A 71,087-nucleotide genomic window follows, 5' to 3' on the forward strand; every position below is an offset into this window, starting at 1 on the left:
TACAGCGGTATTCGTGCGCTTGCGGATTTATTTGTGAACGTAAGAAATACCAACACTTGGCAGGTGAACTTGATTTCCTTGGTCGTTTTAACCTTCTCTCTGTATCTATTGGGACCTTCTTTGGCTTGTCATCTTGTCCCCCAAGCATTGAAGTCTTCAATGCGCTCTTCTCCTTATCATCACGGTTCTTCTTCTCTTGCAATTCAATGGTGTGTTTAGGAAAAGGTTCTTCATCTCCTTGCATAGCCACAAACTCCAACCGTCCTTCATCAATGGCCAGTTGAACTTGTCTTCTGAATATGTAGCTATCATTAGTGGCATGAGAATATGAATTGTGCCACTTACAATATGCTCGTCACTTTAACTCCTCTAGCGGCGGTATGAACTGGCCTTGTGAAAATTCGTTTTGCTTATACTCTAACAAATAATCAAAGATCTTTGTTTCCTTATGTCGATTTTTAGGAACAACAGGCTTAAGGATAGAGCAAACAAATGGTTCAGACTTACAGGTCCAAGCTTATTTAGTTGTATGCACGTCAATCAGTTGATCGTCCAAAGATATAACATCATCAACTATGTTGTCGTGGGGATGATTAGACTTGACCTTTTTTTAGATCTCGGCTTTCTTGACTTGACTTTCTTTAGCTGGATCATTTTTGATTCTATATCTACGCCGAACATGTTTTTGATAACTTCAGCAATCTCGTCTCCAAGGCTTTGGGGTTTTGTACGTGTATTAATCATATGATTACTAGGAACGGTCAATGTAGGAGTCGATCCTAAAAGACTTTCCAGCTATAGCCTGGGCAGCATTGCCCTCCCAATTGGACCGACCACCACGTCCGATCTGACCGGCAATGTTGTAGCGGTTTGATCGGCCTCTACTACCAGTCTGACCGGCAGTGTCGTAGCGATCTGAGTTGTATTGTGGCGTAGGGATGAATTTAGAATTGTAGGTACTTCTCATAGGCCAATCTTGTTGTATAGGTACTGATGGTATACTATAAGCCGATGAAACACCATACATGCGCTCATTATTGTAGGAAGTAGATGCACCACCTAGGAACCGGGTGTTTAGCCGATTCTCTAACTCACCCATGCAAGCATCCATGGTTTTCTTCATGGTAGTACATAAGGTTTTCTCAAAGAAACTAAAAGAGGTAAACTGATTATTTAGACTAGCAATATTAACATCATCTATTATTTCAGCAACATTATATGCAAGAATGGAGGTATTGCTATGGTCGGTTGTTACCTTAGATGTGGTGTAGACGAACAATGAGAATTCATGTTGATTGATGACGCCTTGCCTCATCTTCCAATAGCATGAAGCCATCTTTCACTGCAAATCTTCAAGGTGAGCTTCAAACGCTCAACGATCGACTTCCGACAACTCTCTATAATCACTAGCCATGATGTTATTTTGATCTAAATTGGTGTGAGAGCACATGGTGGAAAATTAGAGTTTCAGCTATAGCAGCCAAAATAGTTCCCCAAGCGGAGTCGTCAAAAAAAGTATGTTGGCACTAGAATCGTGATGAGGACACAACTAGCTCGGATATGACCATGACTACTTTTAGAAATCTAGAAGGAATCTTGGAGCCCATGAGTACTTGTTAGAAATCTTATGGAGTCTACTTTCAGATGGTTTTGTTCTCACGTCAAAATTCCCACCGAGCTATCAGGAATCTACAAAATAAGCCACGTACCTCATCCGGTCCGAATCTGATTTAGGTTTTGGGCCTTGTAATTTTGTCGTGGGCTAAGCCCAATGGGGTGTGCGTCCTAGGGTAACCCTAGGATGTCCCAAATCATATTTATTCAGTAGCCTTCATAGTCTAGAGTCGGGTTTTGCTTAGATTATTTGTGCCATTGCAGTTTCACCGCTAGATCGGTTTGTGGAACCCCAAATTCGAGTGCTTGATCGTTCATATGCAATTGTGTTGCAATCTATCTTGTTCTTGCTTGTGTTCTTCGATTCGCATATAGCGATTAGCCTTCTCAGCAAGGTCAACCGAATTTTCGCACTGTTGATAACCAGAGGAGACGTGGTGCTGCGATTGCAAGGTTCACATCGTGTTGATCGGAAGCCGGATTGTGTGTGTCAAGTTTCCACCAATTCGAGAGTTATCAATACTTATCGGTAGATCGGGACCTAGTATCATCATCAAATCACGCCACACACCTTCAGCACATTATGTGCAACCCATAGCACCAGCCGGAGACATGCCGCTGCTGGAAAAGGTAGATGCCACTGAACGAACACCCAGGAGGGACCCCATCAGGGTGAACACACGTCGGTTTGTCCTAGGCTCGACAGGCCAGCTAGGACGTCCTCAACGCCGTAGAGACGAGTAACGATGAGCAATTGAGGGATTGAAGGATAATAGACTTGGGAACAGGTAGCATCAAGGAGAAAGATGTATAATACAGAGGATAGGGGTAATATATTGATTGGTGGTCGTCTCAATTGACCTTGGTCCCTATATTTATATTTATATTTATATTTATAGGAGAGGTGATCTTGCGTCGCTCTTTTCCCTGTTCTAGTAGGTTTAGAGAAGCTTTATGATAAGTAAACAAACACGAGGAAACTTTAATTGGATTTAGCCTCTATGCTGGACCACCCAAACACATGTGGTCTGATCGCAGTTCATTGTCTGGCCAGACTGGCCGCACAACAGCTGTCAGACCGGCCTTTGTGGAAAAGACTGGATAGTTTCAAAATTTTGCAAGAACTTTCCATAAATCCAAACTAGTACCAAATTTGAGTGTAAACGGAAGTTCTGTTTCATTTCATTGACAGAGAACACATTGACCCAAGAAAACGATCGCACCAAGTATTTCCATTTAAAATAAAAATTAAAAAATCTTCAAACTACGTTTCTTTTACTAAATCTTGAGCTTTAAAAATATCAAGATAAATTTAGAGAGTATTTTAAGTCATGTAGAATTTAAGAAAATTATCTCCATACATAATTATTAAGGAAATATATATTATAATCTCAAGCTATGCTGGCTCAGTCTTCCGGAGATGCTCATAGGGGTAGGGTGTGCGTGTGTGGTTCGTAGGGATGAGTGCGCACGCGTTATGGGCGCCTGCGTTTGTACTGTGTTTCTAGAAAAATATTTAGGAAATATTATTTCCCTGACACTTGTAATTGATTTACTAATTCTATAAATAACTTATTAATTAACTTTTAATCTCCTAAAAAATTAGGGTGTGAAATAAATGATATTGAAATCTAAGTATCTCACGGGGACATGTCTAGGATGAAATATGTACTACTTTTCAGGGCCATAGATGGGCACGTGCAACGTGCTCGATCGTGATGGGCCCTTAAAAAATGAGAAAATTCGATCCATAGCACAGAAAAAAAGCCGGTACCAAAAAATAGCACAACAAATTTTTCAGTTCGACCAGAAGCACAGGCCACGGGTTTTCTTTTGATACATAGCATTTCCGTCATATTTGTGATCTAAACACGTGAGTTGACTTGAAAAAGGACTCATTTGCCCTTCTTCCCCCAAGCAACAGGGCAATAGAGCAAATGATTTGGAGTTTGCTTCTTGACGTCCAGCTTGCCAGCGGCGTGCGAGCTCACCGTTGTCGCGGAGGGGCGCCTGGAGCGCTGGTGGCGCACCCGGCGGTGGCGTGCGTGGCGACGCGGCTGTCCCACGCGGGCACCGAGAGCGCCGTGCGCGCTGCACGCCATGGCGAGGCACTCGGCGACGCCGGCGGTGCAGCAGGAGATGTTGGCTGTCGGGGTGGTGGCGAGGCTGCTCTTCCTGGTGCAGGTCGGCATCTCCGGCGAGCAGACGAGGAGAGGGTGAGGGAGATGCTCAAGATGCACGCCACCTCCGTCCCATTGCTCTTCTTTCTGAGCTAGGGCTTCTCCGCCGCCGAGCGAGTCGAGGGAGCGGCGGATGGCGGAGTACAGCTACTATGTGCAGTGCTCCCCCGCGCCGTCGTTGTCGGCCATCGCAGCGTACACCGAGCTGGTGGCGGCCGCGAGCCGCCGCATGACGCATGGTACAGCGGCCACTTCGACGAGTTCGCGCCGTTCGAGCCGGCGACCGCGCGGAGCAGCCCGTATGTTCCACCATCCCCCCGTCGCCGCTGCCAGCAGGGAGACGAGACGATCGCCTGGCATGCCGATGGCCGCCGCGCCGCCGTCCACAAGGGAGCGGAAGAGGAGACCTGGTGGGGAACGTGGGGGAACGAAGGGTAAATGAGTCCGACGAAAATTTTCTTCACTCCGATCTAACGCCGTTACTTCAAAATGTGACGGAAGTGCTACGGGGCGAAGAAAAACCGGTGGCCTATGCTATGGATTGAAAGTGAAAACTTTTTGTGCTATTTTTTGGTACCAAGTTTTTTCCTGTGCTATAGATCGAATTTTCTCTTAAAAAATTGAGAGCCCCAAAAATTTTCATTTGTCAATCTAAGCCAATGCATCTTTAGACGTGTTTATACGTGTTTTCTTTCGCTCTGATTTGTGCTCGGTGATATGATGTGAGAATTATAGTTTATAACGATGATGTGGGTGTGCGTATTCCATTTTATAGTAAAGAACATTAAATCACTATATTAGGACAACTATTTTTCCTAACTAGGTATGAACACCCTGACACATCACTATACAATTTCTGGAATAATGCTAGCCCCCTTTGAAGTTCAGGGCCGGAACAACTTGTTCAGTTGTGCTCCGTTACTCAGCTTTGCTTAATAGAAGCAAACAGATCCTTGAGAGGACGATTGTGAGCTTCAGCTCGGGTGACAATCTCGACAACTTTGTAGGAAGATTCCTCTCGGCATAACAATGCCTCCACAGCTACTTCTGCGACTTGCTGTCTCGATATGGAGCCCTCGTAAAGTGTATCCTACAGATCGTTCAAAACAAATATCACATATCTTGTAGGAAGATAGAAATTTCAACATAATACAATTGTATCAAATGAAAACCTTCTGAGGAGCGCATAAATTACATCAGATGTCCCTATATTAGTAGCAGTTTATTAGCCAAGTTGCTAAAAGGACTTTTCGGGCATGTTTCTCAAAAATAAAATAATTGGGCCATTTGATGCCCAAACTAAAAAAAAATGATAATGCCAAAATTTTGGTAAAGATATACCAAATCACAAGCACCATGTTTTACCAAATTCTTGGCATTGACCAAATTTTAGCTAAACATAAGGTTCAAATTGGCAATGAACCAAAGAACTCGTTTTGTCATTTTACCATTGGTTGAATATGATTAACAAACAGTGATGCACTGATGTGGAATGACACATAGGGACATAGTATGGCAATACATGTGGCAATACATCGCGAAGACAGAATAACATGCCATAAAACATACTAGCACACACTATAGATGTGGCAATACATGTTTCATGCCATATATACGTGTAACTAAACAATATTAATTCCATGAAAGAAACAAAATTCATCCGTCCCAAAATATAAGAACTTCTAGCATTGAAATTTGTCTCAAAATATAAGGACTTTTGGCTGCATTCGTTTCCACAATTGGGAACTAATCCCTCCAACACGCAAAACGGAGCAACTCATTAGCAAATAATTAATTAAATATTATCTAATTTTTTTAAATAGATTAATATGAATTTTTAAAGCAACTTTCGAATAGAATTTTTTTTTTACAAAAAAAGCACCATAATATTTTAAAAATCGTGCGCGCGGAAAACGAGAAAGATAAGTTGATAAAGGAGGGAGAAGAACACAGCCCTAGAGTACTACTTCCCCACCAATCACTTTCCGACTCTAACCACCCATCATTTAATGAAGGCATCATAGTCTTTTACCTTTATCCTTAATCTCTCCAAAAGAAACTAGAAGTTCTTACGTTTTCGGATGGAGGGAATAACAGAAATATGATGATAATAGCTTTGCAAATTCACAAACATCTTAAGAAAATTTAAACTAGATCCAGGTGACAACCAGAACTTGATGAAAGCGTTAAGACGCAAATTTTATTTTACCTCTGGCTCCATGACTATATTCCCTGTTGGTGGTTGTTCAGTCAGGCCTCCAGGCCTTATAATGGTGTAATTTATTCCTGATGACCTGATATGTTTCTCCGCCTGCAGCTTTGCGACCAGCACTAAACCAAACAAGTTGAGCACAGTATATGCTGGATTCAACAGTTGACCCATCGCAGCCCCATTGACCAAAATGGAACTTACGAGTATGAATCTTGTAACCCCAGCCTTGCGGCATGCTTCAACAAGGTTTACTGTGCCAAAGTTGTCCACCTGCAATAAGCAAAATCTTCAACTGGCTACCGCTTGTAAAACTAAAAGAGCACAACTGCATTCACAAGTAACATGACAAGTAACAAGGTAACAAATGTGCATAATTGTCATAAGTTGAAGGAATTTCTTTCTTATCAAAAGTGAGAGAATTTTCTTTAAAAATTTTTGGCATTGAAGATGCTTTTTGGATTTGCTTCACAAAACACCACAAACCATTTGTTGTTTGCCAATGATTTTCATCAAGGGGTGAGATTGTAGAATCAAGGAGTTGATTTAGATTTTGTGATGAAAATATTGGTGGTTTGCTAATGTTAATTTAGAGATTTTATAAGATGGTTGATTTTGTGAAGTGTGCTGTTTCAGTTGACCCTGGCGGTCAGACCGGCTGAGTGCCCCGGTCAGACCGTAGGTGTTGCGGCGGTCAGACCGGCCGGCCCAATGGTCTGACCGGCAGGATCCTGATCGATGTCGGTTTCGGGTTCTTTTGTTGAATTTGGATATATCCTTCGGGGATTTGGCTTCTAGATGGTTTCTATGCGTAAGGATACTGTTGTTATACTAATGTGAGTCAAGTTGGGACGAACTTGGGCTCGGAATATGGTTTCTTGGTTGTTGCATGTGCAGGTGTTGCTTGAGGCCTCAGGAGAGTGTTGCCGGTGATAGATCGGAGTCAGCTTGGGAGAAGTTGATGTCCAGGGATCATGAGATCATGCAGGATACTAAAGGCTAGAGGTCAATGCACGTGGTGATGAAGAAATCCATATGGTATACAAGAGGGATTGTGTACATATGGAAAGAGGAGTCGAATTTGGAAGGGAGTCCGAATTCGGAAAGTTTGATTGAGATAAGGAAAGAGATAAGATGTTTACTTGCAAGAGAGGGTTTCCTACGTAGTTAGGAGTCCTAAGTTGTGTTAGATTCGTGGTCTTTGCACAGCCTACCTCATGTATAAATAGAGAGGGAGGGTGAGGCCTCCCGGTATCGAGTTTAGAGAGACTAGAGTTGAGAGAAAGTTAGGGTTTCGAGTTTAGTTTGAGATTTTGGTGAGGAGTGCTGTTGGTACACTTTGTAAACACTAGTTGATGCAATAAAGTCGAAAATTTTCAATCTACATCTTCGAGTTTGTCATCTACCAGTATTTCTGTGTCCCGACGGTCTAACCGCAGGTGTGCCTGCGGTCTGACCGATGAGATAGCGGCGGTCTAACCGTAGGTGTCTGGGCGGTCTGACCGGTGAGGCTTCGGCGTTCTGACTGGCGGCAGGCAGGCGGTGTCACTGGTGGCGACAGGGCTTCGACGTCTACTTCGTTCGAGGGTAATCATTAATTCCACAAAAGATTTTGGGTTTTTGGTTTTCCCTACCATTCACCCCCCCCCTCTGGTAGGTTTGTTGGTCTTGTGTGATCCTACAAGTGGTATCAGAGCCACGTTTTTCTATTTGATCTTTACCGATCTTTAGATTTGTTGCCATGGCTGAAAAGTTTTCAAGCAAACCTCATATTTACAATGGAGTTGATTTTTTATTATTGGAAGAAAAGGATGGAGTCTTATATTACATCTCAAGGCTATGATATCTGGATGAAAGTTGCTAGAGTTTATGAGATTCCTGAACGTATTGAAACTATTGCCCAGAAAACTGATTTTGAAAACAATTGCAAAGCACGAAATATTCTTCTTAGTGGGATTTCTCGTTCTGATTTTGATCATGTTTCACATCTTGCAACTGATAATGAGATTTGGAAAGCTTTGAATAATTTTCATACTGGATCTACAAACATTAAGGAGTTGCGAAAAGATGTTTTCAAAAAGGACTATTTAAATTTGAGATGAGTTCTGGTGAATCTTTGGATGATTATTTGGGCCATTTCAATAAAATTTTGAGTGATCTTGGATCTGTTGATGATTCTTATGATGTTAACTATTATCAATCTGAGATTGCTCGTCTCTTTATGAATGATCTTGATATGAGAGTTTGGGATGTTAAAGTGACTTCTATTCAGGAATCTGTTGACATGAACACTTTGACTTTGGATGTTCTTTATACTAAATTGAAAACCTATGAGATGAATATTCTTTCAAAAAGAACAGATTCGAAATCTACTGCTTTGGTGTCTTCATCTGGATCTTCTTTGGATACTTCTCCTAAGGATGTACTTGCTGTTTTTAATGCCTTGTCCAATGATCAACTAGCTGAAATCAGTGAGGAGGACTTGGTTTTGGTTGCTAACAGATTTTCTCGAGCTATAAGTAATGTCAGGCACAGGAAAAGAGGAGGACCACCTCGTTGCTTTCATTGTGGAGGACTTGGTCATCTTCGATCTCATTGTCCCAAGCTTGGAAGGAGTCCAAAGGAAGAACCTCAAGATGATACCAAGAACACCAAGTTGAACAAGAAGCAATTCAAGAACATGAAGATGAAGAAGTTCTATTAGAAGGCGCTTGATGAAGCATTTGCAGCTGCCCAAGAATCAAGCGATGTTGAATTTGAGAGTGATGAGGATGATGGCAAGGGGAACAAAGGCAAGAATGATGTTTGTCTCATGGCTAGAAGCGTGGATGAAGATTCTGATTGTGATAATGAGGTAACTCAAATTCCTAGTGTTGAATATCTTCAAGAAGCTATTGCTAGACTTGGTTATAAGATTTCTAGATTTGAGAAAAAGATTAATCAATATGAAGCTACTATTGAATTTCTTAATGCTGAAAATTCTAGAATAAAATCTCTTGTTTATGATAATGATGAGTGTAAATCTTGTGAGGTTTTATTTGAGGAAATTGAAGCTGTTAGAGATGTTAATAGGTCTCATGTTAAAAAGATTAAGAAATCTGAATCTTGTCTTGATATGAGCTTTGCCATGAACACTAGATTGGTTGATGAATTGTTTTTGACAAAGAGAGCTTTGAATAAATGTCAAATTGCCTTGTTTGCTAGTTCGATGTTTAATGTGATTAGCTCTAAAAGGATTAAACAATCTAGTGAAAAACCTTGTTTGACATGTGTTGCTAATGAGATGAAACAAGCTCCAAGGACATGGTATGATAGATTGAAAAACTTTTTGCTTGCTAAAGGTTTTACAATGGGAAAAGTGGATAAAACTCTCTTTGTTCTTAAGCATGGTGATGATCAACTTTTTGTTCAGATTTATGTGGATGATATCATCTTTGGTTGTCCATCTTACCCTTTGGTTGTGGAGTTTGCTGAGACTATGCGTAGGGAATTCAAAATGAGTATGATGGGAGAGTTGACTTACTTTTTGGGACTTTAAATCAAGCAAATGAAGCAAGGTACGTTTGTGCATCAAATGAAGTACACCAAGGATCTCTTAAGGCGCTTCAAGATGGCGGATTGCAAGCCAATTTCTACACCGATGGGATCAACCGCTGTGTTGGATCCGGATGAAGATGGTGAAGTTGTGGATTAAAAGGAGTATAGGAGCATGATTGGATCTTTGCTCTATCTCACTGCTTCTAGACCGGACATTCAATTTGCTGTGTGTTTGTGTGCTCGTTTTCAAGCTTCTCCACATGCTTCACATCGTCAAGCTGTTAAACGCATCATGAGGTATTTGCAACATACTCTAGAATTTAGAATTTGGTATTCTACATCATCTTCTATATGTTTGAGTGGTTATTCGGATGTGGATTTTGGTGGGTGTAGAATTGATAGGAAAAGTAATAGTGGAACATGTTATTTTCTTGCTACTTCTTTGATTGCTTGGTCTTCTAGGAAACAGTCTAATGTTGCTCAATCAACTGCTGAGGCTGAATATGTTGTTGCTGCTAGTTGTTCTCAGATCCTTTGGCTTATTTTAACTTGTAGAGATTATGGTCTTACTTTTGAGAAAGTTCCTCTTCTTTGTGATAACACTAGTGCTATTAATATTGCTAAGAATCCTGTACAACACTCACGCACGAAGCACATTGATATGCCATTGATATTCGCTATCATTTTTTGAGAGATCATGTTGAGAAGGGAGATGTTGAATTGGCTTTTGTTGATAGTTAATTGCAATTTGCAGATATTTTCATGAAACCGTTGGATTCTTCTCGATTTGCTTTTCTTTGTTCATCCTTTTGGCATCAATTGAGGGGGAGTTTTGGCTCTTTGTTGCATTCATGTTTTCTTTTCTTCTTTTGATTTTTCTTTTTGCATACATGTTTTATTCATGCATGGTGTGATAAAAAAATGAAAAACATAAAAAAATAAAAAATTGAAAAAGAAGAAGAGCTTTGTTTGTGCCTTAGTATATTCCGGTATATGCTAGCAATACATGTTAGGTGATGTGATGACTAGACTAGCTTGTGTGCATGTTAGTTTTTATATGAGCTTTTGATATTGTCTTTAAGTGATTTGATACATGACATATAATTTTTCACTTGAATTAAGTAAACATGCAATATTGATGCTAGCATATGGTTTGATTTTTAAATGCTTTATATATATGATGTATTGAATTATTATTCCTCAAATAGCTTTGTAATTACTCATTGTGCAAGAGAATAAAAAATCTATAAAAAATTGAATACCGAAATCCTTGGCAATAGTCTTGGGACAAGGACGTATTCGATGTGAGCAAAAATAATGGGTGCCGAATCCTTGGAAACAGTCTTGACGACAAGGACGTACCCGGAATAAATAAATAAAAAGAGCAAAAAGGCTCAAATCAAAGTGAAAAAAAATTCTTTTGATTGTTTTTGTGCTAAAGCTAATTTGAGAAAGAGTGATAAATGCAATAGGTATATATGTATAGTGTTTATTTTTCAACCTAGGTGCTTGTGAATATATTGCATTATAAATCGTTTGAAGTCATGAATCTTTAGTGTTGATTTGATCTTTTTGACAATATCTTAGGTTCATGTTTACACTTCTATGCATGCTTGTTAACTAGATTGTCATGTCGTCTACCTTGTTGATGCAACACATGTTCTTGAATTACTTTTGGTATAGCAAAGCTCTCCGGAAAAAAAAATGTTGATGAACTCATTGTCAAAAGGGGGAGAACAAGGTAACAAATGTGCATAATTGTCATAAGTAGAAGGAATTTCTTTCTTATCAAAAGTGAGAGATTTTTCTTTAAAGGCATTGAAGATGCTTTTTGGATTTGCTTCATAAAACACCACAAACCATTTGTTGTTTGCCAATGATTTTCATCAAGGGGTGAGATTGTAGAATCAAGGAGTTGATTTAGATTTTGTGATGAAAATATTGGTGGTTTGCTAATGTTAATTTGGAGATCTTATAAGATGGTTGATTTTGTGAAGTGTGCTGTTTCGGTTGACCCTGGCGGTCAGACCGGCTGAGTGCCCCGGTCAGACCGTAGGTGTTGCGGCGGTCAGACCGGCCGGCCCGATGGTCTGACCGGCAGGATCCTGATCGATGTCGGTTTCGGGTTCTTTTGTTGAATTTGGATATTTCCTTCGGGGATTTGGCTTCTAGATGGTTTCTATGCGTAAGGATACTGTTGTTATACTAATGTGAGTCAAGTTGGGACGAACTTGGGCTCGGAATATGGTTTCTTGGTTGTTGCATGTGCAGGTGTTGCTTGAGGCCTCAGGAGAGTGTTGCCGGTGATAGATCGGAGTCAGCTTGGGAGAAGTTGATGTCCAGGGATCATGAGATCATGCGGGATACTAAAGGCTAGAGGTCAATGCACGTGGTGATGAAGAAATCCATATGGTATACAAGTGGGATTGTGTATGTATGGAAAGAGGAGTCGAGTTTGGAAGGGAGTCCGAATTCGGAAAGTTTGATTGAGATAAGGAAAGAGATAAGATGTTTACTTGCAAGAGAGGGTTTCCTACGTGGTTAGGAGTCCTAAGTTGTGTTAGATTCGTGGGCTTTGCACAGCCTACCTCATGTATAAATAGAGAGGGAGGGTGAGGCTTCCCGGTATCGAGTTTAGAGAGACTAGAGTTGAGAGAAAGTTAGGGTTTCGAGTTTAGTTCGAGATTTTGGTGAGGAGTGCTGTTGGTGCACTTTTTAAACACTAGTCGAGTGCTGTTGGTTTCGTTCGAGGGTAATCTTTAATTCCCCAAAAGATTTTAGGTTTTTGGTTTTCCCTACCATTCACCCCCCTCTGGTAGGTTTATTTGGTCTTGTGTGATCCTACAATCTGAAGTATTCATTGGGCAATTCATAAATACGCTGATCAGATGAACAGCGCAGAGATGAGAGATGTCAGGTTCAATGAAAATACAAATACTATGATCATTTATTGTTTAAAATAATAACGGTGAAAACATGCAAATAGATTATTTATATTCTTTAGAGGAACATCTTTTGTTATCTGTATTCTCTGCAGTAAATAGAATGAAATGTACAAGCTTATATATATCTCTGTGGCTTATGCATCTAGTGATGGATTTATTTGTGTAATCTTGTGAGCATTGCTAGTAGTTTCCTTTTTTGTTTTCTGCATGTAACTAGCTGGCTGGCTTGTCTAGCATTCGGTCAGCTCAACTAGTCGCTTTTCAGTGAGATAAGACCGAGCTAGAAACCACGATGTGGGATGGCGCATTAGTAAGATCTGGCATTTTATTCGGTCACGTTTTGCATGTAATGAACTCCGTTGGATGGAAGAGAATAAATAGAGAAAAACCGAAAAGCAGAAGAAGGTTGCACTGCACAAATTTCTTGCTTTGTTCCTCTGTTTTTTCTCTAAAACTTCAGACTACTGTTTCTGTTTGACAATCATCAAAATGAGAGAGTGTGAGCGAATCTGTGAGATTAATCTTGTCGTTTTGCCGACATCTAGGAACCTAACGATTCAAAACATACACTAGTACAGATCCTTCTATCTGTGATGGCCTCTAACATGCTTGGAATTAGCGGCCGTCACAAGGAAGTCATCTCAATCGGGCCGAAAAAGCGCCTGATTGAGATAACTCAGGCCCGTCACGAATGACACATATCAGTGACGGGCCGTAGTTTAGGCCCGATTGAGATAACATTCCATATCTCAATCGGGCCCCAAGTTGGCGCCCGTCACGGATAATGGAATGTTATCTCAATCGGGCCTAAACTACAGCCCGTCACTGATATGTGTTATCCGTGATGGGCATGAGTTTTATGCCCATCTAACATGTCTGTGCGGTCATATCTCAACAACTAGGCCCGTCACAGACGACTCATCAGTGACGGGATCTATACTAATGCCCGATTGAGATGACTTAGTATTTTTTTCATTTTTCATATGAAATGTTTATATTTGTGAGTTGACATGTAGCAAAATAATTGACTGTAGTATAATAATTCATTTTATTAGTCAAAATAATTTTTCGGGTAGTAAATTATTTCAAATGGAAAATTGTCAATAACAAAGTTGTATAACTTGTCAATATTTACAATATTTATTTTGGTTATTTTTCTTGATAAATCTCGATAATTTATACAACTTTGTTGTTGATGACTTTTCCATTTAAAATCATTTAGTATTTGAAAATATTGTTTGAAGTTGTCATATTTTCAAATTCAAATTCAAACTATTCAAAAAATGTTATATAGAAAAATGACCAAAATAAAAGCGATAGATCTTGATGAGTTTTTCAACTTTGTTGTTGACAATTTTTCCATTTGAAATCATTTACTACTCGAAAAATTATTTGAATTTCTTATATTTTAAAATTCAAATTTTATATAGTTCAATCAAACCCAAATAAAGAAATGACCAAAATAAAATTGGTAGATCTCACTGAGTTCTACAACTTTGTTTTTGACAGTTTTTTCATATGAGTTCATTTAGTATCATAAAATTCATTTCAAAATTTATTTTTGCCTAGAAGTTTGATTTGCCTCCTCATCATGTTAATACTTGCTAAATATATATTTGATCCAATTAACTCGGTTTTGCTGATGAAATATGTGAAATATGTGAATGGATGTGAAATATGTGATCAAAATTGATGTTATGTGAATGTGGTTGTGTTAAATATATTGATGGTTGTGTATGTGAAGGAATGTACAACTTCTTCTCCAGAAGTCGATTTCAAAGAACTCTGAGGTAAAGCGTGCTTAGGGTGGAGCAATTCCCGAATGGGTGATCGACCGGGAAGTTCTTCTCTGGTGGAGCAATTTCGTGATGGGTGACCGACCGGGTGTAGAAAAAACAAACCCGCGGGCGTGGCTAGCAAAGGCCTGAGGCTAGCCAAAAAACAAAAATTATTTTTTTTATTATACTTATCTGTGACGAGCTATAATTTAGGCCCGATTGAGATGAGAGTCATCCATGATGAGCTATAGTTTAGTCCCGATTGAGATGAGAGTTATCCGTGACGGCCTATGGTTTAGGCCCGTTAGAGATGAGAATCATCCGTGACGGGCTATAGTGTTAGCCCGATTGAGATGTGTGTCATCCGTGACGGCCGGATGCCCGATTGAGATATTTTCTCACATCAGTAACCTTTGCTTAGTGACAGGGAAGCTACCTGATAGGGATGAGGTTTTAGGCCCGTTACAGATGACCGAACCTGTTCTAGTGATAATGCTTTCAGTAATGAGCATAGTAAATAAATACTCCCTTCGTTTCATGTTATAAGACGTTTTGACTTTGGTTAAAGTCAAACTATTCTAAGTTTGATTAATTTTGTAGAAAAAAGTAGTAATATTTTTAACCTAAGACAAATATATTATGAAAATTTATTCAATTATAAATTTAATGAAACTATGCTTATGTTGTAAATATTACTATCTTTTTTTTTAGAGTTAGTCCAACTTAGAGTAGTTTGACTTTGACCAAAGTCAAAAACGTCTTATAACCTAAAACGGAGATATTAGAAAATAGGAAATTAAAAAAACTATTGACAAACTTAAATAGTCCATCGTAAGTAATATTGCTCTAAGAGCTAGGTTCTTCAATAGGATCAGACCCTCGTATTTTTGTTTTCTGTTGTATAGTTCCTGCACTCGTATAGATATTATATAAAGGCCAATTGTGTAAACATCTGTGTACAAATATATACATGCTTTAATGCTTAAGCGTTAGAATGATAACTATTGGATCACATTGACTATTTTTGTTCAGTTGTACTCTCCACTTATTTGTTTAGTATGCTACTCTCAATACTTGGTCGATCAGATTTGATAAACGTATTGAGAATTATTAGCCTTGAATGTTTGGCACATAAACTAGAAGCCGAGAGACAAGACTAGCCGAAGAACTACCTAGCCAGTGTTGACCGACAGTTATAACATCACAAACTCACAATAGTTTCAGACATTCACACTAGAACAGAACTGCTCATCTGTGACGGCCTATCCGTGTCGGGGGCTTGTGTGAACCGTCACACTGTCATCATCTATAACGGTATGAAATAAACACAAACAAAAGATCGCAGTTGCTATCTCGTGCAAACGCGCCGGATGCTTATCTTGCGCGCACACGGCAAGCCAACTGCACATGCATGCATGCCGAGGTATCAAAATTTCTATTATAAGATATTTTTAATAAAAAATATTGTATATAATTCAAATTTAAAAACTCAACTTGAAAGTTTTCAAATCGGAGTTGAATGTTTTTAAATCTCGAGTTGAAAGTTTTCAAATCTGAGTTGAAAGTTTTCAAATATCTAGTTGAATGTTCTCAAATCTCGAGTTGAAAGTTTTTAAATCTGAGTTGAAAGTTTTCAAAATTTATCTTGCAAATTTAAATTTCAAGTTGAAAATTTTCAAAGTTTGAGTTGAAAGATTTCAAAATTTGACTTGAAAGTTTAAATCTTAAGTTAAAAGTTTTCAAATCTAACTTGAAAGTTTTCAATCTATTAGAAAAAAGAAAAAGTTCTTGAAGGTACTAATTATGGTTAGCATTAATCACTAATCACGTCATCATTAGTGCTAATCACATGGTTAGCGACGGGCAGTGCACGCGTCGGCCATCGTGTACGCGGGCGTTAGGAATCCCCGACAAAGATATTATCGTACAGACAATTTCCATATGCCAACACTGCGGCCCGACAAAAATTATCTTTATCGGGCCCAAATCTAACCCTGTCATCGATGTGTGTTATCGGTGACGGGCTCAAAATTAGGCCCGACAAAGATGACGGTTTTAGCCCGTCACCAATGTGTGTCATCAGTCGACAAAGATAACTATAAAACCTGTCACAGCTACTAATATAAATAATGAGAACCAATCAGGCACAAAAGCATTGGATAACCCCAACAAAAGGAAAAGCATTGGATAAGATGAACTTCAATCAATTTGCGGGCAAACCTTCCATGGAGCAAAGGGATCGAACGACCGCCGGAACCCCGTCGCACAGACGACGGCGTCGGCGCCACGGATCGCATCGACCAACTTGTCTGTGCCCTCCATGACGTCAGCCCTCACCTTCAATTCAGACCACACACATGCATTTCGTGCTATCATCACCAACAAATCAAGAACAACAGCACAAGCTGCACGGAACGGAACACTAGTACTAGTGTGTCTCTGCGCAACTCACGAGCTGGAGGTTTGGGTCCTGGGGCAGGCTTCTGCGGGCGCGGCCCACGTCTGTCGTGCCGGCGACCACGCCGAAGCCCCTCTCCAGAAGCTTCTCCACGACCCGCTTGCCGGTGCGGCCCGTCGAGCCGGCCACGAAGACGGTGGTCGTCTTCTTGGCGTCCGACGAACTAGCGGGCGCGGAGTCTATGGTGGAGACCGCCGTGGAGGTGAGGCTAAGCTTTCTGGTGGCGGGGCGGGGGCCGGGGCAGAGGCAAGCGAACGCAGCGAGAGGAAGGCGGGGGCGGGCGGCGGCGATGGTGTGGAAAGCGGTGGCCATTAGATTCGTGTGGCTCCTGTTCTTTGCTGGTTAGAGATGTTTCTACTATTTTCTACTCCTAATTTCTAGTAGTGCTGTGGTGGTAGTAATAACTAAAAAATGGGCTCGCCTTCTAGGTAGCCTGTGCATATGACTTAAAAAAAAATTAATCAATATAGCCTCTTATATTAATGAGCTTGTCTATGGTGCTTTCTACAGGTATTCTACTACAAGTAGAAACGATCTAAACCATCCATTTTGAAGGGCATATTAATACTTACAAACTATGTGCTTAAGGGTAATTTGGGTATTTGTATTTTCCTTTTGTTTTAGTCTCGTATTGCTCCGACCATCTCGCCGCATCCATCCGCCGTCCGTTCCTGCACAGCCCGATTCCGGTGGTGGCGCCCATTTCGATCAGCCGGCGTTCATCCTGCCGCCGCCGTTTTATCTCACCGTCGGTGACCTCGATTATCCTGCCATCCTCCGCCCCTGGTATTCCCGCCATCGCTGATCCCTGTCTAGCCACCACGGCCGTGCCAACTGACTCCTTGCTGGCGACCACGCACATCTGCGCCGATCTCCTCCCTATCGACCACGGCCACGCCGATTTCTTCTGCCCTGACGACCGCGTCCACATCCGCGTTGACCTCCTCCTCCAACTGAACAGCTAGTATTTATTTTCGATTATCATGGTACTTGTGCGTTTGCTCCAAATCGAATTTGATTTCTTCGTTGTTGATAAGAAGAGGAACCTGCTACTGCTACTGCTGCTAGATTGCATATAGCGTTGTATACAAGTTCCAATTCGATTTATTGGATGTCAATTTGATATGGATGGATGCTGAATTTTGATTTGCGCTGGATGCAATATATTAATTCTGAAGATGTAATGTGCTAGCTATTATAATACTGTATTATTTGAACAAAATACAGTTCTAACTGAATCTCTGAACTTCAGAGTATGTATAAAATACTATTTTGACTGTTAATATCTGTTATGGTATATTTCTAAAGATCTAAAAGTATTGTTTGAAAAGAAAACACTCACAATTTTAGGATCGTTGACACAGTTCCTGAGTTTTCATTTGAGGGAACATTTCTGAATTAGAAACTCAGTTCCTGAGTTGTTTTTTTGGGAGCAGTTCCATATAGTTACTAACTCATAGTATTAATTACTAATTTGTCCATGAATGTCCAGAAGCATGCTCATAAATCATCATGATATATATTATTTAACTGCTAGAATATTTATTATATTATTAAAGGAATAGAAAAAGGAGCTTCCACGTTCGCTCTCACGGCCTAGAAACTCTCACATTAATCGGAGAAAAAGAAAAAGCAGAATCCATATAGAAATACAAATAGGAAATAACTGAAATTCGGAATTAAAAAATAAGGAATATTAGAAGAGGAGACTAGAGTCAATATAGAAATACAATTAGGAAATAGTTGAAATTCGGAATTAAAAAATAAGGAATATTAGAAGAGGAGACTAGAGTCCACATAGAAATACAATTAGGAAATAACTGAAATTCTGAATTAAAAAAAAGAATATTAAAAGATGAGACTAGAGTTCATATAGAAATACAATTAGTAAATACCTGAAATTCAGAATTAAAAATAAGAAATATTAGAAGTAGAGTATAGAGTCCATATAGAAATACAATTAGGAAATAATATAAATTTGTAATTGAAAATAAGGAATATTAGAAGTAGAGTATAGAGTCCATATAGAAATACAATTAGGAAATAATATAAATTTATAATTAAAAATAAGGAATATTAGAAGTAGAGTATAGAGTCCATATAGGAATTTAAAACTAACTAAAATTTGGAATAAACATAATAAAATTAAAAGTAGAGTTTAGAGTCCATATAAAAATACAATTTACAAATAACTAAAATTTGAAATTAAGAAAAACATGAGAAGAAGAGTTTAAGGTCAATATAGGAATACAATTTAGAAGTAACTAAAATTCAAAATTAAAAATTAAAGAATATTGAAAGATGAGTTTAGATTCCACATAGAAATACAATTAGAAATAATAAAAATCCAGAAATAAAAATAAATAATATTGAAAGAAGAGCATAGAGTTTATATAGAAATACAATTTACAGAAAATTCGGAATTAAAAAAAAGAAATATTAAAAGACAAGTCTACAGTCTATATAGGAATATATATAATTTACAAATATAATATGAATATTACACATTAGTAGTTTAAGTTATTGCAAAATTTAAAATTATGTTGTCATTTCAATATATTTGAATAATATAATGAGAAAACATATATGCTATTATATGAGAGAAAATATAATGATGCTAGCCGCGTAATCTGCGCGGGCCACCATGCTAGTTTTCATTATGAGATGAGATTTTAAAACAGCCGCGATTGCCAGATTCACTTGTATCACAGAATTTTTCACTTTCCTGAACATGTTTGCAACTTGCGAAGTAATCCCCAAGCCGGAGCTATGAGAGGGAGCGTGTGTAAGAAGCACCAACACAATTGAAGGTTGGGGATGGACCATTGACGTTTCTTCAGCTTTTTATTTTGTTGTATCAGACTTTGTTCACATGATTATATACTTCTTAAGTGATAAAAATTCAACATATAAATTCAGATCAACCTATTAACATAGGCTGTGTTTAGATTCCAACTTTTTTCTTCAAACTTTCAATTTTTCCGTCACATCAAATGTTTGGACACATGTATAAAGCATCAAATGTGAAAAAAAAATCAATTACACAGTCCGACTGTAAAATTGCAAGACGAATCTTTTAAACCTAATTACGCCATGATTAGCCATAAGTGCTACAGTAGTCCACGTACATGTGCTAATAACGGATTAAATTAGGCTTAAAAAATTCGTCTCGCAGTTTACAGTCAAAATCTGTAATTTGTTTTGTTATTAGTCTACGTGTAATACTTCAAATGTGTGTAACGAAACGTTAAAAAAAAATTTGGACGGCAACTAAACACGGCCTATGGACAACAAGAGTACGTCTAGCTTCCTTGCACACATAATGGTTCACAAAAGTTCAGAATTACCAGGCACAAAAGTGCCATCACACTTGTTTTAGAACAGCACCAAAACAGAGATAGCTTCTTGGCTCCGACCATGGTTCACAAATAGATTCACAACTGTACTACCACAGAAGTACATATGTAGATTCACAACTGTACTATCACTGTACTAGGTAGGCTTCATTTCAGGTTCAGGGTGAGCTTCCTTGCACATGCCTTCTTGGATGCAGGTGCCGCCTGTGAGCTTGCACCTTCCGGATGGAGTTGATTCCTTTCACATGCCTTCTTGGATGCAGGTTTTTGCTGTGAGCTTGTTCCTTCTCCTTGTTCCATGATTCCATCAACATAGCGAGCCACCTGGAAGAAAAAATGCATCAGTTTGTCAAAAGCAGCATACTTCAGATGCCACTTGATGTAATGTTCAGAATTGTAATCTCACAACTTACAAAGCTGAAACTACTTAAAAACAAATGATCCTGACCTACAACCGTACCCAATTTGCAGATACAAACATGCCATAATGATACATCAAACTAGCATATCAATTCGTTGTGATCAAAAGTTAGGTTGGTCTGCGGTTACACACGGAAACAAGAACAGCCATATTGTAGCTGGCCATTGATGAATAGAACCACACAAAACCTACCATCTCGATCAACAGATTGATGAATAGAACCGCACAAAGCCTACCATCTCAACAGCAAAGCAAAGGGGCGATATATGAAACCTTACATATCGGGATGACGAAGGGCAGGAAGCTTCCCCGTCTCTGACGTGCATCAGCTACCGCCCCGGCTCGTACTCCCACCGAGAACCTCGTCAACGCCATGCAGTTCGCCATGCACCATAGCCGCTCCGCCACCGCCGCAACAGGCTAATCATCTCCTCGTCGCAATCGGAGGAGGCGGAATCAGCAGAGGCGGCAGAACCAGCGGCTGAGTCAGAGAGGGTGGTGGAGGCGGCGAGGGCAGGGGACAGGCGGCGGCGGGGGGAAGCGATTTGAGGTGGCGGCGACGAACGACACACAGAATGGCTGCTAGGTTCGGGGAGTGATAAATAAGAGGGTGGTGGAGGCGGCGAGGGCAGGGGACAGGCGGCGGCGGGGGGAAGCGATTTGAGGTGGCGGCGACGAACGACACACAGAATGGCTGCTAGGTTCGGGGAGTGATAAACAAGTAAACACCCCGCGCGTTGCTGCGGGCAAAAAGGAGATCTAAATTTAATTTACATTCAAGTATTTCAATTTGCCATATGGTAAGGTCTATTTGAATTATGTAAATTGAGAAAGAAAAACTGACACCAAATATTAAGCATGGCACATAAAAATTCGTAAGCAACAGTAACGTTTCATGAAACCGGAAGGTACACCAGCTCTTCAATTCTACACTTATCCAACATTCTAACTAATGTTTCTCGAATGCTATACCACAAAGAAAGATTGAAGCAAGAGTAGGTCCACCAATGAGATATTCACCTACTTAAACCATAGCCCATATATATAGCTGCATGTGTGTTTTTCCTTCTAAGTTTGAAATAATGAAATTGCAACTGTTTTTCCTTCTAAGGTCGGCAGGTACCTCAGAAGGGAAATAACATGGCTAATGAAAAGTAGTGTTTTCTGAAAAGGATAGTTTCCAATGGAATTTGTACAATATTATTATGCAAAGGATTGCTTTCTGGAAGTAAAGAAACTGGTCAGGACACATGTAAATAGATGCATCAAGACACAATACGTCTTAGAAGGGTTTGCCTATTAGCTCTTGAATAAAAACTGAATAATGTGTTTGATAGAAATGATTTTGCAGGTGAATTGTTCATGTACCTGTGGAAAAGAGAACCGGTTAGACAACATGTCAAAAATGCCACAAAAATTAGCTTACAGCAGAACAGGGCAACAACCAGTTTTTTATGGACACTGGTATTTGACCATTACAATTTGTGGAGCAAATCAACACATGAAAAATCTCTATGATCAAATAAATTCGTATGAAATATACATGAAACCAAGAATGCAGGTTGTAAGGTGAACAAATGCACATGTGCCCAAGAAAACAGTATAACACTGCCACAGAATTTTTCCCTATATCAGAAAGCCTAAAGGTACACTGCAACAGTAAAGAAAGAATAACTCCAGGCATTGTGTTGATACACATTCTGGTCCAGATGAATCATCTAGGCAAATAAAAATATTACATAGCTCATTGTTATCAGTTATAAAACCTAGGCCTAACTCTTATATAAGCAAAAGCAAAAAAGAAAATTAAAGGCAAGTAAAATCGATGGATAGTTTTAATTACCTGTAGCCACAACCAAGTTCACTGAGCTAACCAACAACAAATACTTGTAGATACTATGTATGTACGTACATATGCTATCATATATAGGACATGACCGTCCAGCCAATTTAGCTTCTAGATATTTCAAAGAGTTCTTCTCATTTTTTTGATACCGATATTTCAAAGAGTTCTAGACAGCTGATGTTGAACCATGATTAGGGTCATGCATCTTGCTTGTAAGATTATTGCAACAAAAACGAAAGCTTCTGAATAATTCTGAAATCTGCAAGTACTTAACGAAATAATATAATAACAAAGTTGCGTACCTTTGTTTGGTTTTAGTATAATTCGCCGGGTTGTTCACAGAGTCAGTGGACAAAAAATATATAGCAGAACACAACTGCTTATCCAAATGAGATTTTGATGACTGGAAAATAGCTTCTGAGCAATACAATACTGCAGCAGGCAAAAGAACAGACCACTCTTCAATAAATTTACCTTGTAAATAATGAATGCAAATCATCGATTGTAGAGTAAAGGATGGTGAAAAAAAGTATACCAAATCAAGCATTGTCGTGGGTCTTGTGGAGATTATGGATACCCCATATCTGCATGACAGTTATACTTTAGTCAGATATATGGTACCAAATATAGATAGAATATCTTTATGAGGACTCGGGTTAGATTCTAAACTTGTATGCCAAGAAAATACCCGGGATCCTAGTCGGTTACGATTGTATTTTATCTGTAATCCCATATTCCGTTAGGATATGGACTGTACCTTGTATTACGGATCCCTTCCCCTATATAATGAGGGTCCGTGTGCCTCTTGGGGCACGATTCTTTTTTCTTCAATCATACAATCAATAACACACTCGGCGGAATCATCCCCAGACAGGAGTAGGGTATTACTTCTTTAATAAGAAGGCCTGAACCTGTATAAAATTCCTTGTCTCCAAACCCATCCACTTTCCTAGCTTGACAGCCACCCCCTTTATTATTGCCGAAATCTTGTTTCGATAGTTGGCGCGCCAGGTAGGGGTGGCGTCAAGTTCTCGCCGACTAAGTACGATGGGTTTCGTTTCTGGCATCGACGACTTCGTCTTGCCTCCCGGGCAGGCGTTCCGATTCGGCAGCCTCGACTTCATCACCAACGACTTCGGCAAGATCTCTCTCCTTGACTCGGATTCAAACCAGTCGGGGAGAAACCAGGTCCCCGTGCCGTTCGGTATTCCGAACTCGGCCGAGGCCTACTCCAAGATCATCTCTCCTGAGTCGATTTCAAGCCACTCGGACGAGATCCAATCTATTCCCCCACGATCAGATCAAGACGACGGGTCCTATCCCTCAATCTTGATGAAACTTCCTGATGACTTGGCCGCCGTCTTCACAGCCAAAACATCTCCCACTCGGAGATCTAGGCGAGCTCCGGCACCGGCCCCGATCCAGTCTAGATCCAGGGAGGTTGGCGTTATACTCCAACCTCTTGGGACAGTCTCGACGGAAGAGTTGGATGGCTACCTCAGCTCCCCCGGCGTCAGTTCCCGACCAACCGAGATCCTCGACTACGACGACTTCGGCTACCACTACGACCATGGCGACTTCGACAACTTTGACGACAGCTACGAGGATAACTACACGCCCCTCTTCTTCGGCGTATTCATGGCTGACAACGAAACAGAAGAACAGCGCCGAGCCCGAGAAGCAGAACAAGATCGCGCACGGCAAGAAGCTAAACGTCGCCGACTGGAGGAGGAGCGACAGCGACAGGAGCGAGAACGACTACAGCGTGAACAACAAGATCACGAACGGATTGCAAAGGAAGCTGAAGATCGACGGCACCGTGCCTTGGAATCTGGGCGCCGAGCGAGAGAGCTCATTGGGCAACAAGACGTCGACGGGACAGCGGTCTTTCGCACCCCCCAGCAGAACGCGGTTGCAGCAATCACTCTCCTCGACACCCTCCTCAAGGAAGACGCCCTCAACCAAGCCGATCATGTTGTCAACATCTTGAACCAGACGAAGACCATGATCGCTGCCTCGGTTCCAGCCAACTCCGCAAGCACCCGCACCCCGACTGGTAGCCGAGTCCCTCATCATCAGCCAAGCCTCAGCATCACCGGCACAGGATCTAGTCACAGGAGCAGGGGTCACGACGAACGATCTGTTCACTCGCTTCTCGAACGTCACAGGGAGCGCCGAGCTAAACAGCCTCGTTCTCCACCTCGCCAGCGTCCCGTCGACCTTCGTGACACGATCAACCAGCACCGTGCAGCACGAGGTCACCGTCATTCACCAAATCGCTATGACGACGACGTGGATGGAGTAGCTGCCTTCACTAATGACCTGCATCGATTGGATTGGCCAGTCGGCTTCAAACCGACTGGAATCGAGAAGTATGACGGCACCACCAATCCGGAGTCTTGGCTCACCGTCTACGGACTCGCAATCCGCGCAGCAGGTGGAGACAGCAAGGCCATGGCAAACTATCTACCTGTGGCCCTAGCAGACTCCGCCCGATCCTGGCTCCACGAACTACCCCGTGGCACGATCGGATCATGGGCAGAACTTCGTGATCACTTCATCGCCAACTTTCAGGGCACCTTTGAACGCCCCGGCACACAGTTTGATCTCTACAACGTCGTTCAGAAGTCTGGAGAATCCCTTCGAGATTACATCCGACGCTTCTCCGAGCAACGCAAAAAGATCTCCGACATCACCGACGACGTCATCATCGCCGCCTTCACTAAAGGCATTCGCCACGGGGACCTAGTCGGCAAGTTCGGACGTAAACCTCCCAGGACGGTTAAGCAGATGTTCGAAAAAACCAACGAGTATGCCAAAGCCGAACATGCTATCACCGCGTCCAAACAGTCGGGCACCACTTGGAAGCCAAAGAAGGACACGCCGACTGCAGGGGGGAGTGGAAGTAACAACCACAAGGATCGCAAGCGTAAGCCCGAAGAACTTGTGGCGACCACCTCTCCATCTTCCCGACAACGTCCCCGCTTCAACACCTTCGACAAGATAATGAACTCTCAATGTCCGCATCATCCCAATTCCAACCACGTGGCCAAAGATTGCTTCGTCTACAAAACAGTTCGTGGAGCAATACGTCAAGAACGCACATCAAAGAAGAAAGATGATGAAGACGATGCCCCGACTGGTTTTCAAGATCATCGCAAAGAACTTAATCACATCTTCGGCGGACCCCTGGCTTATGAGTCCAAGAGAAAACAGAAGCTAACAGAACGGGAGATCAATGCAGTTCAGCCTAACACGCCCCAGTATCTTCGGTGGTCAGAAACAGCAATTAAGTTCGACCGCTCGGATCATCCCGACCGAGTGGTCCACCCGGGGCGGTACCCCCTGGTACTAGACCCAGTGGTTCGCAATGTCAAGCTCTAACGGAATATCATCGATAGTGGCAGCGCACTCAACATCCTTTTCACTAAGACCCTGGACGATATGCAGATTCCTCGCACGGAATTAAAGCCGAGTAATGCACCCTTCCACGGTGTTATCCCAGGATTGTCAGCTACACCACTCGGCCAGATCACTCTTCCAGTTACCTTCGGCACTCGGGAAAATTTTCGCACAGAAAATGTTTGTTTCGAAGTTGCCGATTTCGAGACAGCATATCATGCTATACTTGGACGACCGGCTTTAGCCAAATTTATGGCCGTCCCACACTACACCTACATGATGATGAAGATGCCTGGTCCTCGAGGGGTTATATCACTACGGAGCGACATCAAGCAGGCCGTCACATGCGACAAAGAAAGCTGCGAGATGGCCCAAACCCACGAGACTACTTTTGCTCGCGAAGAGATCCGACTATCTGCAACCACGACAGGCGAGGGAGAAGTGCCTGCAACCAAGCTGACGAAGACCGAAGAAAGTGATGCCAAGACGAAAAAGATTCCCCTAGATCACTCCGATCCTGATAAGACTGCTGTAATAGGCGCTGAGTTAGATTGTAAATAGGAAAGCGCGCTCATCACCTTTCTTCAGAATAATAAAGATATTTTTGCGTGGAAACCATCCGATATGCCTGGTATCCCCAGAGAGGTGATTGAGCACTCTTTACATGTTAAGGAAGACGCCAAACCCATCAAGCAACGACTCCGCTGTTTTGCACAAGACAGGAAGGATGCGATCAAGGAGGAATTAACCAAGCTGTTAGCAGCAGGCTTCATAAAGGAAGTCCTTCATCCCGACTGGCTGGCTAACCCAGTCCTGGTTCGGAAAAAGACGGGGCAATAGCGAATGTGTGTCAATTATACCGACCTCAACAAATCTTGTCCCAAAGACCCTTTTGGGTTACCTCGCATTGACCAGGTGGTTGACTCAACGGCCGGCTGCGAGCTACTCAGCTTCTTGGATTGTTACTCGGGATATCATCAGATCCGACTAAAAGAATCCGACTGCTTGAAGACCTCGTTTATTACACCCTTTGGGGCCTACTGCTACATCACCATGCCCTTTGGATTGAAGAACGCAGGAGCAACCTATCAACGCATGATTCAAAGGTGTTTTTCAACTCAGATCGGTCGCAATATTGAAGCCTATGTTGATGATGTAGTCGTCAAGACCAAGCAGAAGGATGACCTGATTGCGGATTTAGAAGAAACTTTCACAAGCATTCGTGCTTTCAAGATGAAACTAAACCCGGAAAAGTGCATCTTCGGAGTACTGTCAGGGAAGTTGCTCGGATTTATGGTATCTCAGAGGCATACAGGCCAACCCAGAGGCATACAGGCCAACCCGGAGAAAATCAACGCCATCCTCAACATGAAACCGCCAAGCTCCCAAAAAGACGTCCAAAAGTTGACTGGTTGCATGACGGCGCTCAGCCGGTTCGTCTCATGACTCGGCGAGCGGGGGATGCCCTTCTTCAAACTGCTGAAGAAAACTGACGATTTCCAGTGAGGACCCGAAACACAAAAAGCCTTTGAAGACTTCAAGAAACTCCTCACCACTCCACCAGTATTGGCCTCACCGCATCCACAAGAACCGCTACTGTTATATGTGTCGGTGACCTCCCAAGTTGTGAGTACGGTCCTGGTTGTCGAGCGTGAAGAGAAAGGCCATATTCAAAAAGTCCAACGACCAATCTATTTTGTCAGCGAGGTTTTAGCCGACTCCAAGACAAGGTATCCTCAGGTTCAAAAGTTATTATATGGTGTCTTAATTACCGTCAGGAAATTATCTCACTATTTTCAAAGTCACTCGGTCACGGTGGTCACATCGTTTTCACTCGGGGATATACTTCATAATCGCGAAGCAAACGGGCAGATTGCGAAGTGGGCCTTAGAATTGATGTCTTTGGATATATCTTTCAAACCACGAACTTCGATCAAGTCACAAGCTCTAGCTGATTTCCTTGCCGAGTGGACCGAGTGCCAAGAAGACATGCCAGAGGAAAAGATGGAATATTGGACTATGCATTTTGATGGGTCGAAGAGGCTTACAGGCACTGGAGCTGGGGTCGTCTTGATTTCCCCGACTGGAGAAAGATTGAGCTACGTATTGTGGATACATTTTTCTGCGTCCCATAACGTAGCGAAATACGAAGCCCTATTCCATGGACTAAGGATTGCAATATCTCTAGGTATTCGCCGACTAATCGTCTGTGGAGACTCTCAGTTGGTTGTTAATCAAGTCATGAAAGAGTGGTCATGTCTAGATGTTAATATGACCGCTTACCGACAAGAGGTACGTAAGCTGGAAGATAAATTCGACGGACTCGAGCTCACCCATGTCCTCCGACATAATAATGAGGGGCCAATTGCATATTTGCCACTAGTTTGAATTGGTATTATGAATCTGCCATTAGAAAAAATACAATTGCATATTTGCCACCAAAAACGGTTCGAACCCATCCTATCCGCCATTGGATTGACAGCTTGGACAAACACCGTTAGAAGGTTGGTTTCCCTGAAAATTATGACAGGATGTCCTACCAGGAAATTGTAAGATTTACATATTATGGCATGAATTTATCCTCCTTCGACTGCTACATGCCAAAATGATATCGTAGTTGTTCCTGCAAATTCGTGGGCAGATGATGTGATTCAAGCTGCTGCTGTTGTTGCCGCAACAGCTTGCTGCTGCCGCCCAAGCTGCAGCCACATGTAGATTGTAGAACAGACCGCTACAGCGCTCGCCTCGCCCCCATCGCTGCCCAAGCCGCCTGCAGATCCGACTGTCGCAGCGCCAGCCTCCGTCGCCCGCAACCGCCCATCACTGCCCAAGCAGCAGCCGCCTGCTGCTGCCGCTGCAAACCTGACCGTCGCCTTGCTGCCCTAACCCTCCAAAATCTCTCCCCTATAACTTTTTCATTGCTATCTTCTTCCTCATTGTGACCAATTTTCAGATGATTTGGTCTGGATTTAGAAGAAGAGATGAGATTTGAGGATCTAGGGTTTCTCAAGACAGGGGAGGGAGAAGGGATCGCGGATGAGTATTGTATGTCTGGGCCAGGACTCCGGAGAAGAGGCAGGGAGCTGATCGATCGATCTTGGCAAGGGAAAACCGGTAAATTGTTGTCTTGATTTTTCTCTTTGGTTTTCTAAATTGTTTTTATTGTCTTAATTGTCCTTGACCAACGGAAATAGTAAACGGAAGTTATTCCAGTGGCAAATTTGCAGTTTGCGTTTTTTTAATGGCTATTTCGAGTTAGAGGATAAAAGTAGTGGTATATTTGCAATTCTCCCAATAATGAGGCAGCCGACAGACTGGCCAATTTTGGTTCAAAACGGGAAGCAGCTCCTTCAGATGTGTTCGTCGAACATCTTTACGAACCGACCGTACCCAGAAAGGAGATAACTGAAGCCATGGATACTCAAGGCGTAGGCATGCTTGAAGCCGACTGGAGAGAACCGTTTATAAAGTTTTTGAGCAAACAAGAACTCCCTCAAGACAAAAATGAAGCCGAGCGGATTTCCAGGCGCAGCAGACTTTACATTATTCATGAGACTGAGCTGTACAAGAAAAGTCCATCAGGAATACTGCAGCGCTGTGTATCTTTGGAGGAAGGGAAACAATTGTTGAAGGATATACACTCTGGTATTTGTGATAATCATGCTGCTGCACGGACCATTGTCGGCAAAGCTTACCGGCAAGGTTTTTTCTGGCCTACAGATGTGTCCGATGCAGATAAGATTGTGCGGACATGCGAAGGTTGTCAATTTTTTGCCAGACAAACTCATTTGCCAGCCCAAGAGTTGCAAACCATCCCGTTGTCCTGGCCGTTTGCGGTCTGGGGGCTTGACATGGTCGGCCCATTTAAAAGGGCAGTCGGCGGTTACACACATCTCTTCGTGGCTATCGACAAATTCTCCAAATGGATTGAGGCTAAACCGGTTATCACAATCACAGCAGATAAAGCTAGAGATTTTTTCATCAACATTGTGCATCGGTTTGGGGTACCTAATCAGATCATCACTGATAATGGCACTCAATTCACTGGCGGAACATTTAAAGACTTTTGTGAAGACTTCGGTATTAAAATTTGTTATGCCTCCGTGGCACACCCTATGAGTAACGGACAAGTTGAGCGCGCTAACGGCATGATACTGCAAGGGATCAAAGCACGAGTTTTCGACCGACTACGCCCCTATGCTGGCAAGTGGGTAGATCAGCTGTCGTCCGTACTTTGGTCTTTACGCACTACTCCTAGTCGGGCTACCGGCCAGTCGCCATTCTTTTTGGTTTATGGCGCAAAAGCAATGTTACCGAGTGAAGTGGAATTTGAATCACTCCGATTTCGGAACTTCAACGAGGAGGGCTATGAAGAGGGCCGAGTAGACGACATCAACCGACTAGAAGAAGCCCGAGAAGCAGCTTTAATTCAATCGACTCGATACCTGCAAGGGTTGCGTCGTTATCATAATCGGAATGTTCGATCGCGAGCCTTTTTAGTCGGTGACCTGGTTCTGAGGAAAATTCAAACAACACAGGATCGGCATAAATTATCTCCCTTATGGGAAGGACCGTTCATAATTGCTGAAGTCACTCGACCAGGTTCTTATCGACTCAAGCGCGAAGATGGTACTATCATCAACAATTCTTGGAATATTGAACACCTTCGTCGATTTTACGCTTAGGCATTTCGTTTGTATCTTTCCTCTTTGACTGCTAACTTCAAGTTTTTCCTCGAAGTTTTCAGTTAGGGGGCTACTATAATAATAATGGAGTGTGATTTTTATCAATTCAATTTGCTTACTTGATGTATCATTGCCCTGTTCGATTTCTCGGCTTAGTCAATGAGGACTGAAAGTTTTTTAACAACTTTTGCAGGTTTTAGGCTCAACAAGGTTTGACAAAAACTTTTAAGAAATCAGGAGCTAAGTTAAGATATCAAGCACAGCATAAATTCATCAGTATTTTACAAATTGTGCCTCCATCATCATTAATCATCAAGATTATCGGTACATTAATCAGTATCAGTCTTTTCATCATCAGAAATATCAAGACTAGTCGGTCGAAGATCGGTGTCCTGAAATCTCTCAACTACATCAGCAGCAATTTTGTCAGCCGCTTTCTGCGCATTACTGATGAGGTCAAGAGCAGCTTGTTCGCTCGTCCCGTCTGCAAAGCCATCAATGGCGTCAATATCAACTCTCGGATAAAGGGATTTAGTCATCGCCAATGCCATGCTTGCTCCCATACTTCCAGCTTCTTTGATGTTCTTGAAATATATATCCGGAGCAACTCTCAGCTTGTCGAAAATTTCAGAAGCATCAAGTGCACTAGGGCCGTTGTTATTGAGGAACATCGCTTGAACTATTGGGGCAGCAGCGTTAGCAACCTCATCCCGGGCTCCTTCAAGTTTTTTGATCTTGCCAACCAGGACGTCGAATTGAGCTTGAGATTTGATCTTGCAGTCTGCATCGACAGACTCAAATTAATAAGTCAGCATATGGAAGATAATGGCTTTTGAGGTATTGATTGTTGATACCTTCAACTTCCTTTAAAGCCAGGTCTTTTTGTCTTGCCAGTTCTGCCTTGTCGTTTCCCAGAGTTTGAATTTGCTTCTCCAACTGAGATATCTTGGCAGCTTGCACTACATTGATTACTGTAAATCAAGATCGCAAAGATAACAGTATGAATCAGGTGGGCAGAGTTTGCGCGAACCTTTTGATGAGCCACTCAGTTCAAAATTGGATTCCTGGAGCTCGGCAATTCGATTCCTCAGATCATGCTCATTTTTCCTGGCAAGCTCTTTTGTTTCGTGCAGCAGACTCCTGGTGGCTTCGAGGGTCCCGAGATGAGGGACTAGCCTCTCTAAGGTTGCCGTTTTAACTTCGTTCCTAAGATGAATCCTCTGCAAGACAGTTTAATTAGCGCATGGATTAAATGGCAAACAAGATGGTCAAGATCAGGTACCAGAGGGCTTACATTTACCATACGGGTTGCCTAACTAAGTGCCTTCTTCAGTAGGCATAACTCTTCGTCCTCTTTTTGCTTATTTATCACGATCCCTTGAGGCTGCATGTTGTCATCCCACCACTTGACCAGAATCGGAGGGCGTGAACCCTCAGCTGCTTGTATGCGGGGAATTTCTTCTTCATCACTGATCATTGGCCCTAATGTATCCACTGACAGAGGTTAGACAATTGGTCAGAGTTATTTGGGTCGACATGGTTTCAGACAAAGTGTTTTACCCGTAATGATTTCTGGACGAGGACGAGTGGATTCGGATGCCTTTAAAGGAGATCCAGATCTCTGGTTATTGCTGGCGTCTTGACCGCGAAGGCTGTTTGCTTGAGCTCCGACTTCTGGAATCTCTTGGCTTGGCCCTGCGTCCGACTGGTTTCTAGTCGGGGGCTCCTGATTAACTCTGGCTTCGGCTTCGGCCGACTGGTTTCCAGTCAGGGGTTGATCACCGGATCCTACGTTATCGGTTGCCGGCTGATTGTCACTCGGACGGTCCTCGGCAGTTGGCCCGGTTTCTTTGGAAGAACTTGCGTCCATGCTAGTCGGGTCAGAATCTTTCCCAGACGGATCTATATCAGATGGTTTCCTGCAAATTTGATTATCAGTGTTATTGCCGCAATGGATGCACATTAATGCAAGAGAGATCGTTATATGAGTTGTACCTAGAAGACTTCCTGATCTTTGGCGCAGGGCGACTGGTGGTTTTCTTCCTTGGAGTAGCCTGTTTTGGTAGTTTCTTGGTTGTCTCTCGGTCTCCAGGCCGCCTGGCAGTATCATCGGCTTCGTCGTCACTTAAAACCAGCTTCCTCTTTCGAGAGTCTGACTGGCCGACTGGATCAGAAGCACTTGGTTGAGGTTCAGACCGAATTCTTGGTCCTTCGCTCCCTTGCCCAGTTTAGTGGCGGGGAGATCGGCGTTGAGCGATTGGGGGATCCGACTTCATCAAAGCAAATTCCTGGGTGTAATATCTTTCATTGTTAATTGATTCAACAGGAAAGCAAGATCGCATTTTGGGGAAGGATGAAATGTTTGAGTGCATACTGGTGGAGGAGGGTTGAATGCGTTGAATGGCACAACGGGCAACAGATATGAATAGCTGACAACAATAGCGTTTGAGAAGATTTTGTACATTCTTTCTTTCATGACCTTAAAGTCAAGAGAATCTGGATCTTCCCGATTTGGATCATGCTTGCCATCAAACTCAAAAGCTGTGCGTGATCTTTCTTTGATTGGAGCTAACCGACACTTGATAAAGTGCCGGGTGATCTGCTCTCCTTGAAGACCCTGTTCTTTCAGCTTTATCATCCTCTCCATCAGTTCTACTGCCTGAGCAGCTTCATCTCCCATAGGCAATGAGTTCCATGTGTCCTGGTAAACCGGAGGAAGACAGCAGTACTCGGGAAGTGCGGGCTCAGGATTCTGAACATAGAACCAGTTCGCATGCCAGCCTTTGTTCGAGGTTTTGAAGGGCATGGAGAAATATTTTTGGCTCAAGGTTCCTCTGAGTTGGAAACCAGCTCCCCCAACAACGCACGGCTTGTTTTTGTTTGGTTGGGGCTTGAGGAAGAATATGCGGCGGAACAAGGCGAAATGAGGCCTAATGCCCAGAAAAGCTTCGCAAGCGTGGATGAAATTGGCAATATGTACTATGGAGTTTGGATTCAAGTGATGCAAGCTAATCCCGTAGAAGTTCAGAATGCCCCGGAAAAATCTCGAAGTTGAAAGAGAAAATCCGCCATAGAAGAAATGAGCAAATACCACGATTTCGTGTGTATCGGGGGTCGGGAATACCTCACCAAATGCCGGTCGCCACCCGATGATCTCTTTTGCTGGAAGAACGCCGTGTGCCACCATCTCCTTCAGATTGTCTTCCGTCACATCGGAGGGCGCCCACTGACTCTCGAAGCTTTCTCTTTCTTCCGCCATGAATGTGAACTGGATGGATTGATTTAGTTCGAGATATGGCTGGAAAGGGATGGGGGAATCGGAGCGGTGGATGCGGGGAGAAATCTTGTGAAGTTTTTGTGGGTGGATTGGAGCGGATTGATGAACCCTAGTTTGTCCGGCGCAGTTTTGCACTGTAGCAGGAAATGGGGAAAATGGCGAGAGTCTCGGTGGGGAAGACGAAGAGACGTTTTTCACTTCAGTATTATTAGGTTATCGGGAGTACTAATGGGCCTGGGCCTGTACAGTACTTCAGCCCAATTATGTTTTCAGCGTGGCCCGTTGTGATCCCTAGGGACTTAGGCGCTTTTTGCTTTGGCAATATGTGCTCACAATGATGTGGCCCGATGTTGTTAAAATCCTTTTTAACGCGATTCAATAATTCTTTGGAATTATTATGATGCACATGAAAAGGTGCCCGACAGAAAGGTGTTATACCATTTTTGTAAGCTTTTTTAGGCTACAAGAGCTGTTGGGTTAATTTAAGATGACTGGTTTATTAGTAGTCATTCTACTAGCATGTTATATGCTTATTTTGGTTATGGTAAGGGTTACAGCTCAGGCTGTTAGACTCATTAATTACCATGATTTTCTGTTATGTTTGGTGGATCATTTTAAGAGTTTCTTGCTCGGATTCCTACCAAATATATCTATTTTTGGGCCTTTTGAGTGTTTGTCACTCGGCCCTTCTTGTATTTTTTGTCCTTGATATATTCAAGTTGAGAAGCAGTCGGCTGGGTATCTTACTAAGTACCATGCGTGCTTCGCTATAAAACCACTCGGTTCTTGACTATATGTTTAGTTTTTCAACTAATCACATAGTCGGGGGCTACACCTAATTAGGTGCATCTACTCGATGCACCATGTTTTATTTTCGCCATTCACAGTTTTTGATTTTTAGTACTCGACAAGCTGGAGCAAGTTGAATTAAAGCACTCGGACTACTGGTTTTTGTTTCGAGAAGGTTGTTTCGTCAACTGCGAAGGTCTCGGAGGCTACTGTGGAGATTATGGATACCCCATATCTGCATGACAGTTATACTTTAGTCGGATATATGGTACCAAATATAGATAGAATATCTTTATAAGGACTCGGGTTAGATTCTAAACTTGTATATCAAGAAAATACCCGGGATCCTAGTCGGTTACGATTGTATTTTATCTGTAATCCCATATTCCGTTAGGATATGGACTGTACCTTGTATTACGGATCCCTTCCCCTATATAAGGAGGGTCCGTGTGCCTCTTGGGGCACGATTCTTTTTTCTTCAATCATACAATCAATAACACACTCGGCGGAATCATCCCCGGACAGGAGTAGGGTATTACTTCTTTAATAAGAAGGCATGAACCTGTATAAAATTCCTTGTCTCCAAACCCATCCACTTTCCTAGCTTGACAGCCACCCCCTTTATTATTGCCGAAATCTTGTTTCGACAGGTCTAAAAGCATATCTGAAAGGAAATGAAGCAAATGTTAGATGTGATAGGAGGGATTAATTTTTTTCAGCAGAGAATGACCAAACTGGAGATGGCTGCATATCCAGCAACATGCCATCGGAGGAGCGCAGATGGCTGGACAGCCACACACCTAAATCAAGCTTAGACCTAATCCATGACGGAGATGATGGGGGAGATCACAGAGTAGAACCATATCTAAAGACATTGGTTAGTGGAGCTGACTTTGTCATGCACATTGGCCAGCACGCTTGCTCCATCCCATACCCAAACCCTAACCGCAGATCGCAACCCTAACCGCAGATCGCAACCCTAACCACAGTGGCAACTCATATTGTGTATGTTTTACAATCTATACAAATTGGCCATTAGCAAAAACAAATAGAAATTAAGGTTTACTGTTCCATGACCCCATGACCCAGAACTGGCGATTTTATAGCCAATTCTGGAGATATGAGAGTTCAGTATTTTCGCCAGCTTGTCATTAATTAGCATCAATCTATTTTATAGCCACCAATAATAAAAGGAAAATAGATCCACGGTTTTACCTTCATGAAGAGCATACCATATACAGTAATGAAGAGCATGCATATCCCACACTGTTACAAATAACAACACGTAATTTCAACATAATGAAACAGTTCGTAATTTCCTAAAGCATGCTGAGTAATATAGCATCAGTATATAACAGCATGAGAAAGTTGAAATTACCCGCACTGGTGGTCATAGAAGCATCAGTGAAAGTGGCATCACATATTCAGTTATGTTAGCTATGGTCCAATGTTTGCCTCATATTGTGGTCTCTTCTATGCGCCCATGCCTGAAAACGAAAATGGATGAAAGTGGTCAGTGAGATGCTGCTAAATATAAATATTGCCTCATGCAAAAATATATGCTATAGTTTAACCCAATACCAATTCATATGATAAAAAATAGAGTATGGAAGGTCATTTATCAAAACAACTAAATAATGATCATGCATAGGGATATAACGATTGAACAACAAATAAGATTTCCCAAGGAACTACCAAAAAAACTGAAATAATACCAGGCAATAACAGTTAATAGGTAGAGAAATCCTGAAGAGCAATTGCCAAGCAGCTGGAAGCCTTGAACCTGAAATATGAAGGACATAGGAATTAACAAACGAAGCTAGTCAAAGAAGCAAGAACACTATTAGAAACCTATAAAGGTGAAGAAGATGTAACAATGTAAAATACCTTTCATGGCTTTGATAATAATAACTGCATGCAGCACCCACCAAAAGTATGGTCCAACGTTGTTAATGTTATGATAGGATAATCTGCATTCAGATCAATTGGAGAACACATATCAACAACATATGGATTTAGAATATAAGAAACATGTGACTATAAATAACTTTGATGTTGAACTCATAGAGTATCCTGTGAATATAAATATATTGCTTCCCTATTTTTAGCTACATAAGCAACTGATAGAGAGGATTTTGACATTGAACTCATAAATCCCTTCCCTAAGAAATGTGCCATTGCCATATACTTTTTGCTTGACTGATGCACCCTGCATACATTTTTATGGTCATATATAGACATAAAAGGCTAATGAATTACCTTCAGTCACTTACTCATTGTACTTTGAGGCACCGGCCGATCAATGCAGCAAACATTTGCTCAATCAAGTTAATTAACATGTAAAGCAAGGCAGAATGGGTATGTACATCCAAGTGGTGTATATGTATTTGCAGGAAAAGGTAGTAACGTACATATGTGATCCTTACGTTTGTGCTTCCAAAAATAGCTCCAGGCCTGCACATCAAAAAAAAAATTTCTGAATCAACGGAATATGGCCTTCTAGTAGTGAAATTTCAGAAGCATAATGCAGGTAAAGCATTTGTAACATCATATCTTCAGATCTGATTGACCATGCACTACAGAAAAATCAAGCAGAGGCTGCCACCAGTAATGCAAGCTTGATGTAGAGAGCATGAGACGGATGACTATAAAGAGAACTGAGAAATCAATTTGAGGAGTCGTATCAGTAGGAGGAGACTTGGCTGCTGCCACCCACGTCGAGCTTCACCTTTTGGTTACCGCGTGCTTGTGGGTGCTCGATGCGGCACAGATCTTGCAGAACCAAGTCCGCGTGGGATGGGGAAGGAGATGAAATGGCGGCAGCAGTGGACATCGAACTCGCAAGAAGGCGGCGGCAGTCGCCGCTTGCTTGATGGGAAGACGACGATGGTAACCACTGGCTCCGCACGGCGGTGGCGGCAGCGGCTGGTCCAGCGAGCTTGAGAGGAAAGCAGCGGCTACAGCTTGGCGAGCCCGAGGGGAAGGCGGCGGCTAGCTACAGGCTCCATGAGCAGGCGGCGTATGGGTGGCAAGAGGGAGATCGAGAGGAGAGGAGGATGGGAAGAAAGGCAGCGACCGTCGTCGGGCGCCGTGGGAAGGCATGATTCTCGATTTCTCTCCTCAACTGGAATAAGCGGCGGCAGGGATCGGAAGTCGGGGATTAGTTAGGGCAACAGGATGGGTGTGGAGCGAATACACGTGGACAGGCAGATGGAAGCGGCGTGGGAGCATCGGACGGCGTATGCACAGATCGACACTGTTACCCTGTAGCAACGCATGGTGCACTGAGACTGCTCGGAGGCTTGGTTACAAAAACTAAGGTTTTGATATGATTACGAATACACCCTCTACAAAATCTTTTCCGTGGACAAAAATACCCCTCCACCTTTCTACTACCATTAATAGTGGTGGCAGTAGAAACAGATCTCAGCCCTTTGATCAAATAAGATCAACGGTTTAGATTACTTTCTACTACAAGTAGAAGGCACCGGAATCAGACTCTATATTAATATATTGATTTCTATTTTTCATGTAACCTATAGCAGATAGTAGTATTTTTTTTCTTGTCATATGTATGCAGTGGCGAAGGGCGAGGTAGGCCGAGGTGTAGCGCTCGCCATACCTCGTGCCGCCTGCTAAACTCCCCACCCACGCGGTTTTCTACGGGCAGGGCACTGAGCCACAGAGAGCGCAAGGACGTGCAAGGGCGTGAGGAGTTGCATGCGCCATCGAAAACAGGAAGCAGGCCAAAGTCCATTAGGCTTGTTTTGTGCAAACGTGGCTTTTGAGTATCAAACCCTACACCCAAATTTCTTTCTCCATCTCCTCCACTTCCATCAAATCCCCAATCCGGCAATACCAGCGGCGGCGCTGCTGTTGCCTGGTGGCAGCTGGAGTGGACACGAAGAGGGGTGTGGCCGTCAGGCTCCCGAATGGCGGGCGCAGACAAGCGGCATCCGCGCTGGGAGGCGGCGCGGCACGACACGTCGACACCTCGGCTGGCGGCGGAGCGGTAGGGGCAACGACGAGCTATAAGGTAGTGGCCAGCCGGCCATGGGCGCAGCCGCGCATCGCTTGCAGAAGCACGCAACAGCCAGCTACAACCCCCTGCCAACTAGTCAATCAGCAGCAGTGCAGCACCAAGCATAGCAAGCAAGCCAACTAGCCTGTAGAAAATGGATAGAAAGAGGAAAGTGGAGGCGTTGGCAATATGGCATCATAAAGAGGTACAGATTGTTGACAATTTCAAAACAATGCAATTTGCAAATTCAAAGTGTATAAATTTATTTTTGAAATTGCATTTATGTAAATTTGTTTTGTAGATTTAGAGAGTTATTTCAACCGGGTTCCAATTACATAGACTGAATCATGAGGAGTTGCGATATTTTTGAGTACCTGCTATTCTATTTATACTTGTTTGCAAATGAATGATAAGTGTGAACATGTGATTAGTGATTGTTGCCATGATTATTGTAGACTTGTTGACCATATCGCTCATTGAGAATTTTTTTTATTTGTTCTTGTTCCATGCTAACTCTCACATGGGTCACACCTAATTTTTTTTCATCCTCCGTCGCTATAGCGCAGGGCATGGTGCGTTTGTTGCAACCAGGCATGGGGTTAGACCAGCTGGGCCTGTGCTGTGCTCGGGTGGAGCAGGCAAAGGCATAGCTTTATTAGCATTTTGCACATGCTGTTAAAGTTTGAAATCACTCTATCATTTATGTAAAAAACACTATGTTTGTACATTGACTTTGCATAATATCGTTGCAGGCATCATGGTATTGGTAAGATGATCACTTCAAATGAGTTCACGCGTGATTTGAAAAGGAAAAAGTACGAATTACCCCCCCCCCCCAAACTATCACGGTCGTCCGAATTACCCCCCTGAACCACAAAACCGGACATTCTTCACCCCCAACTATACAAACCGGACGAATTACCCCCCTCGACCCAATCCGCGGTGGTTTTGGACTACGTGGCGTACACGTGGCAGTCCAGTCAGCATTTTATTTATAAAAAAAAGTGGGACCCACATGTCACACACACACTCTCTCTCCTATCTCTCTCACACACACTCTCTCTCTCCTCTCGGCAATGGCGGAGGCAGTGAGCGCCGGGAGGCGAGGCGAGGTGAGCGGCGGCGGCGAGGCAGTGGAGGAGGCGAGCGCGGCGGCCGACGCCATGCGTGACAACCAGCCCCAGCCCGACGCCGTCGCCATCCCCCTCGGCCGCACCACACGCTGTCATCCGTCGCCCGTCGCCTCGAGCCCCGTCCACGCGCCGTCACCCCGCGCCGCCTCGCCTCCTCTGCCACCGCTCTCGCCTCCTCTGCCGCTACGCTTGCCTCCTTCGTCGGAGCCGAGCGCGTGCAGGCGTAGGTGCCACCGCCGCCGCACGCAGCCGCCTTCGGCCTTGGCTCCTCGCCCTCCGCCCGCAGCCGCGCCCGCGCCCGCCCGCCTCCGGCCTCGGCTCCTCTCCCGCCGCCCGCTGCCGCGCCCGCACCAGCCGCCCGCTCGCCTCCGACCTCGGGTAGCTCCTTGCCCACTGCCTGCAGCCGTGCCCGCGCTAGCCGCCCGCCGGCCTCCGCCCTCGTCTCCTCACCCTCCGCCCGCACGCCAGCCGCCCGCTCGCTTCCGGCCTCGGCTCGTCCTCGCCCGCTGCCGCAGCCGTCTCCGCCCCCACCGGCCACCGGCCTTGGCTCCTCGCCCGCCGGCGGCCTCGCCTCCACGCCGCCAGCCACTGCCTCTGTTCACCGAACCGGGAGAGAGAGAGAGGGGGGGAGAGAAGAAGAGAAAAAAAAATGCTCGCAGGTGGGTCCCACCGGTTTTTATTTAATTTTGCTGACTGTATTGCCACGTGGGTGCCACGTAGGCTGAAAACCGCTTCGAATCGAGTTAGGGGGGGTAATTTATCCGGTTTTAAGAGTTTAGGGTGTTAAATGTCCGGTATTGTAGTTTAGGGGGGTAAATCGTACTACCTCAATAGTTCGGGGGGGGGGGGTAATTCGTATTTTTTCCATTTGAAAATATTACCTTCCCATGTATTTAACTGCGTTAGCATTATTATTTAATTTCACTTTTTCACCATTTTCTTTTACTATAGCACTTTTATGCCGTCAATATTTTTGGGATCAGTTTAAAATTTTCTTTCGAGATACAAGTGCTGTTCTTTTTATTGGTATTTCAAAGTTTGGTAGGGTAATAAACTTTTGATACATAGTTGCATGATATATGTATTTGATATTTCTTTAGAATGATGAGGACATTACTTTATCGGATACGCACGTAACTTCACATGTTCCAATGATAATTCCAAGTCAAAGTACAAGTCCAAGTCCAGTACCTCCGAAAACAACACTTACTCCAAACAGATCTAGCGCCTTCATGCCAACTCCGATTTGAGTGATTTTGGACTTGATGGAAAGCTTATCTCGCTACCTTTCAAACGCATCCAGTCTCATATCCAAATTCATTCCGAGTCAACGGGAATCGTCAAAACAAAGCAGTGTTATTGCTGAAATTGAACTTTGGACTTGGGCCTTGTAAATTGTAATAGATTGGCCCATGTCGGAAGTGTCTCTCTCCACCTCCACGAATTAACACTTAACCCTAGATCTATTTTGCTCTATAAATATCTATGTACACCCTCTAGAACAATTGGGTTTTGTTTACTTGAATTTTTCCAAGTGCCATTCACCCTGTCTATAGTCCTCGCTCGATTAGTCGGCGACTATTGATTCAGAGCCCCTAATAGTTGGTGTGTTGATTTACCGGGTCGATTAGATCTACCACTTCAATCGCAACTATTCCTTTATGCTTAATTATATATTCGCAATATTTAGATTGCATCTTATCTTGTTCCTGTAGTGTTTTCTTGTTGGCTTTGCATGAATGATCAACCGCATGTCACGTTTGGTATGTCATCTTTTGTGGTGTAGCGATTGCACAGTGTCCTGAACTTGTTATGGTTGGTAGCCACGTCGCAAACGTCGCACTCGATCAAAGCGAGTGTTATCCCCCTCACCAAAAGATCGGGCCACTAGAGAGAGCGTCATCAGTTGGTACCAGAGCTTCGGTTGCCTCGTGAGGATTTTAGTTTTATAGATTTATTTTTCCTACCCATCACCCACAAAATTGCCACACCAGTTTTTCCATCTCCAAACCTTAATTTTAGGCCTTGCAATTTTCATTTAGTTCTAGATCATTGTCGTGTCGAAAGTGCTGATTTATTTGAGTTTTAGATCATTGTCGTGTCGAAAGTGCTGGTTTTAGTATGTCTCAGTCTTAAGTTTTGAGTCTTTTGTAAGTTGGGGGAGTTGCTTGTCTTCGCATCATCTTGTTTCTAGCCGGCCGGCCAGGGTCCTTGCAAGTGCAGCGTGCGGCTTGGTCTTGTGTCACGTTGAAAAAAAAAATAGCAGATCAATCCATTCCTGATTTGGTTTGTTGCTTGAAATATATGGATCTGTTTCCTCTAAATTTTCAGTCAGTTTCCTTTTCATTGGGGGATATATCTGTTTTATTTTCCTCCTGTTGTGCGCAACGCAAAAAAAAACTGAGTGGGTCCCTTGCTTATCTCGTGCATGCAAGACCGGTTTCCTTGTTTCTTCGTTTGATTAGGCCTTTCACAGTACAAGCACCCCAAACAGGAACCAAGCCTAAAAAGTTGGTTCGAAGACACTCATTCCCACAGTGCAAATACCCTCTTTTGTGTGGCTTAATTGGATGAAAGTAGTGTGGGAAGAAACCGAGCCCACAGTGGGCGTGGTCTCGGGCTTGCGGACACGGGGTAGTGGGGCGAAATAATTTTCCCACCTACCCACGACTCGTTTTCTCCTCAACCTCCCCTCCATCGCTTTCTCCTCCTCCCGGTCGCCCTTCCCGTCGCTCGCCGTCGCCTCCTCCCCATCCGGCGCCGGCTTTGCTTCTTCTCGCCGCGCTGCTCTACTTCTCCTCGCCTCCTCTCGCGTCGCGTCTCGTGTTGCGGCGGGCGGCAGTCGTCGGCTCGGGCTAAGACATGCCGATGCATCTCGGGCTTGCAGGTGGCGGGGCGCCCAAGCCAGGAGGTCGAGGTGGTGGTGGTGGTGGTGGCGCCTCCTCGCCCACAATGCACGCGGCGGCGGTGTGGAGGAGGAGGAGTATATCCGGCGGGCGGCGGGTTCTTGGCGGGCGGCGGCCGGCGGTTCTTGGCAGCGGCGGCGGCGGGTTCTTGGCGGCAAGCGGCCGGTGGTTCTTGGTGGCGGGAGGCAAGGAGGACGCCACCGCCGTCATCCATGGTAGATGCCGTGGCCAGCTCGTCCTCCCCGGGCGACTTGTCAGGTTCCACGGCGAGGGCGGCCTAGGCATGGCGTTGCTGCTCCGCTGATGCCGAGGCCAGGCCACGCTGGTGGCGGCGGCAGGAGTGAACGACGCCGTGTTCTGGATTTTGCACTTTCTTGTTCTATCATCTATGTTCTCTTTCTCAGATTTTAATGAAGAATAATTGTGATTCAATCTGTTTCTGTTCTTGATTGTTCTTTCGAGATGGATGTTTTTTCGATCTGAAATTGCTAAGGATTTGGGGATTTTGGAGAGCGATTTGGGGATTTACTCCTCCATTGGTGTGCGAGGTCACGATTCCGTTGGAGCAACGCACTCCACAGCGCAGCACATCCTCCTTTTCCTCGCCGCCCGTGGACTAGCGAGAGTGAGAGCGAGGTTTCGCGTCGCTCTACGTAGGGGCGAGCGGCTCTATTGGGGCGCGGTTCCTCGCTCCACACATGCCCACATCCGAGCTGCCGAGGTGGAGCACCGGTCCAGCTCACCGCACTGTGAGAGGCCATAGTCAATCCCTGTAACTATATCTTGGTGTGTTTCCTTTTCTTTAGCCCATGCGTGCAAACTCCTTACATCCTATGATCTTTTCTTCGAGTAATAACTAGCAGCGTGTATTTGTGCATGCGCACGCGCACTTGGTCACACCTTCGATCTGTTGGGATACGCGTAGGCTACGATAGCATAAATCAAAATTTTCTCTCGTGTAAACCAGGAACCATGTAAGTATCAGATCATAGATCGTTACCACTCGACGCGCTGCGCAGCGGAAGAAGACGCTGAGAAGTCGAAGGAACTCTCGCGAAGTAGCGTGCGTCGATGTAGAGGAAGTAGTCGATCGCACCGGCTCGACCTTCTCCTCCTCGTGCGTTCTCCTCGCCGTACTCCCACGCCGATCAACACCGCAAACCAGCGGCGCCTCTACCGATATCCACACATACAGGGACGGAACGCCACAAGCAGATGTGCTTGCACCCGCGCGCGGCTAGGGTTTTGCTCGGGGAGGGAAGTGACGGCTAGGGTTTCTCACGTGATGCAATACCTCCGCCGGTCACACCCCTCACGAATATATAGGATCCATCACTCGGGCCTCCAAGGCCCGTAGGACTCCTATTCAGATCCCTATCCGAATTAAGCTCATATTGGATCTCTATCTGTAAGTTCAAGTGCCTTAATTTGGTTTCGGTGATTAATGACAAATCTAATTATATGAGACTAACGTTTTTATGAGCCTTTCTTTGACTAGTCTCATTTGGATATGAAAGTAAAAATGATGAGATGTATGTATTAAACTTCACATATTCTAACTTGGTCTCTCTTGTGGATCTAAAATATAGTGTGAGCTTCCTATTTGATCTTTATTGATTATGTGCATATGCGTTCCTTCATATCCATATGTATGCACATCTTGAGGGGGAGCTTATTCTATATTTTGTTTATTATAAGATTTCTATCTTGATTTGAAATCATTTTTCATCTCATCTCTCTATATTGTTTATATCGGGTTATTATCCATCACCAAAGAGAGAAAAGATTGAAAGATCTTGGATTAAACAATTTGTGTAATTGTTACTTTGGTGATAGATGATAAACCGATGTTTATGGGATTAACCCCTCTTTTGCATAAGTTGTCTACTAGGTTATTTCCCGATAATGAGATGTGGAAGACATGCATTCTTTTGTGATGGACCTTAATCATGACAAGGATGAAATGCATGGAGATAAAACGATATGTACCACTTCTTATCTCCTACTTTTTGATAGGTTCATATATATGATTTCCATGTTATTGATATATAAGTGTGAGACTAATGTTTACTCGAATGTTATCTTATTTAGTCTCATTTACATTGAGAACATGGAGATCATGAAGGTATATGTTTTATGTTGGTCTATATCATTACTACATATGCCTTCTCTATATGTATAGGATAAACCCCCATTGGTCATTCTCTAATTATGCATACACTTGCATCTCTTGTATATTTATTTGTATGCATATATTTAGGGGGAGCAAATCCTATACATTTATTGTGCATGTTCTAGATCCATGTTGTTCACCTATTATTTATATCGGATCTTTGTACTTGAGCTTGCATACGAGTATATGACACTTGTGATGTTAATGAATACTCAATAAACATATCCATATCTTTCATATGCAACCGGTTGGTCATCAAGGGAAGGATGACAACCGATTTGTTGAGACTAATGTTCTCCTTTGAGGTGTGAAAAGGAATAGGTCCCACTACGATGAGGCTAATGAATGACACCATGGGTTAGTGGTCACCAAGCCAAGGACATCGTCATGTTGGCAAGAATGAAGTCAAGCTTGTGATGAGAATAAAGTCTAGACAAAGGATGGACAAGACCTCGGCATAAACATGGTTCAACCGGATGGTCACAAGTGTTGATCTCGACTCAAGCTTGACCCCAAGATGGATGGCGCAAGGCAAAGGTATAATGTAGCTAAGAATGTTTTCTTAGTCTTTTCCCGGTCTTGGTGTTTGGTGTAGACCGGATTTGCTAGATAGGCGCCGTACTATCAAGAGGGGTCTATGAAGCGAGCTTGTGGATGATCTTGTGCCATATTAGTTCATATGCATGTAGGTGCATTTTGTGGACCTGTCTAACCAAGTGTGATGATTTTTCTCAAGTCCTAAACCAAGAGAGAAGTGGGCATGTCCAATAGGAGTGAGTGACATCTTGTGGGTATGTCCGGTGGATATCCTTTGGAGTGTAAGCCCTTTATCCTTGACTTAAGTTGTGTTTCTTGGATGGTTTTTTCATGGGTTGGATGGCCCTTTGAATAAGCTTTCCATAGAGTCCAAGAACGCCAAATTCCGAGACCCGAGTCAAGAGATATCGCCGTTTTACTAATGGTCGGTTGAGCTGAAAAGTGACCTGCGGTCTGACCGTGGGCCTTAGGTCGGTCTGACCGGGTCTGTTAGCCGGTCTGACCGGCGTGGTAAGGCCGGTCTGACCAGCCCCACTGGTCTGTTGCACTGGTCTGGTTTTTGGTGGCGATACAGAGCCGCCAGAGCCGCAACCGGTCAGACCGAGCCGACGGCGGTCTGACCGAGCCGTGGACGGTCTGACCGGCCACTACACCCCGGTCAGACCGGCCAGGTTGAGTGGGCTCAATGATTGTGTAACGGCTAGTTTTCTAGCCGTTACAAAGTAGTCCGGTCTGACCGGCCTCACAACGGCGGTCTGACCGACAGAGCACAAAGTTGGGGATTTCGGTTCCAACGGCTAGTTTTGGTGGTTGGGGGTATATATACCCACTCCCCAGCAGCAAGGGTAAGGTTTTGGCACTCCATTGCATTATCTTGAACCTTTGCAAGAGCTCTCACACCCTTGTGCACTTAGTTTATCTAGTGAGGTGTTAGAGAGTGAGTTAAGCCAATACAAGTGCATTGCTTCATTGTTATAGCTAGTGTGGCACTTCATCATCCTCGGCAAGCATCCTAGACTTGTTACTCTTGGAGGTTGCCGCCTCCTAGATGGCTTGTGGAGGTGTTGCCCGGTGACCTCTCCGAGGAGATTGTGGAGGAGGCCCGGCACCGTTTGTGAGTGGTTTGGAGTTCACCACCTTCGCAGTGAAGGAAGAACTACCCCGAGTGATCGAGGCTTGGGTAGTCCTCTCCGTGGGCCGGCTCCCGCCTTGCCTACCCCTTGACGAAGGGGGCGTGCGGTGGCTTCGTGGTTGAGCGGTGGAGTTGGGCTCGCCTCAACGGGGATTAGGAAACCAGCGAGTTTCCGAACCTCGGTGAAAAATTTCTTGTCTCTTGTCTCATTTATTTGTTGCATTTATATTTGTGCTATTTACATTCATAGAGACATATTTGAGCCCATATCACTTAGGGTTGCAAAACTTAACTTAGTTGCTTAGTTAACCTTGCACCTCACCTTGCCTAGCAACTTAGGTTAGTTTTGTTTAAGTGCCATTAAGTTTTAAAACCGCCTATTCACGCCCCCTCTAGTCGGCCTCCTTAATCCTACAAGTGGTATTAGAGCTTGGTCTCTCATTTTGTGGACTTAACCGTTCCGAGAGAAAAGGATGGCTTCTAGAGATATAGTACACACGGTTGGTGACCCTCCTATGTTTGATGGCACAAATTATGCACAATGGAAAATCCACATGTTTTCTTATTTTAAGGCCATGAGCCCAAAAATATGGTGGATTGTAGATGTGGGCTTTTCTCATGCTTTGGATGACCGTGCTCCAACAAGTGGGCAAGAGAAATGCCTACATCTCGATGCTCAAGCTACTAATGCTTTATTTTGTGCTTTGAGTGATGACATGTTTAATGAAGTATGCAATCTCAAGAGTGCACATGCTATGTGGGTAAAGCTTAAAGAAAAATATGAAGTGCCCACACTTGTTGAGAATGGTTGCACACAAGAATGGATGTCGGGTGAAGACTCCATCTCCTCAAGTGATGATGAGGAGCTCCCAACACCATCCACATCACCTCATTGCTTAATGACAAATGGTAAGAATGAGGTAAAGAATGATTCTCTCGATAGTATTATTGAAAATACTTGTGTTGTTGATGATGATGGTGATGATGATGAACCTTCATATGATGATCTTTTTGACATGCTTAGGGAGGCTAGTAAATACATTGCCAAAGAGAAGAAGAAAAATCAAATTTTAGAGAAAACTCTTCTCTCTTTGAAAGACTCAAATATGGAGCTAATAAATTCTTATAAGGAACTTTGTGATTCTTATAAGACGATAAAGGAAGCTTATGAGTCTCTTCTCATTGGCAATGCATTTAGTAAGCCAAAGGTGGACATAGGCATCACATGTAATTTAATTGATGATGATATGCCATGTGTAGCTAGCTCATGTAGTACATCTAAGGTTAGGGTTTCTCACGTGATGCAATACCTCCGCCGGTCATACCCCTCACGAATATATAGGATCCATCACTCGGGCCTCCAAGGCCCGTAGGACTCCTATTCGGATCCCTATCCGAATTAAGATCATATTGGATCTCTATCCAATCCCCTTATTCCGGCCCATTAAGCGTGCGACCCTGTAGGTTCATATATACTCGGCTGTAACCCGAAAACTCCTTTTCGGTCCATGCATCAATAGCGGCTCCTAGCAAAACGTATTGACACACCGGGCATACATAAAGATCATATCGGCTGAACCTCTATTGTATACTTGTATGAACCCTTTTGCCTCACGTTATCTATTAAGCTCAAGGCTAGATATGTGCCATCCTCTAATAGCTCAATCATTCACTCGAACCTGTTGATAGATTATATAACTTGTGATTGACTCCTCAATCACCTTTGGCTTGGCCATGCACTTCCATAATCTACAACATCGAGGGGCCCAGAGATATCTGTCCATAGGAGGGGCAAATCCCATCTTGATTATTCATATCTCACTACATGTTTCATAGCATACCCGAAAACTACTTTTATAGCTACCCATTTACGGAGTAGCGTTTAGCAGTCCCTAAGTAAGCTGCTACACATATTGAGAACCATGATAATCTCAGGTCTAAGGATTCAACACCAACACTAAATGAGATCACTGATGACACAACACATATGGCTCTTGCAGTGTCTCATGTTGGGTCTATCCAATAACATGTTCACCAACATGTGTCCACATTTTTAATTTAGTATCTCTATACCATGATCCATGAGACATGATCATCAATTAATACATGTGCTGATCATATAAACATATTTGTTCCACATATGATATTTTATCAGGGATCTTTTAGAAATAGTAACAAACAAAATAAAGAGTCTCATGAAAGAATCACATATTCATTAACTAATAAGGAGTTATCTATTTCAAGGAACAATGTCGGATAAATATGTAAACATAGTATGTGATACAATCATCTCTATGATTGCCTCTAGGGCATATCACTAACACGATCTACCCAATTATATAAAGTGCAAGCATGCTGCATGGCAGGTTCTACTAATCACTAGAAAAATTCGAGTGCCTATTGACACGCTTAGTAATTTAACCCATATATAATTTTCCTAATGGCACATGCGAATACTATTTAGAGGTTTTTTGTTTTCATAAATATATACTTTAATCTATACTAATATAAAAATAAAAAGGAGTAGTTTTACCTCCCAATCCTAGTGATGAAATCATCCTAACTCATCGCCTCGTCCATCCGCGTCGCACTAATCTCATCGGTCCATCCGCCCATAGCATCACACCCGTCCCTACCGCCGATCCACCCCATCCTCTCCACCGCATTTCAGCCCGCCCTACCGCCATCGCGCGATGAATCCTCCCCCGACTCTGCCACCGCGCGATGGAACACTCCCCCCCCCCCCCCCCCCCCCCCCCCCCGCGGCTGTCGCAATCTCTCCTCCTCGCTCCGTGCGATTCCCCGCCGCCGCCGCAGTCCACTACCGGACCAGCGCCCTCGTTGCCGCTCCTCCTCTCTCCGCACCTCCTCACGTGTCCCCGCCCGCCGCCGCACTCCACCGCAGCCTGCCCTCGCCGGCGCCGTGGTGGTTCCCCCTTCCGCCGGACTAGCTCCTAGGACTGCTCCCGAAGAAGCCAAGGTTGTTCCCCGCCGCCGCCGCCGCACTCCACTACGGCCTACCCCCATCGCCACCGAGGTGGTTTCCCCCTTCCTCCGAAGCCTCGCCCGGGACTGCCCCCGACGACGCCGGGGTGGTATGCCCTTTCTCTAGACCCGTTGCGCCACACGCCGTGCTTGTCTGCGAGTTTCCTCCCCGCTGGGGAGATGGAGGCCACGGCAGAGGCGCCTAATTGAGAGGAGTTTATAACATCTTGATTGGTGTAGTAAGTGCTTGATGGAATCCCCCTGTGAGCAAATTTGTTTGTTTTGTACCAGAGTGCTATCATGTAATTAAAATAGGGATTTCTATATATGCATTGCTCTTTGGATTTACTAGGGATGGCAGCACCTCTTGCCACAAGGTTTGGAGGAGAACAGCAAGCAGATGCACCAAAGGGGGCTCAAATCTGAGGAATGATGCGACAAAAATGAGCTTGCTGGACAAGAATCCTGGTAGGATATGACATGAGTTCATAAAGCTAATCGCTACTGCAACCATCTCTGGTGAGTTTTTTTTTCTTGTTTTCAGAAATATCACATAGGAAATGGACGAGATGAGCACTTGTATCTGCAGATGCTTAGGCGAAGTTTGGATTCCATTCAAAGGAAATGGTATTTAACTTCACAATCTTATATATTAACTTCTGTTGTATGAATTGTACATGCACTAAATAGCATATTAATATGTTCTCTTATGTGTGCTTCCAAAGTTTGAGAAATTGCACAATTTTTTAAATACCTGCAGGATGCCATGATCCAAGTATACATTTATTTTTCTACACATGTTGATATTTCGTAGGTAAATCTGGATCAGTTTATTGTGTTTGTTTTTCTAAAAACATCAGGAAATCATGATGATCACAGTGACAATAGCATCACACAACTCTATAGCAAATGTTGATATTGATTTTTTTTCCCTGTTGACACTCAGGAGATCCATGATGATCACAGAAATAGACACCGACAGTGCAACACTTTAGCCCCAATTTTATGTTTTGTTATATTTTCCAGTTTGCTTTTGTATTGGTTACCTTTGTGGTTCATATGGAATCTGACAGTTATTTGCACTACGGAGATATGATTCATCTAAATTCAGCCTCTATAATTCTTAGCCACTTATACTCCTATCTACATTCAGTGCTTATTTTAAGCATTGAAGCTTGAGCGATTGATTAATTCCATAGAAGTATGTTTGTTCCCAATCTTCTTAGCTATACATCTGAGTTTGCTGGGAAGTCTTAGCTTACTGCTTTTTTAGAACTAAAGTGGAACAAGACATTTTACTCAAAGTAACCATTTTTTTTCTGTTCATGAATGGCTTGACAAAATGTTCATAAGGTTCCATCGTAAATTCTGAGTATATATGTTATAACTTGATTGGAAGGCCCTACGCGTCGGGTGTCCGATGCTTGGGGGAAAAATTGGGCGCTGACGTCAGCGCCCGATTTACGTGCAAAAACTACTTTAAACTGATTTTTCTCTTAAATTACTTATCCAAATTATGATCCGATTGCACCATTAAATTCGTTGCAATTAAATCGTCAAAACAAGACCACACATGGATATATTCTGACGATTTTTTTAGCTTATTATTGAATTATTTTTAAATGTTGCACGATGTTCCATCGGGTATATCGGAATTGTTTCACTAAGTAGATCGAAAATGTTTCACTCGTTTAAATCGGGTGTTGTTTCACCTTATATAAAAAATGTTTCAGCAAATAGCGAAACAATGTTTCAGTTCACTGCAACATTTGATCCATACATAGTGAAACATTATAAGTACACTAGGTGAAACATTTTTCAGTGGAACAAAAAATAAAACGAATACCCTTAATAGGGGTTTCCAAAATATGTTGGTTTTTTTTTTGCAATGGAGTATTTCAGTTCACTGCAACATTAGATTTATACATAGTGAAACATTGTGAGTACACTAGGTGAAACATTTTTGGTGGAACAAAAAATAAACCGGATTCCCTTAATAGGGGGTTTCCAAAATATGTGATTTTTTTGTTGCAATAGAGCATATGGTGAAGATATGTGGCAAGTAGTAGGGACACATGGTGGTGTCCCAGTAAAAGCACATGGACACGTTGTGGGGGGGGGGGGGGGGGAGCGCCCGATTTTCTCCCCCTCCCCCGGGCGACTGAGCGGCAGCATTTTCCAACTTGATTTGGTATCTTCTAATAATAATTCCTCCTTACCTCAAGTCCGCCAATCCGTCTCCACACTGTAACCCAGATATGTTCATTTACATGTGTGCACTGACTTTATTTTTTTCCCTGGTCTTGCTTGCAGCAAAAAAAAATTATTATGCTCATTGGATCATTTTTAGGCGTACTGATCATACTAATCCAGATTAGTACAGGTGTATAACATCTTGCTGTTAAGGTATTCTTGATGCTCATTGATTACATGGAAAGTTGATGCTTTCAAATTGATATGAGTTTGATTATGTCAGTTTACATTCTTAGTGAAGTAATTTATAATTGACTCATAGCACTAATAAGTAGTCTGCATCTTATGTTTCCTGTGAACTTCTCTCTGCACTCACTTAATTCAAAGTTCTCTGCACTCACTTAATTGAATGTTGGGACTTGGGATTATAAGCTCTGTTCTAATATGCCTTCTCACCTATACAAAATTTCAACAAACTCCCAACCTGTTATTCATCCGGTCCTTAACCTCGACCAGGAATTATTATTCACATTGGTTTTCATCTTTTAAGATCATGGTTGATAAAAGTTTCCTATGGTCATATATCTTATATTAAAATTTCAAGTCTCTGATAATTTATTCGAGGGTTCATAAAAGCCAAGCTGATTAAAGAAAATGTTTGGTAAGAACTACACATTTTGATTTTATTTGCTGAGTTACATAAAACTGATGAAGTGATACTGAATTTGACAAGGTGCAAACCTACAATTATTTTCTTGTTTAGTAAATCATAAGTACATATATTTGTGACATTCTCAAGAACTGGAGTGCGCTTCAGGATTTGTTAGCGGCAACAATAAGATACTTTTACAGGACACTGAATTTGACAAGGTGAAAGACCATAATGATCTAATCTGATTTTCTTTTCCTTGTGTTTATGTAAAAAATCCTACATAACCCAGTACGATCAAATGGTTAACAGATTTAATCTCTGTATGTTCTATATCTTAGTGCTAGAGATACATTCCTGTTATTACAGTAATGAGGTGCTTTTAGTTCACAGATCTAGCTAGGGGTCTCACATGTTCAGAATAGAGTTATGGAGATATTTTCTGGTTGCAGATTGCTAAGGCGAGGGGATCGTTCTATAATAGCATTTTTTTAAGAAGGAAAGTTATTTTGTAACTATCATCAAATGAGAATGGAAATAAACTGACAATTTGATATGTTTCTATTTGCAATAATATAAGTTGATATGTTTCTATTTGCAATAATATATGTTACGAAACGTGCCATGCACTTGCATGTTCACTAATATTCATAAATGTATATAAACATTGTACTCACTCCGTTTACAACCTTCAGGTTGTAAGACGTTTTGACTTTGGTCAAAGTCAAACTACTTCAATTTTAACTAAGTTTATGCACAAATATTGTAATATTTATAATACCGAGTTAGTTTTATTAAATCAATAATTGAATATATTATCATAATAAATTCGTGTTGAGTTGAAAATAATATTTTTTCTATAAACTTAGTCAAACTTGAAGCAGTTTGAATTTGACCATGAAACGGAGGGAGTACATTTAAAAGTATACTTTGATTTTTTTTCAGTTTTATATTTGTATACTACTGAGAAAAAAAAATCAAAATATGATAGTAATATGTGCTATAAAAATACCGGTGAAGATGGTATTATAAGGATATAAAAGTGTATTTCGTAAATATTTTATCTTACTTTCATAAATATAGAGGTATTGAATATAAGCTATTCGAATTTGTAAAATTAGGAGAAATATTTGTTTTTTCATTTTTTATACTCCATCTTTTTTTAATAGATGACTGTCGACGGTGGATACCCGTAGACCGGATATGGAGGGTATTGGGGTACACTGGTACGAGGATCTACGTAGTACGACATCAAGCAAACAGAAAACATAGATTATACTGGTTTAGGCCCCTCGATAGGTAATAGCCATAGTCCAGTTGGTATGGGATTATATGATGAGAACCACAGATTACAAAGGGAATAGCAAAACTCGATGATACTGACGAGACCGTAGTGGAGTTGGTTCGACTAGATCACTCGACGACTTGGCTCCTGTAGGTTCCCGACGACTTGGCTCCTGTAGGTTCCGACTTCGTAGGCTGTGGTGGTTGTGTTGGCGATAAGATTCGATGCCTTAGGTCCCCCTGGGGGGTCCCTTTTATACCGCAGGTCAGTTGATCTCCAAGTAGAACTCGGGGACATCAGACCCTACACGATGCAGTGACGACCCAGTTCTATCCGAGTAGGACTCCTTCCGTCTGTGGACTCCGTGATGGATTTCCTTTTCATGTACAGAAAGCGTCCGTATACAGCAGGTATACCATATCAGTACACGACGTATATCCAAGGGTAGAGGGTATACCTTATCCGTGACCCTGACAGTAGCTTCCGACTTCGACTTAAATGAACTCATGTAACCGATCGCGACTTCGATATCGGGGTTGTTGTCATTCTCGACTGGTCGATCTCGGTATGAAAACCGTAGAGGCAAAGAGTAATCGACTACACCATGTGGAGTTCAACGGTCATGAGTGAATTTAAATTGAAGTCCGAAAACTGCTGCGCGTAACGGACCCAGAAATTTCCGGCGGTCATATATCTCCCTTCCTTTGAATTCGCACCGTCGGTAGTGCGTCTATTTAAGGAAGTTTTGGGGATCCATTTTGAAGTCCGCTTAGTGCAAAGAAAACTTTCCAGCCTCCAAGCGCTCCTCGTCTTCTCCGCTCCCGCAAAAACCCTAGCTTGCTCATCTCAGTCCCTTCTCCAGCGATCTCCGGCGGCAATGGATCTCGACAAGTCCACTTCCACCAGCGCGTCCCTGATGAAGTTGCAGGAGGACGGTGCTCTCCCTGGCCGTGGGACCATGGAGAGAGAACTAGGAGGTATTGAACCCGAACCCGTCCTGGGCCGCATGGTTGCGGTTGAGGATTATATTCTTTGTGGTTTTCTTCTTCCGCCTTCCGAGTTTCTTCTCATTGTCTTAAACTTGTACAGTCTTTCTTTGCTCCATTTGAACCCCAATTCTATTGCCTTCCTCAGTATCTTTTCCTATCTTTGCGAGGCCTACATTGGGGTAGAGCCGTTTCTTGATCTCTTTCGCTTCTACTACGAGTTGCGCTAGATGGAACCTAAAAAGGTATCCGGATGTGTCGGTTTCCGGCTTCGGGATGGCCTGAAGTCGCGATACATCCCCTTCCAGTGCCCCTCTTCTCGTAGCAAATGGCGGGCGAGGTGGTTCTATCTTCAGATTGAAAACTCGGATCCAGTCTTTGTTTTCCCTAAGGAGCAACCAGACAAGATTTCCGAATGGACCGCCAAACCCGCCCTAACCCCTTCCCTTCAGTCTTTCATCGATGTCATCGATGACCTCCGAGTACAAGGGTTATCGGGGTATGAAGTCGTTGCCGACTTCATCGGCCCTTCCCTTCAGTCTTTCATCGATGTCATCGATGACCTCCGAGTACAAGGGTTATCGGGGTATGAAGTCGTTGCCGACTTCATCGGTAGGCGGATTTAGCCGGTCCAGGCCCGAGCCCACCTAGCCTTTGTCTATTCTGGGCCGGAGGACGCGACCCGGGTTACTCCTCAGGGTATTTTTCTTGTTTTTTGGAATATATTCTTTATTTGCATGTTCCTCCTGACTTATCGAGTTCTACTCCTCGATCTTACAGGTTTAAACAGCGAAACCGTGGAGCGCCGCGTCGGTCATGGGATGATCAGCGGCCCTACGACGGCGAGCAACGTCCCCGTCCCTCTTTGCGAGAAGGGGAAGGCTGATCGCGAGGCTGTGATCAACGTGAGTGTATTTGAGAACTCCTTTACTTCTGCTTTTCTGGATCATACTGTGACTTCATGCATGCAGGCTCTCCCTCTGACTGATGTCATTGGGCCGCTCGTGGACCACCAGGCAGCGGCCTCGTTGAAAGAGGGCGTCGCCAAGGAGGCATCCGACATTGCTGCTATTGCTGCTGCTGCTACAACGAGTGGCCGCAACATTCCGAAGAGGGGGAGGAAGTTCTCCTCCGTGCTCGGGAATCGTCGGAAGGCGCCTACCCCATCGGTGAGCTTTTCTGGTCCTTTATGGCGTACTCGGAAGATCTTGACCTCACACCATGCTCATTTTACTTAGGCATCGGACGCGTCTCCCCCGCCTCAGCGATTGCAAAGGCTGGTGACGCTTGGCGAGATGTAAGTGGATGAATTTGAGGTCTCTTAATTCACATAATTTTGGTATCCCGTCTTCATGGAAGTCACGGAAATCCTTCACAGGGTGGCGCGGGCGTAGGCGACGCAAGACGGGTCTGGAGGAAACTCCAGTGCGTCTCCTGCAGCGGCTTCGACAGATGTCGTGGTCGTGCCCAGGAGCCGTGAGGCGACACCCAGCGGCCCTGCCGGCGGCCTTGTGCCTGCTCGAGGCCCGCCTGCTGACGTCCTCACCTGGGGGGAGCTCCAAATCGAGATGGAGCGCATCCTCTAGTCTGGTGCTCGCGGCATAGGTCGCGAGATTGAGGAGGCGAAGGTGGCGGCGGCGGCGTCCGCGAACGAACGCGCCGACAAACTGGCGCGTGACCTGGCGGAGGTCCGGGAGGACCTCCAGAAGATGAGAGAGCTGGTGGCCGGCAACGAGAGGCAGCAGCAGGGGCTCGAGCACCGCATGTCAGAGCTCGAGAACAACTTGTCGGAGATCCGCGGCTCGCTGCAGGTCACCTACACCGGTCTGCACCAGTTCACCGGGGAGTGCGGCGTCACGACCACCATCCCGGCGAACCCTGATGACTTCTCGTTGACGTCCTCACTCGTGGAATTGGCCACGGCGATGGAGGAGATTCCTTCCAAGCATGCGGCCAAGATTAGGGAGGAGACGTCCAACGGGATATATACCGGGGCGTGCCACGTCCTCGCGTGCGTAAGATTGGCGCACCCTGAACTCGACTTCTAGAGGATCTTGGATCAGGGGGCTGCTAGTGACGCGCGCAAGGGCGTGATGGAAGAAGTCGGTGACTTGGGGGAGTCTGTTCTCCCCCTCTTTGAAGAGTAGGATTTCAGTTCCCCTGTACTCCGTAGTCAATTATGCTTGTAAAACTTTTGTTGGTTCAAACTGCCTTTGTGTATGCAATCATCTCCTTCGTTTTCTTTAGCATATTGATCCTGAGTACTTTGTTGTCGTTGTAGAGATGTTGACGTCGAGGATGTCCAGCAGCGCGGGCAGCCTGAGTCTCTGGTAGTCGTTCCGGCACTTGCGCTTGAGCCATACGTGCCATGGGACGATGTTGATCAAAACCTGACCGTGGAGGCGGGCATGGCTGTTTACACGGATTTTCGCTCGTGTCCTAAATATAATTTGTTAAATTATAAACTGATGAATTATCTCAAATATAGTGCGTACAAAATATATATAATAATCAATAAGAATTTTATCGGGAGACAGATGGTGAAGTAATTTAATTAAATAGCGGCTAGGAAATAAATGGCCATGAAATAAAATATAATTCACTTATATTTGACAAAAATAATTTTTGGCTTAAAATAGGAATGCATATGCGCATTCCACGTAGCGTGAACAAATATTTTCCATGCGCTTTTCGTCGGACCGGCGAACGCTAATACTTAGCTTTCTCGCTGTATCCGCATATGAAATTTGGCCTGAAACATATGGCCATGAAGTGGGATTTTCTCACTGACCCGAAATAGTCATGGCCCGAATATTTTCAGAAAAGGCGTGCCCACCATATAAAATAGCATACAAAAATTAAAATGTAAGCCAAAATAGATGTTTATCTGGCTAGTGAAAAATCGTGCTTCAAATTGTCGCGACTTAAAATAAAAATGCATGCCACGTGCACGCTGCTATAATGGCGCGGACACATATACACGCGCATGCCAAACTAAAGAGGGTCGCATTCGCCATTAGTCTAGCATTTTTATCTCGATAGCTAGACGTGGGCTGGAGGAAGCCACCGTGATAATATGCACGTCAGGACGTGACGCGTGTCGCATAAAATAAATTTACGGCAGTAACAATCCGCTCGATAAAAATGGTGACTAAAATATATACGCGTCTCTTTAAAAAGAACTCATACGCAAAGCGTGTATTAAAGTAAATAAATAAATAATTTGAGATGCCCTATTAAACAGAGATATCAAGGAATCCAAAAATGATTGTTTTCCATGGATTAAAAAAATAGCCCAGGCATGATGCAGAAGAGAATCCACCACCAGTTTGAAACCAAAAGAAAGAGACACATGTCAGTGAAAGCAAAGGAAAACGTGGTCAAGCCCCACGATCACCACTAACCATGCATGCATTCGGCAAATAACAACATGTTCGTCCCAATAAACTGAAAAGGCCCACATGTCATCCAAATAAAGGAAGCTTCCTGCAGTACTCAAACAGTTAATACATTGCCCCACGATGACCACTAACCATGCATGCACTCAGCAAATAACTGAAAGGGCCCACATGTCATCCAAATAAAGGAAGCTTCCTGTAGTAATCAGTTAGTTAACCCATTGTCTCACGATTAGTTGATCTGCATGCTCCATTCAAATGTTTTCAAATGCTAAGGGCGCGCGCGGCTGCTTGAAAATGGCAGGGATCCTCCTCTATAAATAGATGGAGTGGGGCCAGCAGGGAGAAGAAGAGTTCGCTGGGGGGAGTGGTGTGAGGGCTGGCCAAGGCGAGAGGCTACTGCGCTGCATCGCTGCTAGTTCGCTACTGCAAAGCAATTGCCACCGTGCTGGTTTCTCGCTCTGCTATGCCGGAAGAATCAGAGGTGTTCCAAGGTGGGAATCATGCTCCTTCTTCGTTCTTAGGCTCGGCCATTGTGTACGAGTCGAAAAATCTCTTAGTTCATCGTCCTCTACTCATGTTAATGGATTCTTTTGCTGTGTCCTTCGGTTCGGCCAATGAGTATGAACCAAGGAATTATGTTCTTGCCATGTTCCTAGGCTTGGCCATCATGAGTACAAGCCAAAGGAATTTTTCCTCTTTGTTGTGTCCTTCGTCTCAGCCAGCGCGTATGAGATAAGGGAGTTCGTTTCATTTGATGGCTTTTAACGTGATTTCACACTTTTTCCTATGGTCCGGACAGACGAGTACGGGCCTAGGAGTGGTTTCCATGCAAACTCTTTTCATGTCATCCTACCATACCCTCTGATTTGGTCCCGTTAGCGGATACAAGCCCAGGCGAGATTCTCGCTCTCAGGTTCGGTCCTCTACGAGCGGATACAAATCACAGATACAAACATTAATTTTGCATAATTCACCATAAATTAAACAAGCACTTGCTTCGGTCACGCTTCTTGGCTTCGAGCCGTGCTAGTAGTGATACAGGCATAGTGATAAACAAAATTAATTGAGCATACTAATTAGCACACACATTTGCTAGTTTTGACATATGTTCAGCCATATTTCTCTAACAAGAATTAAAATAAAATGGCGTTCATTTTCTTTCCGTGGTCAGAGATAGGAAATAGATGTACGCATGCATATATTCTCTTTCTATCTGGTCATCTACAAAATGATGGATAAATCGTGAACTACGCCGAGTCATGACAGTCGGCCATAAAATTAACCAACACTTGCTTCGGTTATGCTTCACGGCTTCGAGCCATGCTAGTAGTAATACAAGTGGAGTGAAAATTATAATCTCAAAACCATCCGCATACATATATTTGCTTAAAACAGTGTATACTCGCTGCACCATATATAAAGTGCAGTATAAAAAATAATCTGATATACGCACATGCATGCATCTATATACTCTGGCCGTGCATTTGCTATCACGTATAGTTTCTTCCCAATAGCAAATTAATACATATATGCATAGCAAGCGACAACATCATGATAATCGACCATAAATCAAACAAATGCCCACTTCGATTACACTTCAGTGCCATGCTAGTAGTAATACAGGTGGGGTAGAAATTAAAATAGGCAATGCAAATTCGCCGTACCAAAATCCCATGCCGCGTCGATAATATTGGCGCTAAAGTAAATACTCGCCTGGCTATGCCCTGCGAGTGCTCAAGAAAATTCAGCAACTTATATATGTGCACTACATATAAAAAAAATAAAGTCACAATGCTAAAAAGAGGAAGCTATGTATAAATTTGCTACCATACACGCAGTGATATTAAAAACCAACAAATTAGTGGGCATCTAAAATACGCCCAAAATGAAATAAACATATAAATGGAAATCTACAGAAGATTCTACGGCTGCGACATCTGGAGCTTTAGGATAGATTTTCCTTTTTAGCCTTTTAGCGGTCATGTAATTTTATTTTCTTTCTTGTTGGAATTCCTAATCAGGGGTTTTCTCTACGGAGATGTAATTAACAGAATTTCTATGTAAATGTATGAATTCTAGAAGTAATGGACTCGCAATTTCTGATTTTTATTTATTTATTGCATTTAAATTAAATTGTCTCTAACGATTCGCTGATAATGGACCTACTACTACTATTACGACTGTCCCGGTTTTCCCGTCGTCAGATTCTGGCATGCCCAGTGGGACAGACTTCTCCCCTCATCTCTGAGTTCCCAACATGTAGACTACGAATATGCAAAAAAAAAAACGGAGATAAATGCACATATCCTTAGTGGAAAAATTCACGTACTCAAGTGCTTCATCCAAAGCGCTCTATGAAATTAATATATGCATGCTATGGTCTTACAGGACCAGATGAAATGTCTGTTTATATATATGGTTGAGAAAACTAACATATGGTTTTCTTTATTTTGCAAGGATGTCTGAACAAGTTCAACCATTCGTCATGCTGCGCTTTGGCTCACTGTGGGTGGACGTTCCCATAGGTCGCCAACAGAATTCCAGGTCGCCAACAGTGGCAGCTCCCTTCAAACCACTGCATCGCCGGCTCCGGCGGACTATGAACAGGAAGTGAGCTCGGCGCCACAGGGCGGGTTCATTCCCGTTCTGTCCAAAGCTGCCAAGAGGAGGAGGAGGGCAGCAGCTAAGGCAAGACAGGCTGCCTCACAAGAGCACGTCATCAAAGTGCGTGAGGCCACTTCCAACGACTCGATGCCTCCTAGGTTTACCAGGGCTGCACCAGCCATGACCAGGGCGGCACCCTTCAAGACCAGGAGCTACGAAGCATATCCAAGGTTCCGTCGCACAACACTCGGCGAGTGGCCTGTTCGTGAGATACGGACGGGTCCATCCAAGGCAGCGCCGCGTCGCCGAGTGTCCCCTGAGCCAAAAGGGATTGCTTATTCTACGCCAAAGAAGAGTGCACTGGGGGCTAATGCATCCCCGGCCTGCGTGGCGGGGTCTTCATCGACTCCTGTGGCAGTGCCACTCAACATTGCCCCTGAGATGCTAGGGGTAGTGTCTCCCAAGAATTCCCTAAGCATATTAGGGGCTGCACCTTCAATGTCCACAGCAGCGGCACCATCATCTGCATCAACAGGTGGCGCGCTGAACCGCCCTCACCGCCTGCACCCACTTGATAAAGGGAAGGTTGTGATGGAGGATGAAACGCACCATGAGCTGCCCTCAAGCAAGAAGAAGGGTGTAGTGGTTCTGCAAAGTGTCCCTACACAACAGCAAAGCTCGTCGCCGTCATCAAGCAAGCTCCGAGCTGATGCCCCAGAGTTCATCCCATCATCAATCAAAAAATCAAGGGCATCCCGGTGCAAGGCAAAGAAGAAGCGTACGCTCCAATGGGAAGGAGTGTACGTTTCACTTGGTGACGTCAGGATGGGTCATGTCGACCCAACCGTGGTGCCTTCTGACACGGTATCGACTGGTACTCCCACTCAATGTCCTTCCATGCAAGGATCTTTTTCACCATCCAAGAACCGATGTCGGCGATGCAATGCTCATCGCACTTGGGTTGACTTCCTAGTTGCAACTGAAGCCAGGGAGAGAAGGCGTCAGCGTTAGAAAGTGTACAATGACATGATGAACAAAAGGATCAGAGAAAGCCGCAGAGGTCAAGCTGAAAGGTTTGAAGATTGGGCTACATTTATGGAAGCAACCATCTGCTATACCATGAAAGAAATGTTGCTGGGCGTTTCGACGTCCGACAATGGCATGGGCGGCGCCATCATGAGGCGCGCCGAGGCACTGGCCAGATGGCCAGAGTATCAAAGGCTTGTTGATCAAGAGTTGTGGCGACAAACCTATGTCAACCATGCTAAGCGCGTGCGTGCTAAGCGAGCAGCGCATAAGCGGGGAGAATTGGCAGCACGAGCAAGCTCCACGTGTAGCAAGATACAAGGGGCACCTATGTCCTCATCAAGCCATGGTCAACGAGTGTACGAGGTGGGACCGACATCACGCACACCGAAGAAAGCAACAACAACAACATCACTGCCCCCCTGGCCGGTCCGGAAGAGAGCCTCAAGTGGCGCATTTGAGGTTCTTTCTTCCATGCCGGTGGGGATCACGAAAGCGGTGGATAGCACCAGCGACGCATCGTCTGCTTCTGTACACTTCAAAAGAAAGAAAGCCCGGAAAATTGTTGTACCGGGTCATCGCCTTGTAACTCGTAGTGTTTCGAGTTTTGATAATGAAGAGCATGTTAGTTTGAGTTATTCAAGGCCTGATAAAACCTTGCGTAGCACTTCTACATCCTCCGAAAATGAAATTTCTAAATCAAATCCTCGTGAGCCGCCTGAAACCCAGGTGGAGCAGGTTCTTGCCACAAACGAGACCTGCTCAGCCGAGGAAAGGCTAGCTCAACTCACAGCTGCATTACAACAAAAGGAAGACGAGTTAGCTGCCCTCCGCACCCAGATGGCAAATGGCACTAGCCAGAGGGATGGAGGTCAAACTTCCGCTAGTCAGAACAGCCATCAAAACATGGCGACTGGCATCAGCCTTGAAGCAATTCAACGGATGATCAATGACGGAATTAAGGCTCAGTATATGCAAACACACTACTCCATGCGTCCAGGATACGTCAAACCGTATCCGCCGGACGTTGACCTTGTCCCTTTTCCGAACAACTACCGCCAGCCGCAATTCAGCAAGTTCAACGGGATAGGATCACCTCATGAGCATGTAGCCCATTTCCTCGCAGCATGCCAAGATACGGCCAACAATGGAGCGTTGTTGCTCCGGCAATTTGTGCAAACATTGTCAGGGCCGGCGTTCACTTGGTACAGTAAATTAGCACCAGGCTCAATTCGGACTTGGGAACAAATGCAAGATTCTTTTCTTGAGCACTTCTACAGCACACAAAGGACTGTGGGCATTACAGAGTTAACTCAAACTGAACAAAGGGCGAATGAGAAGGCAGCTGACTTCATAAATAGATGGAGAAATCTCAGTTTACACTGCCCTCAGCCCATTACGGAACATGAGGCCGTGCGTATGTGCATGAATAATCTGAACCCTGAGATGGCTGTTTATTTGCAGGGTGTACGGCCTGTAACTTTTGAGGAATTGGCATCTAAAGCTACAGATATAGAGAACTACACACAGTTCGTGGCTCGTCGCTCAAAACCATACTCGAGGCCGGTCGAGAAGAGCAACCCACGAGACAAGGCAACATTCAAGCCCAAACAGGCTCAAGCCATGGAGGCAACGGCAGTAATCCCATCATTGCAAGCAGGCGGGGCTGCTTCAAGAAACAACGAACAGAAAAGTGCACCAGTCGGTAGGAGGCCAACTCTTACCGAGCGACAAAATAGAGAATATTCCTTCCCTGCAGAAGAGGTTCATGATCTCTTTACAGGCCTACGGGAGTTAAATCTTATAGCGCTTCCTAAATCAAAAAGGCCAGAAGAAGCTACCAAGTTTAACGAACCAAACTTCTGCCATTATCATCGCATCTTGGGCCATACGCTAAAAGATTGCTTTGTGGTGAAGAATGTTATTCAAAAGTTGATAGATGATGGGGTAATTTATGCGGATCTCCTCAAAAGTTTGAAGATGGGCAAGAAAATGGCAGCTAATATTGCCACTGTCCAGGAGGATCCGGTGAGTTGCACATCTTCAAATATAGCTCTGACTTATGATCAACAAATGCTGATACCAAAGTCTGAGTTCGCTCCTATGCTTTTCCCAGGGTATGCACCATTCCACGGTGAACAACAAGAACGTCGAAATCAGCCTAAAAGAGAAGCTTATGATCGATGGATACACTCCACCAGACCCACCCTGCCTACTCGCCAAAGATCCCAAGAGCGAGGACAGCAGCGGAAAAGAAGAAGCGCACTCCAGCGATTGACGGTCAATGGAGAGCCTCTACTCTTCGCGCCAGCAATCTATCAAAGGGATGCAAGGTGTAGGGGCGGTGCTTATGAAGATTTCAACGTACTTGCGATTGAAATCTTTGAAGAAGACGATGGATCACTCTACTTCCCCGATGATGAACCACCGGAAGTTGATCAAATCCAGCTTAGGTCGGGCCGTCAGATAGCTGATGTATGCCCTCCCGCTAATCCTAAAAGTCCTAGAAGCAAGGATGTAGCTTCAGATGAAATGACTGACCCCTCTCCCAACGTGTCGGTCAAATATGATGTAATCTCTCATTTGAAGAAATACCAGCCATGCTTTCAATGTATGATGCTCTGTGTATGTCTTCTGATTTGCGTAAAGCTTTTGTTACTGCACTTTCTTTTCCTGAAGATTATAGAGTGGAGGTATCTCAAACAGAAGCAGAGCTAGCTGAAGTGTTAAGTATGACATTTACAGAGGAAGATCTATTACTTGGAAATAAGAAACATAACCGGCCGCTACTCATGTATGGTGAAATAGATGATTTACCTACAAATCGAATCATGGTGGATGATGGATCCGCTATAAATTTACTACCCTTGCGTACTCTCAAAAAGATCGGTTACTCAAGGAGGGACCTAAACCGGTCAAATGTAGTCATTCACGGCTTCAACCAAGCAGGCCAAGAAGCCTTGGGCACTATATCATTGGTCCTAAAACTGGAACCATTGTCCACCTATGTGACCTTCCATATAATTGATGCCGCTACTTCATATAACGCGTTACTTGGGCGCCCATGGCTGCACGAGAACCAAGTAGTGCCATCTACTCTACATCAGTGCATCAAATACAAGGATAAATCAGGAGAAATTATGAGGATTTTCGCCGATGAAAGGCCATTCACGGTGGCTGAATCCTTTTACGCGGATGCTAAATTCTACGTTGAGCCTGTCGAAAAGATACAGAAACCAAAAGCAAAGTCGCTAACAGAACATTTCGTCACAAATGGAAGTTCTGGTGAATCGTCTTCAGACCGGAAAATATACCAATATATACCAAGCAACTGGAGAAAGAAGGGTGAGCCAATATTTCGTATAATGAGTAGGCCATCCGCTAGCAAAGGTATGGAGTTTCCGACACCCCTACCCCCTTTAGTAGAACACAAGATAAAGCAAGCTCAGACCGAACTTCAAAAGTTTAGTGCGGGTAAAAATAAAAACAAAATGACTGCACATGTTACGCTGTCAAATAAAGATGATGACTCACTGCCTATTTCTTTATATGATCCTAAAGTTTTATACATGACGCAGCAAATGGGATATGACGCCCTTACCAGGCCATCTCTATGTGATGGCCAAGGGCAGCTCGCACCATTCGAGAAAATATTGTCTCAAGCATAGCTCGAAGCGTTGCAGCAAGATAAGAAGTTAAAAGAGAAGAAATATGGACTTGGTTATCAGGTTTGCATGACCTCAGCCAAGCTCGTGGACGCAACGATGGCATCTCCACAAATGGAGGATGGGAATCAACCCACCATCGATGAATTGGAAGAAATAGATATTGGAACACCTGATAATCATCGCCCAATTTTTATTAGCAAGCACATGTCCGAAGAAAATAAGAAAAAATAACATGATTTTCTTTCAGCTAACAAGGACGTGTTTGCTTGGTCTTATGAAGAAATGCCAGGCTTAAGCCCTACTGTTGCTGTCCATCGGCTAGCTGTGCAGGAGGATATCCCCCCGGTCAAGCAGCCGCAGAGAAGGTTCCGACCAGAGCTCCTCCCAAAAATTGAGGCCGAGGTTGACAAGCTCATAGCTGCCGGGTTTATTAGAGAAGTCAAATACCCTACATGGGTGTCAAATATTGTACCCGTAAGGAAAAAAAATAACCAGATCCGCATATGTGTGGATTTTAGAGATTTAAATAAAGCGTGTCCAAAGGACGACTTCCCCATTCCCATTTCTGAAATTCTGATTGATGCCACTATGGGATATGAAATATTCTCCGTTATGGATGGATTTTCAGGATACAACCAAATAAAAATGGCACCGGAGGACGAGGAGTTAACTGCGTTCCGAACGCCTAAAGGCATATATTGTTATAGAGTTATGCCCTTTGGATTAAAAAACGCCGGCGCTACTTATCAGCGCGCCATGACAGTCGTCTTGGACGGCTTATTATATGAAATTGTCGAATGCTATATAGATGACATCGTCGTGAAATCAAAACGCGAAGAAGATCATCTGCAACATTTAGCCATAGTGTTCGAGCGCCTCCGAAAGCACGAACTCAAAATGAATCCTATGAAATGTGCATTTGGTGTATCATCCGGAAAATTTCTCGGATTTATAGTAACGAAACAAGGAATTCAGATCGACCCAACAAAAATACAAGCAATAGTGAAAATGCCACCACCCGTGAACCTACATAAGCTAAAAAGTCTTCAGGGTCACTTAGCGTACATTAGGCGTTTTATCTCGAATTTATCAGGGAAATGCAAACCTTTTTCCCGCCTAATGAAAAAAGGAGTTCCATTTCAGTGGGATCAAGCGTGTCAAAATGCATTCCAAGATATTAAAAGATACTTAATTAATCCCCCAGTTTTAAGTGCTCCAGTTAAAGGGCGGCCACTCATACTATACACGGCTGCGATGCCTACCTCCCTAGGTGCACTGTTGGCACAAAATAATGATGAGGGAAAAGATACATCATTATATTATCTCAGCCGCACATTAGTGGGGGCAGAATGCAATTATTCAGACATGGAAAAATTATGTCTAGCGCTTTTCTTCGCAGCACAAAAACTTCGGCACTATATGCTAGAACACACCGTACACCTCGTGCCGAGGGCAGACCCACTCCGATATATATTGAGTAAAATGGTCCTCTCGGGAAGATTAGCTAAATGGCCGATGTTTTTGTCACAATTTGACATTACATTCATCCCACAAAAGTCAATAAAAGGACAAGCCTTAGCAAACTTCCTCGCTGCACATCCAATTCCGGATGAGTTCCCCATTGATGGCGACTTACCTGACGAGGAAGTATTCGCAACCTCAATTCTTAACCCATCGTGGAAAATGTATTTTGACGGCACGTGTCGCCGGTCGGGGGCAGGCGCGGGTGTGGTTTTTGTCACACCCGATGAAAATATAATTCCATATTCGTTCACTCTAACGACGGCAGTATCTAATAATGCTGCTGAATATGAGGCACTGATAATCGGTCTCGAGATAGCCTTGAATATGCGGCTAGACACACTCTCTATATATGGTGATTCACAACTGATAGTCAACCAGCTTGCTGGAACATACGCAGTAAAAAAGGAAGGTTTAATGCCTTATTTCACGAGAGCAGAACAACTCATGGCCATGTTCGCGAATCTAAATATCGAACATGTTGTCAGAAGTCAGAATGAGAGAGCTGACGCTCTAGCCAGCTTAGCTGCTAGCATGTCAGTCAATTCTTATCAAACAATGGACATTCAAGTTGTCCAAAGCTCTCATTAACTTAGCCAATTGTTGCATAGCGGGTTTGCTAAAGCTCTTAAGCACATCATCTAATTCATTATCACTTTCCTCATCACTAGAATCAACATCAAGAGAGGTGTGAGAGGGCTTTTGAGTCATCACCTTGTGGCCTTGGGCCATGAAACAAGAGTAGTGGTAGGAGTCATCGTCGTCATCACTCAAGTTGTTGAAGAGACGCTCCTTGCTTGAAGAAGATGACTTGAAGGCGACGGTAGCAACACCACCTTCTCCTTCAACCTTGTCTTTCGGCTTGGGCTTGGGCTTGACCTCGGGATCTTCTTCATCTCCGGAGTACCACACCTCCGTCATGTGTGCCTCCGCCACATGATCATGCTCCGGCTTCTTCTTGCCTCCCATAGCCTTAGCTTCATTTGACTTGGGACAATCGGCAATGAAGTGGCCATATTCGCCACAATTGAAACAAGCTCTCTTTGATTGCCTCTTTCCCTTGTTATCATCCTTCCTCCCTTTGCCATAGCCACTCTTGCGAAGAAAGTGCTTGAATCTCTTGACAATAAAAGCCATTTCTTCATCTTCACTTTCTTCACTAATCCAGTTTTAGTTGTTAACCACCATAGTCTAGTTTATCCAAAAGTTCTAGGTTGGAACTAAGCATGACTAAGCATTTACCTAAAGCAACTAGTCAGTCCATCATGTAGGGTACTAGACTAGTCAAGTTATAATTTTACTAAGGTTCACAACGATCATGGATATCAAATCAACATCATGGCCATAACAAAGAGCATAGGAATAACTAATAAAACAATATTAATAATGAACGGTATAATTTATAAATCAATGCAGTATAAGTAAAACAACATAATTTTCACAATATGGGATTCAACATGTTCAAGGTAGATATGACTTGCCTTGATCGCTCACAAAGTCTTCAATGTCAACGGCGATGAACAGCTGATCTTCCGGAACGGCGGGATCTACACGACCAACGCGAAGAAATACAAAAAGGCTAATAAAAACCACATGAACAGAAGCAGCAAAGCACATAAATGGGTTCTACTTATTTTTAGGAGAAATTAAAGATTTGAACGGGTCGATTCCGAGTTCAAACGGTCAAGATATGGCCATTTGAAGTTTAGGTGCTGTTTAAATGGAAATTTGCAATTTTGTGAATTATTTTTCTAAAGGAAATTGATTTATTGCACAGAGAAGAGAGAGAGGGGGTCCACAGGCGGGTCCCACTTGGCAGCCGCTCGGTACACGGCGGCTCACGGCGCACAAGCACGGCCGGGAAGGAGAAGCACCCGAGCCAGGCGGCACGCCGGCGACGGCCAACGGCGCGGCGACGGTGCGACGGAGCACGGGAAGAGGAAAAACGGAAAGGGGAGGAGGCGACGGTTCTCACCGAGCAGACGCGGCGGCGAGAGGTCGACGGTGTTGCCGGCGGTGAGGAAGAAACGGCGAGAAGCTTCGGGTCGTCGTTGTCGTTGTCATTCCCGCGGTCCTCGTGCTCGACGGAGGGGTGGACGGGGAAGAGGAGGAAGCGGCGAAGCGGATGGTGGCGACGCCGGGCTCCGATGAGGTTCCGACCACTGGCGAGGGGCAGCCGGAGTTGCGACGGCGGCGACACAAGAAGAGAGCGGCGCGGCGGCCGCAAAGAGAGGAGAGGGAGAGGGTGGCGGTGTGAGGGGAGAGAGGAGGGAGTCGGGGGTCCCTTTTATAGGCCGGAGGGGAGGGATAAGGACGCCGGGGAGGGAGATCGACGCCGGCCATGGTGGATCTCACCATTGATGAGCATCATCAAAATCCACCACGAATAATGCGGGATTAAGTGGGAAATTATGGGAGAATTGGAGAGGATGAGGTGGGAATTAATTCCCCTCAATTAATTTGATGAAACGGCGAGTGGAGGAGGTGAATCAGAAGTGGACATGTGGTAGGTTCAGCCGGAGAGGAGAGAGAGGGCTGGAGGTTAGGGATGACGGGTGGGACCCACCTGTCATCGAGAGAGAGCACACCTGTCTCTGACTGGGCGCGCGGAGAACGCAAAATAGACTTAGGCCGAGGGAGAAGGAAGAGCTGGGCCGGCCCAAGGAGAGGGAGGGAGAGAGGGAAGGAGAGGGGTGGCCGGGCTGAGCCGAGAGAGGGAGAGATGGGCTGGAAACAGCCTAACTGGAGGAAGAGGATTTCTTTTAGCTTTTCTTTTTTATAAAATTATTTAATTGTTTTTGTTGCCTTATAATTATTTAGAATGCTCTGAAAATTCAAGTAAAAATTGGTTAAACATTTTGAAGCATGGGGAATTTATTAAAAATACCCACAAGCCAATTTGACATAAATCTTGGTGAATTTTAATTGTTGGAGGCTCTTTTAGGCTTTTAAAATTTCTAGAAATGCATTAAAGCACGATTTAAATTTAGGGCGATTTTCAGGGCGTTACAGTACATAGCAAAAGATGACAAAATATCGACAAATCCCTACTTATGGCACTGTTTGATAGGTGGAGGCCAGAGACACATACATTCCATCTACCGTGCGAAGAAATAACCATAACCTTGCAGGATGTGTCTATGCTCACGGGGTTGCCCATAGCCGGACAAGCAATTGTACTTTCAGACCCTCCGGAAGATTGGAGAGATGATATTGCATCACGCTATGCCTGTATTTCGCCATCTTACTCTACCGGTGATACAGACGATGATGAGGACGAAATTTTTGTCTCTGATAAAGAAACTCATGGCCCCGCATTAAAGTGATTGTCACGGTTTGAGGTAATTGATTATTTTTAATGAAGGCATATTCTATTCACATTCACATATCTCACAACAAATTGTAATTTCGTTAGGTGCGATATATGCCCGACAATGTCCAGGAGTACCAACTGACGTTGTACCTAGAGGCTTATCTCCTTTGCTGTTTGGTAGGGTGATTTTCACCGGCTCACACGGGAACACTGTGGACGCCAGGCTAATCCCACTTGCCCGCCAAATTGCTAAAAGTAATGTACCGCCATTAGCATAGTTTAGCTAGGGATCAGCCGTCCTTGCAGCCACATAGCGCGGATTATGCGACGGTTCTATTAAGACCGGACAAAGCCAGGCGATTTTCACGGGGTGTCCCCTTTTGGTCATGTTGTGATTGTACGAGCACTTCTCGTTCGGACGTCCATATATGAGCGTGGCCGTGGCCCACCAGGACGATTACACTGACGTAGTTGACGATCGTCCTACCTTCGGTACTCGTTCGTGCTACGGACCGGTACGTATGCATGCATTAAAGGAATAATTATGTCAATTCTATGATATTGCATAACTAAATCTTCAATCTCCCATCGTGTAGCCACAATGGGCGAGAATCCAGGTGCACAATGTGTACAAGTACTTCACCGAGGCGTTTGAAAGCCTTAGGGAAAACGAAGTTCGGTAGACTCCGTACACGAACGAAGAGGCCATTTTGCGTGCACCAAATGGAATTAGCATCTTATGTTACCGTGATGAAGCATACTAGATAACACGAAAGATGCTGGTGTACAACATATTCGTCGAGGGGTATAATGTTCAAAGGGTAATGCGTCAGATGGGACCGTACTAGCAAGTCCCAGTTCCTGTTGGACTTTTGCGTCCACCAAATGTGCACACGTATGTTGTTATTTTACATCACTCTCAATTTTGTGTTCTCCAACATTGTCAGATATACTCCCTCCATCTATTTTTTATAGTCATATTTCCTAATCTGAAAAAATTATTTTTGATAGGCATATTTCAATCCAACAACCTATCCTCTTAATGACTTTTTCGGAT

The 71,087-nt window shown here is 43.9% G+C and overlaps 3 protein-coding genes and 2 long non-coding RNA genes across 29 annotated transcripts; 2 read left to right on the plus strand and 3 right to left on the minus strand.

Moving 5' to 3' along the window:
* Nucleotides 1-4,512: 4,512 nt before the first annotated feature.
* Nucleotides 4,513-17,444, minus strand: LOC4340998 (uncharacterized protein At2g34460, chloroplastic). The gene is made up of 4 exons (XM_015785537.3): nt 16,716-17,444; nt 16,484-16,600; nt 6,004-6,276; nt 4,513-4,884 (listed from the first exon to the last, which is right to left on the minus strand). Exons 1-4 carry the CDS (start codon nt 17,031-17,033, stop codon nt 4,717-4,719), a joined length of 876 nt encoding a protein of 291 aa, XP_015641023.1. The 5' UTR covers nt 17,034-17,444; the 3' UTR covers nt 4,513-4,716.
* Nucleotides 17,445-20,007: 2,563 nt separating this feature from the next.
* Nucleotides 20,008-37,628, minus strand: LOC4341001 (uncharacterized). Of its 21 annotated transcripts, XM_066311300.1 has the most exons (17): nt 37,226-37,628; nt 36,909-36,951; nt 36,757-36,778; nt 36,385-36,467; nt 36,213-36,280; nt 35,876-35,984; nt 35,713-35,763; nt 34,906-35,161; nt 32,427-34,732; nt 31,992-32,350; nt 31,726-31,913; nt 31,462-31,651; nt 31,286-31,390; nt 23,102-31,212; nt 22,880-22,928; nt 22,647-22,776; nt 21,339-21,866 (listed from the first exon to the last, which is right to left on the minus strand). In XM_066311300.1, exon 9 carries the CDS (start codon nt 33,688-33,690, stop codon nt 32,707-32,709), a length of 984 nt encoding a protein of 327 aa, XP_066167397.1. In that variant the 5' UTR covers nt 33,691-34,732; nt 34,906-35,161; nt 35,713-35,763; nt 35,876-35,984; nt 36,213-36,280; nt 36,385-36,467; nt 36,757-36,778; nt 36,909-36,951; nt 37,226-37,628; the 3' UTR covers nt 21,339-21,866; nt 22,647-22,776; nt 22,880-22,928; nt 23,102-31,212; nt 31,286-31,390; nt 31,462-31,651; nt 31,726-31,913; nt 31,992-32,350; nt 32,427-32,706. The 21 variants fall into 18 exon arrangements, with proteins under 21 accessions (XP_066167392.1, XP_066167393.1, XP_066167397.1 ...); XM_066311297.1 differs by lacking the exon at nt 36,757-36,778; XM_066311303.1 differs by having other exon boundaries at nt 32,427-32,719; nt 32,806-34,732; nt 36,385-36,951.
* Nucleotides 37,629-49,149: 11,521 nt separating this feature from the next.
* Nucleotides 49,150-56,746, plus strand: LOC107281459 (uncharacterized). 5 transcript variants are annotated; one of them, XM_066311310.1, is made up of 7 exons: nt 49,150-49,623; nt 49,737-49,852; nt 49,929-50,011; nt 55,278-55,402; nt 55,514-55,666; nt 55,736-55,794; nt 55,876-56,746. In XM_066311310.1, exons 3-7 carry the CDS (start codon nt 49,945-49,947, stop codon nt 55,889-55,891), a joined length of 420 nt encoding a protein of 139 aa, XP_066167407.1. In that variant the 5' UTR covers nt 49,150-49,623; nt 49,737-49,852; nt 49,929-49,944; the 3' UTR covers nt 55,892-56,746. The 5 variants fall into 5 exon arrangements, with proteins under 5 accessions (XP_066167407.1, XP_015644296.1, XP_015644292.1 ...); XM_015788810.3 differs by adding an exon at nt 51,698-51,790 and having other exon boundaries at nt 49,156-49,623; nt 49,737-50,011; nt 55,469-55,666; XM_015788806.3 differs by having other exon boundaries at nt 49,474-49,623; nt 55,469-55,666.
* Nucleotides 50,096-50,514, plus strand: LOC136356831 (uncharacterized). The gene is made up of 2 exons (XR_010741856.1): nt 50,096-50,198; nt 50,331-50,514. It is a non-coding gene; the product is annotated as an uncharacterized lncRNA (long non-coding RNA).
* Nucleotides 56,747-68,097: 11,351 nt separating the features above from the next.
* Nucleotides 68,098-69,179, minus strand: LOC107281272 (uncharacterized). Its single transcript, XR_010741857.1, has 2 exons — nt 68,693-69,179; nt 68,098-68,264 (listed from the first exon to the last, which is right to left on the minus strand). It is a non-coding gene; the product is annotated as an uncharacterized lncRNA (long non-coding RNA).
* Between the last annotated feature and the right edge of the window lie 1,908 nt (nt 69,180-71,087).

This window comes from Oryza sativa, chromosome 6 (assembly GCF_034140825.1).
Source record: "Oryza sativa Japonica Group chromosome 6, ASM3414082v1".
In the NCBI taxonomy this organism is placed as follows: domain Eukaryota; kingdom Viridiplantae; phylum Streptophyta; class Magnoliopsida; order Poales; family Poaceae; genus Oryza; species Oryza sativa.

Excerpts from the sequence above, each read along its gene's own strand:
- LOC107281459 (XM_015788806.3), top strand. The coding sequence starts at position 49,945 with ATGGACGAGATGAGCACTTGTATCTGCAGATGCTTAGGCGAAGTTTGG. Across the intron at positions 55,403-55,468 it reads ATCGCGAGGCTGTGATCAAC|GCTCTCCCTCTGACTGATGT; the intron begins GTGAGTGTATTT and ends TCATGCATGCAG. Across the intron at positions 55,667-55,735 it reads GGAAGGCGCCTACCCCATCG|GCATCGGACGCGTCTCCCCC; the intron begins GTGAGCTTTTCT and ends CATTTTACTTAG.
- LOC4340998 (XM_015785537.3), bottom strand. The coding sequence starts at position 17,033 with ATGGCCACCGCTTTCCACACCATCGCCGCCGCCCGCCCCCGCCTTCCT. Across the intron at positions 16,601-16,715 it reads AGGACCCAAACCTCCAGCTC|GTGAGGGCTGACGTCATGGA; the intron begins GTGAGTTGCGCA and ends TCTGAATTGAAG. Across the intron at positions 6,277-16,483 it reads ATCCCTTTGCTCCATGGAAG|GTGGACAACTTTGGCACAGT; the intron begins GTTTGCCCGCAA and ends TGCTTATTGCAG.
- LOC4341001 (XM_066311296.1), bottom strand. The coding sequence starts at position 33,690 with ATGGCGGAAGAAAGAGAAAGCTTCGAGAGTCAGTGGGCGCCCTCCGAT.